Source organism: Balaenoptera ricei, chromosome 10 (genome assembly GCF_028023285.1).
Source record: "Balaenoptera ricei isolate mBalRic1 chromosome 10, mBalRic1.hap2, whole genome shotgun sequence".
Lineage (NCBI taxonomy): Eukaryota > Metazoa > Chordata > Mammalia > Artiodactyla > Balaenopteridae > Balaenoptera > Balaenoptera ricei.
The window spans coordinates 37931548-38003636 of record NC_082648.1 but is presented as its reverse complement, the minus strand read 5'-3'; the positions used below and the strand labels follow the sequence as shown (position 1 = coordinate 38003636).

The 72089-nt window shown below is 39.2% G+C and overlaps 1 protein-coding gene across 1 annotated transcript; it reads left to right on the top strand.

Annotated features, from left to right (window-relative positions):
- The first annotated feature begins 21136 nt into the window (after nt 1-21136).
- On the top strand, nt 21137-60592 carry DBX2 (developing brain homeobox 2). The gene is made up of 4 exons (XM_059934563.1): nt 21137-21536; nt 36168-36263; nt 53742-53929; nt 60091-60592. Exons 1-4 carry the CDS (start codon nt 21137-21139, stop codon nt 60421-60423), a joined length of 1017 nt encoding a protein of 338 aa, XP_059790546.1. The 3' UTR covers nt 60424-60592.
- The last annotated feature ends 11497 nt before the right edge of the window (nt 60593-72089 follow it).

Here is a 72089-nt window from a genome sequence, read left to right as displayed (position 1 = left end):
GGGGCTCTAACTGGCTTGCCAGGACTGCCCCAGTATACCCCCAAGCTGGCACCAGGCACCCGCTCCTGCCCATATTGCTCCAGTGCTGCTCTCCACTAGAGCAGGGGCTGCCATTGCCAATGACAGTGCACACACTTAGAGGGAATGGAGCCAGCTTGGACATGACCCTATCTCTGATCAGAGTGAAGGTAGCCATTGCCAGCACACACATCCCTACCTACATTTAGGAGGAGTGAAACTAGCTCCAGGACAGAGACCCACATTGCCAGCAGGAGCAAAGCCAGCTCAGTAGTGTGAAACCACCCCTCTGTCCCTGACCCAGCCTCTAACCAAGGCACACACGGAAAAAGTAAAAACCAACACAAAAGTGAAGCCCCAAGCCCGTAGGCCCCTGCCACTAAACCAACCAAGGTAGAGACAGCCATCACCCACACAAGAGAAACCCAACTCCTTCAGGGGTTCTGCTTCAGCACCTTGAGCCCTGCACTCATACCTGATAGGGTAGGGACTGCCACGAGCATCAGAGAAGCCCTGGATTGCACCTGGCTATAGCTCTAACCCCTCCATCTTCAGCCCTGTCTCCCACCAAGGTGATAGCTGACAGCACACCCTGGGGGAAGATGTGACCATGCTCACTTCAGACCCAGCTTTCCCACCAAAGCCAGTGGGCACACACAGACTGCATAGAAAGCTCTCACACAGGGACACCCCTTCAAGACTAGGATAGGTAACTGTTTCATGTAATTTCATAGAGACAGAGAAATGTAAACAAAATGAGAAGACAGGAGAATATGTTTCAAATGAAAGAAAAAGAAAAAAACCTGAATAAAACCCTAATGAAAGAGAGATAAATAATTTACCAGATAAAGAGTTCAAATCAATAACAAGAATGCTAACTGAACTTGGGAAAAGAATATATGAACACAGTGAGAATTTTAATAAAGAACTAGAAAATGTAAAAAAAAGAACCAGCATTGAAGAGTATAATAGCTGTAATGAGAAATAAACTAGAAGAATTAACATCAGACTAGGTGATACAGAAGAATGAATAAATGATCTGGAAGATAGAATAATGGAAATCACCCAATCAGAACAGCAAAAAGAAAAACAACTTTTACAAAATGAGGAAAGTTTAAGGGACCTCTTGGACAGCATCAAGCATACCAACATTTGCATTTTAGGGGTCCGAGAAGGAGAAGACAGAGAGAGAGAAAAGGATCAAGAATGTATTCAAATGAAATTATGGCTGAAAATATCCCAAACCTGAAGAAGGAAACAGATATTCAGGTATAGGAAACACAGAGAGTCCCAAACAAGATGAACCCAAGGAGACCCACACCAAGACACATCATAATTTAAATGCCAAGAGTTAGAGAATTCTAAAGGCAAAAAAAGAAGTCACATACAAGGGAACCCCTCTAAGGCTACCGGCTGATTTTTCTGCAAAAACTTTGCAGGATAAAAGGGAGTGACTTGAGGGCTTCCCTGGTGGCGCAGTGGTTAACAATCCGCCTGCCAATGCAGGGGACACAGGTTCAAGCCCTGGTCCAGGACGATCCCACATGCCACAGAGCAGTTCAGCCTGTGTGCCACAACTACTGAAGCCCACGCGCCTAGAGCCCGTGCTCCACAACAAGAAAAGCCACCGCAATGAGAAGCCTGCATACCGCAACGAAGAGTAATCCCCGCTCGCCGGAACTAGAGAAAGCCCCACGCGCGCAGCAATGAAGACCCAACGCAGCCAAAACTAAATAAATAAATAAAACTTAAAAAAAAAAGGGAGTGACTTGATACATTTAAAGTGCTGAACGATAAAAACCAACAAACTAGGATAGTCCACCCAGCAAGGTTATCATTCAGAATTGAAGGAGAGATAAAGAACATCTCAGACAAACAAAAACCAAAAAAGTTCATCAATACTAAACCAATGCAAGAAGAAGTGTTAAAGGATCTTCTCCAAGTGGAAAAGAAAAGGCTGCAATAAGAAGTAAGAATTTGATCACAACTAACTGCTGAACAATCATCGACAGGAAGACACTGGAACTCACGAAAAAAGATACCCCACATCCAAAGACAAAGGAGAAGCCACAATGAGATGGTAGGAGGGGTGCAATCACAATAAAATCAAATCCCATAACTGCTGGGTGGCAACCACAAACTGGAGAACACTTACACCACAGAAGTCAACCCACTGGAGTGAAGGTTCTGAGACCCACGTCAGGCTTCTGAACCTGGGGATCCAGAAGCGGGAGGAGGAATTCCTAGAGGATCACACTTTGAAGGCTAGCAGGATTTGATTGCAGGACTTCGACAGGACTGGGGGAAACAGAGACTCCACTCTTGGAGGGCACACAAAAAGTAGTGTGTGCACCAGGACCCAGGGGAAGGAGCAGTGACCCCATAGAGACTGAACCAGACCTACCTGCTAGTGTTGGGGGTTCTCCTGCAGAGGTGGGGGGTGGCTGTGGCTCACTGTGAGGACAAGGACACTGGCAGCAGAAGTTCTGGGAAGTACTCCTTGGCCTGAGCCCTCCCAGAGTCTGCAATTAGCCCCAGCAAAGGGCCCGGGTAGGCTCCAGTGTTGGGTCACCTCAGGCCAAACAAGCAACAGAGAGGGGACCCAGCCCCACCCATCAGCAGGCAAGCGGATTAAAGTTTTACTGAGCTCTGCCCACCAGGACAACAGCCAGCTTTACCCACCACCAGTCCCTCCCATCAGCATATTTGCACAAGCCTCTTAGATAGCCTCATCCACCAGAGGGCAGACAGCAGAAGCAAGAAGAACTACAATCCTGCAGTCTGTGGAACAAAAACCACATTCACAGAAAGATAGACAAGATGAAAAGGCAGAGGGCTATGTACCAGATGAAGGAACAAGATAAAGCCCCAGAAAAACAGCTAAATGAAGTGGAGATAGGCAACCTTCCAGAAAACGAATTCAGAATAATGATAGTGAAGATGATCCAAGACCTCGGAAAAAGAATGGAAGAAAAGATTGAGAAGATGCAATAAATGTTTAACAAAGACCTAGAAGAATTAAAGAACAAACAGAGATGAACAATACAATAAGTGAAATGAAAACTACACTAGAAAAAATCAATAGCAGAATAACTGAGGCAGAAGAACAGATAAGTGACCTGGAAGACAGAATGGTGGAATTCACTGCTGCAGAACAGAATAAAGAAAAAAGAATGAAAAGAAATGAAGACAGCCTAAGAGACCTCTGGGACAACATTAAACACAACAACATTCACATTATAGGGAACCAGAAGGAGAAGAGAAAGAGAAAGGACCCGAGAAAATATTTGAAGAATTTATAGTCGAAAACTTCCCTAACATGGGAAAGGAAATAACCACCCAAGTCCAGGAAGCACAGAGAGCCCCATACAGGATAAACCCAAGGAGAAACATGCCGAGACACACAGTAATCAAATTGGCAAAAATTAAAGACAAAGAAAAATTATTGAAAGCAGAAAGGGAAAAACGACAAATAACATACAAGGGAACTCCCATAAGGTTAACAGCTGATTTCTCAGCAGAAACTCTACAAGCCAGAAGGGAGTGACATGATATACTTAAAGTGATGAAAGGGAAGAACCTACAACCAAGATTACTCTACCCGGCAAGGATCTCATTCAGATTCGATGGAGAACTCAAAAGCTTTACAGACAAGCAAAAGCTAAGAGAATGCAGCACCACCAAACCAGCTCTACAACAAATGCTAAAGGAACTTCTCTAAGTGGGAAACACAAGAGAAGGAAAAGACCTACAAAAACAAACCTAAAATGATTAAGAAGATGGTAATAGTAACATACATATCGATAATTACCTGAAACATGAATGGATTAAATGCTCCAACCAAAAGACACAGCCTTGATGAACGGAAGCAAAAACAAGACCCATCTATATGCTGTCTACAAGAGACCCACTTCAGACCTAGGGACACATACAGACTGAAAGTGAGGGGATGGAAAAAGATATTCCATGCAAATGAAAATCAAAAGAAAGCTGGAGTAGCAATACTCATATCAGATAAAATAGACTTTAAAATAAAGAATGTTACAAGACACAAGGAAGGACACTACATAATGATCAAGGGATCAATCCAAGAAAAAGATATAACAATTATAGATATATATGGACCCAACATAGGAGCACCTCAATACATAAGGCAACTGTTAACGGCTATAAAAGAGGAAATCGACAGTGACACAATAATAGTGGGGGACATTAACACCTCACTTACATCAATGGACAGATCATCCAAACAGAAAATTAACAAGGAAACACAAGCTTTAAATGACACAATAGACCAGATAGATTTAATTGATAATTATACGACATTGCATCCAAAAACAGCAGATTACACTTTCTTCTCAAGTGCACATGGAACATTCTCCAGGATAGATCACATCTTGGGTCACAAATCAAGCCTCAGTAAATTTAAGAAAATTGAAATCATATCAAGCATCTTTTCTGACCACAGCGCTATGAGATTAGAAATGAATTACAGGGAAGAAAACATAAAAAACACAAATACATGGAGGCTAAACAATACATTACTAAATAACCAAGTGATCACTGAAGAAATCAAAGAGGAAGTCAAAAAATACATAGAGACAAATGACAATGAAAACACGGCAATCCAAAACCTACAGGATGCAGCAAAAGCAGTTCTAAGAGGGAAGTTTATAGCAATACAAGCCTACCTCAAGAAACAAGAAACATCTCAAATAAACAATCTAACCTTACACCTACAGGAACTGGAGAAAGAAGAACAAACAAAAACCAAAGTTAGCAGAAGGAAAGAAATCATAAAGATCAGAGCAGAAATAAATGAAATAGAAACAAAGAAAACAATAGCAAAGATCAATAAAGCTAAAAGCTAGTTCTTGGAGAAGATAAACAAAATTGATAAACCATTAGCCAGACTCACCAAGAAAAAGAGGGAGAGGACTCAAATCAATAAAATTAGAAATGAAAAAGGAGAAGTTACAACAGACACTGCAGAAATACAAAGCATCCTAAGAGATTACTATAAGCAACTCTATGCCAATAAAATGGACATCCTGGAAGAAATGGACAAATTCTCAGAAAGGTATAACCTCCCAAGACTGAACCAGGAAGAAACAGAAAATATGAACAGAGCAATCACAAGTAATGAAGTTGAAACTGTGATTAAAAATCTTCCAACAAACAAAAGTCCAGGACCAGATGGCTTCACAGGTGAATTCTATCAAACATTTAGAGAAGAGCTAACACCCATCCTTTTCAAACTCTTCCAAAAAATTGCAGAGGAAGGAACACTCCCAAACTCATTCTATGAGGCCACCATCACCCTGATACCAAAACCAGACAAAGATACTACAAAAAAAGAAAATTACAGACCAATATCACTGATGATTATAGACCCAAAAATCCTCAACAAAATACTAGCAAACAGAATCCAACAACACATTAAAAGGATCATACACAATGAAGTGGGATTTATCCCAGGGAGGCAAGGATTCTTCAATATACGCAACTCAATCAATGTGATACACCATATTAACAAATTGAAGAATAAAAACCATATGATCATCTCAATAGATGCAGAAAATGCTTTTGACAAAATTCAACACCCATTTATGATAAAAACTCGCCAGAAAGTGGGCATAGAGGGAACCTACCTCAACATAATAAGGCCATATATGACAAACCACAGCAAACATCATTCTCAATGGTGAAAAACTGAAAGCATTTCCTCTAAGATCAGGAACAAGACAAGGATGTCCACTCTCACCACTATTATTCAACATAGTTTTGGAAGTCCTAGCCATGGCAATCAGAGAAGAAAAAGAAATAAAAGAAATACAAATAGGAAAAGAAGAAGTAAAACTGTCACTGTTTGCAGATGACATACTATACATACAGAATCCTAAAGATGCCACTAGAAAACTACTAGAGCTAATCAATGAATTTGGTAAAGTTGCAGGATACAAAATTAATGCACAGAAATCTCTTGCATTCCTATACACTAATGATGAAAAATCTGAAAGAGAAATTAAGGAAACACTCCCATTTACCATTGCAACAAAAAGAATAAAATACCTAGGAATAAACCTACCTAGGGAGACAAAAGACCTGTATGCAGAAAACTATAAGACACTGATGAAAGAAATTAAAGATGATACCAACAGATGGAGAGATATACCATGTTCTTGGATTGGAAGAATCAATATTGTGAAAATGACTATACTACCCAAAGCAAACTACAGATTCAATGCAATCCCTATCAAATTACCAATGGCATTTTTTTTTTTTAAACTTTGGGTTTATTTATTTATTTATTTTTATGGCTGTGTTGGGTCTTCGTTTCTATGTGAGGGCTTTCTCTAGTTGCGGCAAGTGGGGGCCATTCTTCATCGCGGTGCGCGGGCCTCTCACTATCGCGGCCTCTCTTGTTGCAGAGCACAGGCTCCAGACGCGCAGGCTCAGTAATTGTGGCTCACGGGCCCAGTTGCTCCGCGGCATGTGGGATCTTCCCAGACCAGGGCTCGAACCCGTATCCTCTGCATTGGCAGGCAGATTCTCAACCACTGCGCCACCAGGGAAGCCCACCAATGGCATTTTTTACAGAACTAGAACAAAAAGTCTTAAAATTTGTATGGAAACACAAAAGACCCCGAATAGCCAAAACAGTCTTGAGGGAAAAAAACGGAGCTGGAGGAATCAGACTCCCTGACTTCAGACTATACTATAAAGCTACAGTAATCAAGACAATATGGTGCTGGCACAAAAACAGAAACATAGATCAATGGAACAAGATAGAAAGCCCAGAGATAAACCCACGCACCTATGTGACAAAGGAGGCAAGGATATACAATAGAGAAAAGACAGTCTCTTCAATAAGCGGTGCTGGGAATACTGGACAGCTACATGTAAAAGAATGAAAGTAGAACACTCCCTAACACCATACACAAAAATAAACTCAAAATGGATTTGAGACCTACATGTAACACTGGACACTATAAAACTCTTAGAGGAAAACATAGGAAGAACACTCTTTGACATAAATCACAGCAAGATCTTTTTTGATCCACCTCCTAGAGTAATGGAAATAAAAACAAAAAGAAACAAATGCGACCTAATGAAACTTCAAAGCTTCTGCACAGCAAAGGAAACCATAAACAAGACGAAAAGACAACCCTCAAAATGGGAGAAAATATTTGCAAACGAATTAATTAATCTCCAAAATATATAAACAGCTCATGCAGCTCAACATTAAAGAAACAAACAACCCAATCCAAAAATGGGCAGAAGACCTAAAGAGACATTACTCCAAAGAAGACATACGGATGTCCAAGAAGCACACGAAAAGCTGCTCAGCATCACTAATTATTAGAGAAATGAAATCAAAACTACAATGAGGTATCACCTCACACCAGTTAGAATGGGCATCATCAGAAAATCTACAAGCAACAAATGCTGGAGAGGGTGTGGAGAAAAGGGAACCCTCTTGCACTGTTGGTGGGAATGTAAATTGATACAGCCACTATGGAGAACAGTATGGAGGTTCCTTAAAAAACTAAAAATAGAATTACCATATGATCCAGCAATCCCACCACTGGGCATATACCCAGAGAAAACCATAATTCAAAAAGATGCATGCACCCCAATGTTCATTGCAGCACTATGTACAACAGCCAGGACATGGAAGCAACCTAAATGCCCATCGACAGATGAATGGATAAAGAAGATGTGGTACATATATACAATGGAATATTACTCAGCCATAAAAAGGAACGAAATTGGGTCATTTGTGGAGACATGGATGGATCTAGAGACTGTCATCCAGAGTGAAGTAAGTCAGAAAGAGAAAAACAAATATCGTATATTAACGCATATATGTGGAACCTAGAAAAATGGTACAGATGAACCGGTTTGCAGGACCGAAATTGAGGCACAGATGTAGAGAACAAACGTATGGACACTAAGTGGGGAAAGCAGTGGGAGGTGGGGGTGGGGGTGTGATGAATTGGGCGATTGGGATTGACGTGTATACACTGATGTATATAAAATGGATGACTAATAAGAACCTGCTGTATAAAAAAATAAATAAAATTAAATTCACAAAAATAAAAAAAATTTAAAAAAAGAAGTAAGAATTTATAAGAAAGAAAAAATCCCACTAGTAAAGGTAAATATACAGTAAAGGCTGTGGATCAACCACTTTAAAAAGCTAGTACAAAGATCAAAAAATAAAAATTGTAAAATCAATTATAACTGCAATAAAGAGTTAAGGGATAAATATAAAGGTGTATAATATTACCCAAAACACAAAATGTGGAGGAGGAAAGTAAAAAAGGTAGATCTTTTAGAATGTGTTTGAACTTAAATGAATATCAGTTTAAAACAAGTAAATATTGTTATAGGTCAACATATATGAACCCCATGGTAACCACAGATCAAAAACCTACAATAGACACAAAAATAGAGAGAAAGAAACACAAGCATACCACTAAAGAAAATCATCAGACCATAATGGCAGAAACTAAAAGAAGAAGAGAACAGAAAGACCTACAAAAACAACCAGAAAACAAGTAACAAAATGACACTAAGTACATACCTATCAACAATCACTTTAAATATCAATGGAATAAGTGCTCCATTCAAAAGACATATGGTGGCTGATTGGATATACAAAAACAAGACCTATCTATGTCCTGCTTACAAGAGACTCTTCAGAGCTAAAGACAAATTTAGGCTGAAAGTGAGAGGATAGAAAAAAATATTTCATGCAAATGGAAACAAAAAGAAAGCTGAGATGATAGCAATACTCAGATCAGACAAAGTAGACTTTATTTATTTTTAAAATATCTTTATTGGAGTATAATTGCTTTACAATTGTGTGTTAGTTTCTGCTTTATAACAAAGTGAATCAACTATACATATATATATATATATCCCCATATCCCCTCTCTCTTGCATCTCCCTCCCACCCTCCCTATCCTACCCCTCTAGGTGGTCACAAAGCACCGAGCTGATCTCCCTGTGCTATGTGGCTGCTTCCCACTAGCTATCTATTTTACATTTGGTAGTGTATATATGTCCATGACACTCTCTCTTTGTCCCAGCTTACCCTTCCCCCTCCCTGTGTCCTCAGGTCCATTCTCTACATCTGCATCTTTATTCCTCTCCTGCCCCTAGGTTCTTCAGAACTTTGTTTTTTTCTTTTAGATTCCATATATATGTGTTAGCATACAGTATTTGTTTTTTTCTTTCTGATTTACTTCACTGTGTATGACAGACTCTAGGTCCATCCACCTCACTACAGATAACTCAATTTCGTTTCTTTTTATGGCTGAGTAATAAATATTCCATTGTATATATGTGCCACATCTTCAGACAAAGTAGACTTTAAAACAAAGGTCTATGACAAAAGACAAAGAAGAGCATTATATAATTACAAAGGAAACAATACAAGAAGAGGATATAACATTGGTAAACATATATTCACCTATTAAAGGAGTACCTAAATATATAAAGCAAATATTAATAGACATAAAGGGAGAAACTGACAATAATACAATAATAGTAGGGGACTTTAATACTCTATTCATATCAATGGACAGATCCTCCAGAGAGAAAATCAATATGGAAACAGTGGTCTTAAATGACACATAAGACCAATTAAACTTAATAGATATCTACAGCACATTCTATCCCAAAACAGCAGAATACACATTGTTTTCAAATGCACATGGAATGTTCTCCAGGATAGATCACATGCTATGTCACAAAACAAGCCTCAACAAATTTAAGAGGATAGAAATAATATCAAGCATTTTTCCGACCACAATGATGTGAAACTAGAAATCAATTACAGAAAGAAAATGGGAAAAACACAAATGTGGAGGCTAAACAACATCTCACTAAAAAACTAGTGGGTCAATGAAAAAATCAAAGAGGAAGTCAGAAACTACCTTAAGACAAATTAAAATGAAAACACAACTTTCCTAAATCTATGGGATGCAGCAAAAGCAGTTCTAAAAGGGAATTTTATAGCAATACAGTCCTATCTCAAGACACAAGAAAAATTACAAATAAACGACCTAAACTACCTTTTAAAGGAATCAGAAAAAGATGAACAAACAAAGCCCAAAGTCAGCAGAAGGAAGGAAATAATACAGATCAGAGAGGAAATAAATAAAAGAGACCAAAAAACAATAGAAAAGATCAATGAAACCAAGAATTGTTTTTTTAAAAGATAAGAAAAATTAATATGCCTATAGTCAGGCTCATTAAGAAAAACAAAAAAGAGGACCCAAATAAACAAAATAAGAAATGAAAGAGGAGAAATTACAACCAACACCACATTAATACAAAAAACGTGAGAATACTATGAACAGTTATACACCAACAAATTGGACAACTTAGACATGCAGAAGTATTTAAGACTCTGCACAAAGATATCAAGCAACTATGAGACAAATAAATATATGTAAAAGTATTTAAGAAGGGACTAGAAGATTCTCCAAAACTAGGCCTAATTAAGGAAATAATGCCCAACAATTTCCTATGTCCATCTTAAATAGCCAGGCTACCTTTTATTTTAGTTAAGAAATAGATTGTTTACCAGACTAAAAGGGTTACAGGCACACCTTGGAGATATTGTGGATTCAGTTCCATTGTGGTGACAATAAAGCAAATAAGCAATAAAACAAGTCACACAAATTTTTTGGCTTCCCAGTGCATATAAAAGTTATATTTACACTACGCTGTAGTCTATTAGGTGTGCAATAGCATTGTCTAAAAAAACTGCAAAATTTACCAAAATGTGACACAGAGACAAAAACTGAGCAAATGTTATTTTAAAAATGGTGCCAGTAGACATGCAAGGTTGCCACAAACCTTCAATTTGTAACTCTATACTTAATAGACTACAGTGTGTAGTGTAAAAATAACATTTATATGCACTGGGAAACCAAAAAATTCATGCAACTCGCTTTATTGTAATACTTGCATTACTGCAGTGGTCTGGAACTGAACCTGCAATATCTCCAATGTATGCTTATAATCTGTCTTTTCTTTCTTACTTGCTTGTAAGGTTTCACTATAATATATCCAATGATTACTCTTTTCCCTTTTTGAGAAATCCTCCTCAGAACGTGTAGTGCTTCCTGGATATGATGATTCATATATTTGATCAAGTCTAAAAAATTCTCAGCTATTATCTCATTAAATATTACTTCTCTTCCAACTATTCTTTAATCTCTCTCTTCTAAAATCCTATTAGACCAATTCCAGACATTTTTTGCTTTATCTTCCATATCTCTTATCTACATTTTCATCTTTTCATCTCTTCAGTCTTCCAGGTAATTTCCTTATATCTATATTCCAGACACTATTTCTATCCTCAGCTGTTCAATTTGCTATTTAATTTGATTTAGTGGAATTTTTACTTAAATGATTACATTTTCAATTTTAATTTTAAAAGTTCTATTTTCAAATCTTTGTGGCCATTTTTAATACTTTATAAATAAAAAGGATAATAATATTTCATTAATGTAAAAGTTATATGAAATTCAAATGGGTCATAAATAAAGCTTTATTGGAATACAGCCACATACATTCCTTTCTGTATTGTCTTTGGTTGCTTTTGTACTGCAACTGCAGAGTTAAGTAGTTGTAGCAGAGGCCTTATGACTTGCAAAGCCTAAACTATTTACTATCTGACCATTTACAGAAGAAATTTTGCATTCTTTTTCCATCTTCTTTGCTGGCTCTGCCTCCTCTGTTCTATCTCTAAATGATGTAGTCTGTCTCCGTCTCTCTTTCTATACACATATATAGAAAACGTTATGCACATTCTAACATATAATACATTATGTACAATATTACACATATCAGATGTTATATAGGTTTCTTTCTATTTGATCTTTGTGCTTCTATATCTAATAAGCTTCTCAAACTTAACGTGTCAAACACAGAAGCCCTCTGCTGCCAGCTACCTCCAAAACCTGATTTTCCTCTATTCTTCCCCATCTCAGTTGATGATACTATCATCTACCCAGGTGATCTACCCAGACATTTGAGTGAGCCTGGATTTCTCCCTATTGCTCATCCTGTACAAACAATCCATCATTAAGATCTATATATTCTATTTCCAAAATATAATATTTTGGAATATATTCAGTCCGTCTCAATTCGTTCCCTAAACACAGCATCCATTTCATTTTTTCTTATCATTTATCAACAGCATATAATTATTTTACTTGTTTAATAATGCATTTTCTATCTCTTTAACTAGAGTTTAAACTCCCTGAGGAGAGACCATCTCTGTCTTACTTACTACAGTATCCCCAGTACCTTGCCCACTGTAAGTACTAGAGCAGTTGATAAGTATTTTTGAATAAACAAACTGGGAGATGCTTGGTAGTAGCTATAGCTCAAAAGGGCATTAATTCACCTTTAAAAAGCTGTATTTATCTTTTGGTTAACTGTAACTACATTTAATAGAAGCAAGCAAATATCTTCAACTCAAAAAAAAAAAGGGTGATGAGGGGAGAAGTTTGTTTCTCTATTTTTAACTGGAGTAGTTTACTAAACAACATATTTTTAGAGAATAAATAGTTATGTTATTTTAATGACTGAAGAAGACTATGGTTTATATAGAAACATTAAACTACAGTTTAAAATGTCTAAAACTCTGATATCAGTGATCTGTACTATACAAAAATATCACTAGAAATTATTCAGTGCTATCTCAATTTAATAGCTATATTAGGCAAAGCAAGAAAAATCCAGATAATTAATGGAAATAAATGAAGAAAAAAACTGCACAGGTATCTAACTAAATAATTTAATGGCATTACTATGAGGCTCTGTTAGTACTCAGGCAAACCAAAGATAATTCCTTATATGATCAAGCGAGTTTATTGTTTTCTATCATCATATTTTCCTTTGATTTTATAGCCCAGTAGTATTATATGTATGTTTTGATTTCTAATTAATGCAGAATATTATATGATTAGGATACTGTAGCTCACTTTATAACTGTTCACACATGCACAGTGTCCCTCCTTATGGGAAGATTTTATTCCTCACCCTATTGAACTCAAGCATGGCCACGTGACTTGCTTTGGCCAGCGAAATGTGAGCAGAAGTGACATGTGCCCTCTTTGGGTAGAAATTTTAAGAGTTAGTATGTGCTTTGATATACTTTCCTTTCCTTCTACCAAAAGTCCAGAAATACTTCAGATAGAGGGTACTCCATCAGCTTGAATCCAGGAATAAATTCTATGTGGAGGAGAGTTATGGCTCACAGAGATGGACATAAACCTTTACTGCTTTAAGCCATTACAATTTTGGAGTCATGTGTTACCAGAGCATAACTAACCTATCCCTATCTTTGAACATTATATACATTTGGAACAAGTAGAGTAAAACCTTACATTGAGAGTGTGTTGCCTAGGAGAAGGCCATTTGAATTAGTTAGAAGTCAGAGTTGTAGAATATTTTAAAGAAATCAAAACTTATTATTTCCAAATCTAACAAGAACCTAATTAGAGGACTAATTGGTACTTATGCTCTATTAAAAAGGTGAGACTTTGGCAGAATCTATCTAATTAAACAATGCAGTCTGTAATGCAATATTGCAATGGAAGAAGAAATGAAAGATGTTGGTGTGTCATTCAATTAAATGGTGTGCCATTTCACAAGTTCATTGCTGAATGACTGGTCAAAGTGTGTAGGCTAAATGAAGAACGTGTAGCTAGAGCAGAAGTGTTGGATTGGGGCTGGGGGTGATTACTAGATGGAATGATGGAGAGAGTGAAATATATGTAGTAACTTGAAAAAAAGGGAGGGTATTGGAGTGACATAAGGAATGCCACTGAAGAATTACACCCCACAATTTAAATGGTCGACTTTCAAGCAATGCTTACTTTAGAAGCTTTGTAACGTTACTCTAGTTTCCAAATAAATCAAAGCTGTGAAACTCAATAGAGGACTGGGGGACTAGAAAAAACTCTAGGGATTAATTTTTGTTTATTGGCCTAAAATACTTGTTGTATTTTACATGAAGCGAAGTCTCACCAGAGAAAGGACACTCTGAAGCAAGGCGATTAACACATCTAAATTTGGTTCAGAGAGCCTGGATTCATAGCCTTAGAGTGGAGCTGCACAAGGGATTAACTTCTCTGTGTGTGCTTCATAATTTTGGCAGTAAATGCAAACAACTTAATGTTCATCAGAAGGGACTACTTTGGTGTAAACATTGGGGAACATGACAAAATTCGCGATGCAATGTGTAGCCTTCCTTTTGTCCAAAGCAGTCATTCAGGGCCAACCAGAAAGTTTTGCAGGATTTCAATATGAATGAGAGGCACCTGTGACTCTGAGGACATTGAGCTAATGAGAAACGGTTGAAAAGGCTACTGCTCAGCAGCACCCAGGGTAATTTCCTCAAAATCTTTCAGTGGTTCTCACATTTCACTTGGGGCCAAGCAGTACAAGGGGAGACGTGGTTAGAAATGATCAATGAGCAAGGAATGCCAGAGAAACTGAATGGCCTGGAAAGAAACTGGGAAGTCTCCCAGTTACAGAAGAAAGTCAGTAAAATAGAGCTTGAAGGTTGAATGCAGGGCACGGAGATGAACAATGCCTGAGGCATGGCAAAATAATACACCAATGCCAACAGAGCCAGCCAGGAAAGACATGTGCAGGAAAAGCAGGACAATCAGAGCATGAGTCCTGCCAGATCAACACTGAAAACATATTTCAGAGGTGAGCCAGATTTTTAGAATTTATTTCAAAGACCCGAGAGTATATGGGATGAGATGGGGTAGAGGGAGTGGGAGAATGTTTAGGAAAGAATAGAATTGTATAGAAATCAATTGAGTAATGATTATTGAAGTGGTTGAATATGCCTAACTCTTAACATATTCCTGTATTTTTCTTTAAAATCTTGTTTTCCTCTAATTCAAGGATTAGGATGTACTCTGCCTAAGGCTCTGAGTCGTGAGTGTGTGTTGGGCTATGGAGAGAATCTACACAGTTAGAAGTTATTGCGAAATATTTGTTTCTCCCTGAGTAACCCTGTACCAGCCAGACTTAAAGGTTACTAAAAGGGATACAAAGGGTTCCTGAATCTTCTCCTTTAAGTTGAGAACAGAACCTAGCTCCTCACAATCGCATCTCCTTTTAAAAGATGTCTGATTGTTGGAGCAGGTGCTCAGAGGCTGCCAATGAGAGGTCAGCAATTCATCCTGGACTTCATCCAGTGTCTGTATTACCGGGGCTATGAGAAGGCTTCTCTCTCCACCAAGCACAGAGACTTTCCTGCTCAAAAGGAAGAATTCTGCTGATCATGGAGGGATGGGAAGAGCTTCTTCAGACTCCATTACAGAGGTCCAGGTCTTAATGGAACTATTGTAAGCATGCGAGTTTAAAACCAAAAAAGATATACTGTTTGTTGTATCTGTTTACCACTTAAAGGATTTGAGGAGACACACTAAATGGATACACATATAACAGAGACATTAAAATAAACATAAAAGATGTAAAGTGAGCTAAGGAGAGGATGGAGATGAGGGAAAGGCAGGCCAAGGGAGTTACTGCCATTGAACTCTAAAATTAGCTCAACTTCTTGGCATTCAAAACACATCAGGAAACACAATGGCTATATAGTTCTCACGGTCTGATAAAACTAAGCATACTGGTTCCTTACGAGAGACAAGACTTGCTCAGACTCTAAATTCACAGATACCTTCTAATTCTCCTGCTTCACCCCATCATCGTTGCCACAAACCCAGCCCAAACTCCTGGGACCTCTTATCTGGATTACTTTAATGGTCTCCAATCCCAGTTTTCTCCAAATCTCAGCATAGCCGCTGTACCACAGAAGTGATCTTTTAAAATGCATATAGGAGATCATATCTCAATGCAGAGACTGAGATACAACTGACAGACATTATTGAGATACAACTGACATACATTATATTAGTTTTAGGTATGCAACACAACCATTTGATATTGCAAAATGATTACCAAAATAAAATTAGTTAACATCCATCAACACACATAGTTACAATTTTTTTTCTTATGCACATCTCATTGCTTTAATGACAAAGTCCAAAATCCTGAGTGCTGCATACAAGGCACAATCTGGCCCCAGCCTACTTCTCCAGCCTAATGACAATATAGGTCTCGGCCTACACTTTCCCCTACAGGCTCTCTCCCCTCCTCTCCTCCTCTCCCCCTCCCACCCTTCTTTACTAGCTAACTCGCACTCATTATTTTATACCAGGCTATCCCATAGGTTTTACCCATCTGACCCTGAAGTCATTTAAGTTTGTCATGATGCTTTTTTTTTTTTGGACCAGATCTTAGCATAGGCCAAGGTGGTTCTTTAAGGAATGAAAACTCTATATAACAAAATGGGCTGAGTCTCTTTGTGCATTCTCAATTATTAGGTTCTTTTTCGTAAATATCAGTAGCTTCTAACAATTAGTTAAGCAAATTAAGGGATATAGAGACATTCCCATAACCCCACTACCACTAGGTGTGAAAGCAAGTGTCAGACTGAATTCTATGACGCACTTAAACATTTATGTGCAGGCGGGTACAGAGACAGTCATATAATAGGTTTTGGAAGCTCAGTAATGTCCAGCTCTTGGCCCTTTCAAGGTCACATCCTCTAAGAGAGATCTGCTTGAGGAAATGTGACAGTGTTCTAGTCCTGGGATGCTGCTAATCCTAGTTGGGTTAGGAAATGAGTTCTGTAAGTCAGTGGCTTAGCACAGGCCTGGTTCAGAATTAAGCCTTGGGCTCCATTCTGGAGGTTAAAGGCATTCACATAAAGGTGGAATGCTTCCCTCCACATCTTAAACACCACTTATTGATCTCCTGAAAAATAATTTGTAACGTTCATTGAACTAACTAAAAAAAGTCTGGTGTTAATTGAAGATAAAGATAACTGTTGGGAAAGGCAGTCTTATCATCCCCCACTTGGCTGAATGGGCCTGGGGCCTGGAACACTGCTTTACCAGGAAGGGAAGAGCCCACCCAGCCTGGGCTGGGCTCATTGCCTCTCTTGGCTCCATCAAACAGCCTCACCTCTTTTGAACCTTCAGTCTCCTGTCTGTAGCACCTCTTTTTTTCTCATCATATAGATATATTCATCTCTTCTTTTAACCCATGACTCCCTTTAGCTTTTCCCTGTTTCTTCAATCTCTACTTTCCTATCTTCTATTGACCTTCAATCATCCACAAACTGATTTCTGCCTCTCTTGCTCCCCATGAAAAGTCTCTTGCCCTAGTCACTTAGAAACAAGTTATTTTTTTGGTCTGAAGCATTTACAGAGTTGCATATTAACTAAGGTAAGTGAGGATATGCTGTGGAAATCAACTCTTTAAATTTTAATGGCATTAGTTAATAAAGGTTTACTTTTTGCTTATGTCATAATTTACTCATGGAAATATTCATGGTCACTGGCCTTCCAGGGTGATTCAGGCACTTAGGCTCCTTTCACCTTGTGGCTCCACCATGCCCTGGGGACTTCGGGTCCTCAGCTGGACCTCTGACCTGGTGGCTGAAGAGCAAAGAGTGCAGAGGACTGTGTGCATTGTTAGCAGGGGGCAGCCCTGGAGGAGAAATAGATCACTTCCCCTCTTACTCCATCGGCCATACACAGCCTGCAAAAGCCTGTGGCTTTTGCCCAGCTGGAAGAAGAAACCGCTAAGCATACAGCAGTTCTTTACCAAAGCTTGCCATTCACAGTTTTCTGAAACTGTCTCTCCCTTGTCTACCATTCTCTCCTGGTTTCTGTCTTCAAACCTTGACTGATTGTTTTTTCAGTCTCCTTCACAGTTCCTCTTTCTTTTTTCCATCCCTCCATGTTGGTATCCCCCAGCATCTATCTCCTGACTCACTTCCCTTTTCACTACATCATTCTCCCTCGAAGATTTCATAAACAACCAGAACATCTATCTCCATCTTTTTGTTCATACCCCCATGTAAAACTGCTCCTCCTCTTACAAGTCCCCATCTTCATAAGTGGGCATCTGCTCAGTCACTGAACCAGAACACCAGAGAAGTCAGAGAAGTGCTCCTACATTCCTCCCTTATCCTCTATAGCTGAGGTTTCTCAGCCACCACACACTACTGACATTTCATGCTGGGAGCTGTCCTGTGCATTACAAGATGTTTAACAGCATCCCTGGATTCCAGCTACTAGGTGCTAGTAGCTAACCGCTGGCCCCCGCCTAGTTGTGACAACCAATAGTTGTGACATTGCCAAACGTCCCCTGGGGAGGGAGGGGGGTCACCCCCCGCTGAGAAGTGCATTATCCAGTCTTATTGATTCAATCATTACAATATTTGTCTCCTCCATTCCATTTTCTTACCATTAACTTTATTAAGTTCCACATCATCTTGTGTCTGGATTTCTCCAGTTGCCCCTTATCCGTCTGCGGCAAGTTGGCTGACCCAATAGTTTCTTTGCTCAAATCTTCACTGTCACCTTCCCCTAAAAAAAAAGGAATACTTGTTTTTCAGCCCCTCTTCGAACGGCCAGGCAACACCATTTAGCGTGGCAAATCAGGTTTGTGGAGAGGGTGACAGTTGAACTTAAAGGTTCCAAGGCTTTGGAATCATCCAGTTTAAATTGTGTCTCAGCCTTAACACTCTGGTAGTTGTGCAGTTTTAGGAAAGTTACTTAAATGTCTCTGGGTCCCATGGCAACACTGGGATTAACAATAGCACCAACCTTGTAAGATTATTGTGGAGATAAACAAGTTAAAATGTGTAAAGTGCTTAGTGCTGTATCTGTCTAAATGTAAACACTGGATAAATGGTGGCTATGATACAGGAATGGCAGCGATGATGTAATCTCTCTATTCCTTGCTAATCTCAAAGGTGACTACTTCACATCCTATCCTCAACCACGGTCCACTTTTTAAGACTCAGTTTAGGGGAGACTTCTGGAAGCTTTCTCACACTTTTCTCTCCAAATTACAAGATGTTACTTGTTTTTCTCCCTCACTAGGCTGTGAACTACAAGGCAAGGACAAGATCTTTCTTTACTCTATATATTCCCAGGACCACCACAAGTGCTCAATATACAATGAAATGCTCTGTAAAGGTATGTTGATTAAATCAGTAAGTGAATGAATATTAGTAACAGGCACCAGCCTTGCCAGAAACTTCTCTCCCATTTGGCAGCAGCGGGGAAGGGTGGACCTTTAAAAATCTTTGGACATACCAAGTGTAAATGAAACACAGATCAACCAGGTGAATTTTCAAGAGGAAATTTATCTCACAAACCTGGCAACTCCAGCCAGCTTTTAAGTAAATGGAAGCTAGGGACAAAATTATTCTTAGGGTAAAGAGTAAAACTATACATGTGACCCCCAAACTTTGCAGACATCCTTTAAAAACTGTACTCTAAATAAATGCATCTAAATTTGCACAGGAAAGTGGTAGTGGGAAGTGTGAACTGACAGAGAAGTCACAGTGTAAACACTCCATTGACATAGACAGTCATGAGCAAAATGAGGCTGCTGGGACTTCCCTGGTGGCGCAGTGGTTAAGAATCTGCCTGCTAACGCAGGGGACACGGGTTCGAGCCCTGGTCTGGGAAGATCCCACATGCCGCAGAGCAACTAAGCCCATGTGCCACAACTACTGAGCCTGCGCTCTAGAACGCGTGAGCCACGACTACTGAGCCTGCGTCCCACAACTACTGAAGTCCACACGCCTAGAGCCTGTGCTCCGCAACAAGAGAAGCCACCACAATGAGAAGCCCGTGCACCACAATGAAGCATAGCCGCTGCTCGCCACAACTAGAGAAAGCCCACGCGCAGCAACGAAGACCCAACGCAGCCATAAATAAATAAATAAATAAATTTTAAATAAATACTTTTTTTAAATAAATAAATTTTAAAAATGAGGTTGCCTTGTGGTTAACTAGAACTTTTAATGACACACATGCTTTTTTCACCTGTCCAATCTCTATTTGGCAGACTGTCAATAAATTGAAAATACCCACAATTCTAGGGTAAAAAAGAAAAAAGAGCAACTATAATTCTAAGGAGTTCAGTGTTCACACCCGGCTCTCTGAGGAGGCCCCAGCCACCTTTGGTTTGGTGGTGGCTTTCTTCCCGGGTTTTGGACTCAAGCATCTGTCGTTTGCCACTTAACCAACTCCAACCAAGATCCCCTTTTCTAGATCAAAATTTATTAGATCACCTCTTCTTGAGTGCTTCCTAAATCAAATCTTACTAAAAAGTCACTGGAAATGAATTGCTGGAAACTGAGAAACTTCTTAAAAGGTCTTCAAGAAAAACATTTCTTTTCCTCTTAAACAAACAGGGGCCACATTCAATACGCGAACAAACCCAGTCTTTAAAAGGTACCTTTTCATCTGTACCACAACAAGTCTCAGTAACACGTGTGGTTTTCTCTGATGACTATAGCCCTTAAGACACTGGTGACTCCCATTCTCCTCCCCTGGATGCCCTGAAGTGACACCAACACGGGAGAGCCAGGGGTCGCCCAACAGGTGGTCCGCCGAGCGCTCTCCAGGTGCCAGCGCCGCCCGCGCTCAGGGCGCTCCGCGAGGGCGTCCAGGCGCCCTGGCGCCCCCGGGGCAGCGCTGGCTCCCTAGCGAGGGCCGGGGCCGGGCTGCTGGGAGGGGGCGAGCGCCCGGTTCCCGTCGCCTCCACTCCCGTCTCCTGCGGCTACGCGTCCCCTCCCCTTACCAAAGCTCGGACTCTCGGAGTTGCCCTTATTGTTGGCCGCGTCTGTCACTTTGTGGGCCGGGTGACATGAATGGATGGGCTGGACACACCTTCCAGCCTTCTAGAAAAAAAAAAAAAAAAGTCTGGATCTGCACAGAGGGCGGGAGGGACTCCCCCGGCGCCCCCAGAGCCAACGCCGCGGGGAGGGGAAACGCACAGCTCCCCCCTCCCACACTCACTCCTCCCCTCCTTTAAAAAAACGCCCAGCCCAGAAAATAATATCTTTCCCAGCCCGCCGGCGTCCGCGGTGCTCTCGCCTCCTTTCCCGGCTGAGCGCGCTCCAGCGTTGCGGGAGGCGGCCCGCGGGGCGCGGGTCCGGAAGCGGGCGCGCAGCGGTCCGGGGCGCCGAACCATGCTCCCCAGCGCCGTGGCGGCCCATGCCGGCGCCTACTGGGACGTGGTGGCTTCCTCCGCGCTGCTGAACTTCCCCGCCGCGCCGGGCTTCGGCAACCTGGGCAAGAGTTTCCTAATCGAAAACTTGCTGCGGGCTGGGAGCGCCCCGCCGCACAGGCTACCACCGCCCCCGCCCCACGGCCCGGCAGCAGCTCTCGCCGCGGGCGCTCAGGTCCGGCCCCTGCCCGCCAGCCCGGTTCCGCTCAAGCTGTGCCCCGCGGCAGAACCAGTCAGCCCCAGCGGGGCGCCCTACGGCACGCGGTGGGCGTTTCAAGTGCTCAGCCCCTCGGCGGACGGCGCCAGGCTGCCGGGCCGGGTTCCGGGGGACCGAGACTGTGCCTTCCAGCCATCAACCCCAGGTGAGTCCGCTCTCCCCTCCCCAGCTGCGCGCGGCGCCTCTTGGCCTGCGGGTCCCGAGACCTGGGCTCGCGGGCCCTAGTGCGCAGGGATCCGCCCAGGCCTGGACCTTCCGAGAGCACCTAGAGATTCGGTGGAGATGCCGCCTCGGGGGTGAGGAGGGTACCACCACTAATTGTGATTTTCCTCCCCTTCGCGTACCACCAGCTTCCTCTCCGTCCCCTCTTTCTACAAGTGGTAGGGCTGCCTTGAATTTAAGGCCTTTTTGAAGAAACCCTGGAGGCACCTCTTGGCTTTAGGCGAAAGGGCCGCCCCGGTCCTGAGATCTCTGGGTTCGCAGGACCAGTTTCACGGGGTTTCCCAAGTTCAGCGTCTCCACCCGCCCGCTCCTGTCCCGGAGGCCGCGCGACACCCGTTCTCTGGAAAGTTCTTGGCTCGGAGAGCCTCGCTTGGCCCGCTTTGGGGACTTTTGCCTCTTCAAACCGTTGCGACGGTCGAGGCGGTTGCAGAACGCTCGCAGAGATCTTTGGAAAAAGAATTGCGCAAAGTTTTGGCTTTCTTCACTCTTATATTTTGGATCACTAAGACGCAATAAAATCGAGGCTGGCTTTTTTTTTTTCGTGCTGAGCTGGAACAGCCTAATTGGCACCCGGAGTAGGAAGTTCACCAATAAATGAGAATTTACCAAAAGAAGGGCAGTTTTGGTTTGCTTGTTTTAATTGCCGAATAAAACCTAAGTGTTGTGACTGGGAAGAGGATGCGGACAGTTTAGTCAATATATTAGCTAAAGCTTACGGAGGGGCTGCCGAAATTGGCAGTGAGAAAGGGAAAGCCTCTTAGAGACTCAAAAACTGAGATCCAGTTGGATTAATTTTTTTTTTTTTTTTTTGGCTTGCGTCCTTGGACGATCTTAACTCATTCTTTAAATCCCGGTGGGTTTGTCCAGAATGACTAATAGACGCTTTTTCAGCAGATTTCATTGTCCCACCAAACTGCCGAATCAAATTTATTGCTAATGGCTTTATAGAATTGAACATGTTTAGAACCTGTCCTGGTCTTTCAGTTTGAAATGGTTACTAACAGAATGGAACAAATATAATTATATGAGCACCGGTCTCATTCACATAGTGTAAAACCTAAATTCTAGGCAGCCTTTTTGCACCCTGGGAGAGGAACAAGTACAGTGAAGACAAAGTTTATGTGCCTTGGAAATCTGGGCCAGTCTGTTCTTTTTGAAGTATTAGGAAAATTAGAAACGTATAAAGCAGGTTCTTGTAGACAAGCGCTGGTAAATAATGACTCATAAAAATAACATTTTCAAGAAAATTTGGTGATTTGTATAACTTTTGGTGGTTTGTGTTCATAGAAGCTATTTTTCAAGAATTCTTAAGTTGCTCTTGATCATGCCTGGCTCCTCAAAAAAGTTAATTTTAACCTTTGTAGATTTTACAGGTTAAATTTAAGTAAACCAAATGCGAATCAAATGCAGACATTCCAATAACTCGGAAAAATAATTTTGTATACCTATTCATTTTCATTCAAAATGTTACAATTATTGGGTAAAGGGTTTCCTAACTACATTATTTTTATTTTCAAGAACATATTCATTCTTGTACACTTATTAAAGTATCAAAATGCAAAAATGCGTTTTGGAATAATTGAGAGTATAAGAACTTAAATTTCACTTTGAAGTATTTTCATATAGCTTAAGCCTATATTTTTCCTAATATTTTTTTCAGTCCTTATTGAAGATTTGATGTTTTCCTAGGTTAATTTTTATTTGAACAAATAACTTTTTATTTCAAAAAAATCATTCTTGTGAAGAGTGCATTTAATTTTTGAAACTCAAAAAATATCTTAAGATTAGAACCCCATAAATTTGTGCCCACAAATATGCTGCTTAAGAACATTTAAAAAAAATTTTGACAGAGAATATAGCTTTCTGAACCGTGCTCCAGTTTTATTTAAATGTGACAGATTCTTGCCCTACCAAATGTGGAAATTCTTTTGTACTGTGTAGAATTATGAAGTTATAATGAGTGCTGACAATGTTAGCTATCACCTGAAAATTAGAGGAGGATGAAATAGTGATTGACGTTCTGTAAAGAGTAGAAAGGAGATTTAGAAAAGCTACTGTTTTCAGAACGATAAAATACTTCTTTCTGAAACGTCAGTGAACAACCAGTTCTAATCCTTTAGACACTAACTTAGGAGTGGATCACAAAATGTGATTTTAATGATTTCGGTGTATTTGACTACTCATTTTTTTCTCAACTTAATTTGTTGAGTGCACCAGTCTAGATGTTGAATAAGAAAACCCCGGAGTTCTTTTTAAGGGCATTGGTGAAAGAGCACCATTTAACTAGGGGATTTATGCCACTGCATGCATTTTGGCTTCATTATTTTTGTTACCCACTATTAATTATACCATATAGTTCATTCATTCAGCAAATGCTTACTGACTGTCTCCCATGTGTTCAGACTGTTCCAGGCCATTGGGATAATCAGTGAACAAAACAGATGACTGTCTCTGCCCCTGTGAAGCTTATAGCCCATGTTCTGTCCTACTTTATGGTTTACCAAGCATTTTCATAATTGTTAGCTGCTTTAATTCTCATAATAGGCCAATTTTTTCCTACAAAGATTATTCCACTTCCTAATTTTGTTTTTGTCTGAAGTATCAGTTTAAACATCTGTGGTCTTGTGAAAGAGAAGAAAATTGCCCCAAATCTCCAGATTCCTTGGATTAGTCTTTCATTGAATGTGAGAAAACTAACGAGGGCTTATGGGATAACCAATTGCATGTATCACAATAATAAATCAGATGGGGATGTTATATCTGAGCCCATAAGGAAAGAAATTGGCCTTCCCCTTCATCTTGTCACGTGTCTGAAAGGTGGTGACAGTTAGTAACACAGGTTTACAGATTATGGATGAAAGTTTAGCTGTCAGTACTTCATCCCTGAAAACTGGCAAGCCTTTAAGTATTTAGAGCAAGCAAAGGAACATTCCATAGCTGTATGTTGTCAAGTTGTGTATATAGAGTAGTTTAAAAACTTAAAAAATCAGAGGGCATTCTTCACAGTTTGAAAGGAGCATGTTGAGTGTGATAACAGGTAGTTGAGTAGATTCACCTCCAGGGGTTGTATGTGAAAAAAAGAATTTTGGATATTATAGTTTATTAATGGAAACCAGGTTTTTCAAGTAAATCCTAATCATCAGAGATCCTCCCCCAGAAGTTCATTGATGTCATTATTTGGTGGCTATTGTGCTAGATTTAAATATCCATGTTTTTGTATATTAAAGAGGGTCCTGAAATGTAAAAAGCTGAAAATTTTAAATTTCTCTTACTTATGCCACCAATTTTCTTCAAAGTAAGTGGAAAAAATAGCCTTGCTTTTCAGTAACATTTGTTATTTTAAACATTTTAGAAAGTGTTTGAAATGAAGATAATTTCCTGAATGTAATTTTAGTGATTATTAAATCTACTCCTAGTGCTGCATATAAGAGGATTAGAAAGCAAATGTTTATTCTGAATAGTTGAATTGAACTGTTCTTTTTTTTTTAAAGTAATTTTGTCGAGTAGGTTGTGCCATGTAGTACAGAAATGGAAACGGATCCATAGTATGTTTTCTGGTACCCCTTTAGGGTTGTTAATTAATGCGTCACGTGCACTCTGATTTTCTTGTCCACCTCACAGTCCCAGATACTCTTGACCTATTAATCCTTGACTCTGTCTTAAACTACTTGCACTTATTTTTTTTTTTTTCCAACTGGTAGTTTTATCCGCTTTCACTGAGATAACACTGAAAGTGTGACATAAAATAGCTCCTCTTACATCTTAGGCACTTTGGGGAGGGAGAAGAAGATGAATCTGTGCCCCAGGTGGGGAATCCAGTCCAGCTGAAGACTGTGCTTTGATTTATGAAGCCGGAGTTTGTCATTTATTTTGGCTGACGCTATGCTCTAGGTGTATTTTGGCAAATTAAAGTCACAGAATCTTGACTATTGATGATACTGACCCAGAACCAGGACAAAGAGAATGGGGGATCCAGAAAAGGATAGTGATGGGACCCATGCTGGTAGCTCCTTGCTCAGGCCATCACCCCAAACATCCTTTGGTGGAATTTGTAGATAATACCAAACAATATTCTTACTACACCTGTACTTTTTAAAATAATCTGCTCAACATATCTTTGGATTTATATTAATGTATTAATAACTTTTACGTAGTTCATGAGGAATCAGCTCTGAACAAATTGTTATATGGTCCCCAAGTTCATAAACTTCAGATTCAGGAAGTTCTTGCAGTGAAGAGAACCAGTAGGACTAAGAGACAGGCCTTTTACTTCTGGTTCAGATTGAGAAAACCACACTCCCTCCAAAATAATGTCTGAGTTGGAATGACAAAAGGGTAGCAATTTATGTGCATTTTATTTGCCTCTCACTTTAGCACCTATCCCTCTCTCAATCCCTAAAACATGCTTCTCTACTTTGCTTTAACAGCAAGAAATTTCAATCTGTTAACAGGTATTGAAGCTTTATTACTGAGGTTTAATAATCAAATAGGAGTAAATCCAGTAGGCAAGTAGGAACATTTTAGAATTTCTCCCTTAACTCTTACTCACTTTAGGGATTTGAGGATTATTTTAAGAGGCACAGTGGTTTGAATGCCCAGAAAATTGCGTACAGATTTATGCAGAAGTAAACGTAGGCTCCAGAGGGTTCAGGGTCATGTCAGGAAGCCAAAGGATGTCATGTGTTGTGGGCAACTTAAAAGAATTGCCAACAGTGATTTTTAGCTACTTTTGTTTGCCATCAATGTGGCTCAGATGTGGGACCCAACGCTGTGCATTAGACTCTGTTGTGTTCCTTTTGGAGTGTGCCGCCTCCATCCTGTTCTTGTGCCCGCCAGAAAAAGTCTCTTTTTGCTGTATGAAGACATCTTACGGTTAGTTTTGCTGCTGAACAATGATAGAGATGGTATCAAGTTGAAAGTAAGGGAAGCAACATAGGTCATAGCTGTGTTCATAAAATACTTTTAGCTTCATTGCTATGAAAGTTTTTACAGAAGCAAAAATGTTATCGTCTTTCAAATATTTAAACAAATGTGTTTTTTGTTTTTTTTTTTAGAGTCCTAAATTTCTTTATTCTCAAATGCTACGAGTTAACAAATCAGCCATTGGATCATGTTGTGAGACTGGTTTATAATGTGTCTGAATTCCTGAGGCAGATTTTATTTGTTTGGTATCCTGCTTATGTTGATTTAGTTTTTAACTTCTATAATTTGAAGTCATAATGTAAAGTTTTTGCTGGATTCATAAAAAAAGTCACTGATAAGTTACCATTTGTTTCATATTTCTTTTTTTTTTTTAACATCTTTATTGGAGTATAATTGCTTTACAGTGGTGTGTTAGTTTCTGCTTTATAACAAAGTGAATCAGTTATATATATACATATGTTCCCATATCTCTTCCCTCTTGCGTCTCCCTCCCTGCCACCCTCCCTATCCCACCCCTCTAGGTGGTCACAAAGCACCGAGCTGACCTCCCTGTGCTATGCGACTGCTTCCCACTAGCTATCTATTATTTCATATTTCTATGTAACTTTGCTTTATAAGGTTTTTCTAAAGTCTTATAAGTCATTAATCAATAGGATTATCAAATATTTTGCGTAAGAAATGTGTTTTTATGTTAGAGTTGGGGGGCAAATACCTTATTTTCTCCTCAACCTACTTTCCACCACACTATTTCTCTTGCTGATATCTCCCAGAATTTTAGAATCCATCTTATATCTTTTGGGGAGGCTTGATTCGTAGCTCTTAAAACAGTGTTTGTCCACTTAATCTTGGGTTAACAGAGGCCCTAAATAAAGTTTTTTACCTTAATTACTGTCATTTTTCTTTCCACAATTTTTAAGTCAAATTAAAAACAACTTTTAAAAATTAAAACTTTTTTAAAATTTTAAAAATTAATTTAAAATTAAAAAAAATTTTTAATCACTTTGTTTTCATTCAAATGCACCTGGAGTCTGTCAGGAATAAAAAGGCAAACTGTAGAAAGAAGCAATATGATTTTTATCTAGGAATGCTTGCTAGAATCCTTCTTTAAAGACTTCATTAGATCATGCTTCCATTTTCAACTTTCTTAGTAAGAAATTGGATTTTTGCCTTAACATATAATATGCTTACCAGACCCTTGTATATTTTATTCCAAAAATATTTTATTTTACTTTCAGTAATGTTTCCACTTTTAATGAAATCTCTCCCTTTCATTCTTTTTAGCCTCCAGTCAATACTTGATTTGGCAATGCTGAGTGATTCATCACTTTATATAAAGTTACCATAACTGATTTTATCTTTAATAGCGTTATTCATTTTGTCAGCCAGCTATTAGTCGGGAGTATTTCAGGGGCACACTCTTTTTGTAAGTTATATGAACAGTAAACTTAAGGCACTAAAATTCTCTGAAGTCAAAGGTCAGAAAGCCTCTATAAGTTTTTAGACTTTTGTTTCAGAATCAAACAAAGCATGGGGAAAAGGAAAGGAAAATAAACCATCAGGTCTTTTTCTATATATTGCTGAATATTTAATTGCCTTCTTGTTTATAGATATTCCAAAGATGAACTAGGTTTTTCCCTTTTCTTTCACATGTTCAGGCACCACGCATGCCATAACAGCCTTGATTTCATTAGTTCTAAGTGGCCATCAGAAATAGAATATACAATATGTACATTTATACCAGTCCTCTTGAGAGGACTCAAAATTACTTCTTCCTTAAAAATTTAAATCCCTAATACTTTCAAAATTAAAATATGTGGAGGAATTATTCGTTGAGAAGATTTATGTACATTAAAAGAGAATAAAAACCATGACTGCTGGTGAATTTTTTTATTAGACTAACCTAGGACTGGATTGAGTTTAGGTGTGTTGAACCTACCCTAGAGTTAGATTGGGTCTGAAACCAAAAGACAGTCAGATTCTTCAAAGTGGGAACAGAGTCATTTCTGTTTGTCTACGTATTTTCTATAAGTGCTTTCGCACTACACATTGAACAGCTGCAGCAGAGACCACATGGCCTGCAAAGCCTAATGTATTTACTATCTGGCCCTTTATAGTAAAAGTTTGCCAAAACCTTTTCCAAAGCATAAATGGCAAATTGAGTCAATTTTAAAAGAATGTATAGTTTTCTGAGCTGGTTTTAGCAGTATTTCTTTAATTTTAAAGTCTAGATTCAAATCTAAGGTCTTTAAATTACTGATTATATAATCCTAAGCAGTTCATGTAACTGCATTGAGCCTCATTTCAAAATGAGCACAGATGTTAGGCTCACCATTTGACTTTCAACCACATACCTCAAGAGCCCATTGACAACATACAGGGAAAAGATGTGAAAGACAGCTTTCCACCCTTCTGCCATAAGTAAAATACATACTGGAAAAGGGGTATTGCCGTGAAGAAACCATCTCACAACTTAGAGGCTTAAAGGAACAATTTATTATTTTCTCTCACGGTTTTGTGGACTGACAGGGCGCAGCTGGGTGGTTCTCACTTGGAATCTCATTGCAATTAGAGGTCAACTGGGGCTGCCATCATCTGAGGGCTCAGCTGGGCTGGATGTCCAAGAGGGACGTCCATTGACTCGCTTGGCTGACAGGGTTGCTGGCTGCTGATGGGGTGCTCAACTAGACCTGTTCCAGCATTCACACTTGGATTTTACAAGGGCCTGGAGCTTCTTATACCCTGGCACCTGGGTTCTGAAAGGCAGAGTTCTAAGAGCAACATTCCCGGAAACCCAGGCAATAGTTGTAAGTCTTCTTATAACCTAGCCTTGGAAGTTCCAGAATGTCACTTCTTCCATATCCCTTGGTCAAGCAAGGCAGCAAGACTATCCCAAATACAAGAGAAGAGGAAATAGAGGATGGCTGTCAATGGGAGGAGTGCCAAATAATTTGCAACCATTTAAAGTCTGCCACAAGGTAAAATTAGGATAACCATCATCAGACACAGTTTCTGGCAGGTCTGTCTCCTGCTGGAGGAGACCAGTGCAGGAATTAATCAGATATGGTGGTAGAGCTGGGAACTCAAGGAGGCTTTATTGAGGATTTTAGAGTTTTGAGAGCTACAGGTACTGTTCTGCCATGGTATTCTCTTCTGTGACACTGACTTTATGATAAAAAGAGCAAGGGATTTCCTCAAAGTTTGCTCATTTTTTGGAAGCTGTCTAATGAAGACCCCTTGAAGGGAGAGGCAGCAGAGGTAGGGACTACCTTTGATAATTGCAATGAACTAGAACCCCACAGCTTGAGGAAAAGCCAGACTCCACCCACTTGTTGGTGTTGTGAGGACAGAAGAGAAGATGCTGGTGCGAGTGTCCAAACAACTGGTTGTTACCTCTTGCCACGCAGCATATGACCACAGTAGAATCCTTCCGTTTAACCCCTGTTTTTAAAATGTAGCTTTCATCATATCATCAAGCTATTTAGGAAAACCTTAATTATCCCCATTTGACTATCAGATCAAATAAAAATATTCAGTTTGTCCTTCAAGACCTTCATTCCATCAATTGCATTTAGCTCCTCCAGCCACATTCTTTTTTTTCTCAGTTATACATATATATATTCTTTTTCGGATTCTTTTCCCTTATAGGTTATTGCGAGATACTGAGTATAGTTCCCTGTGCTCTACAGTAGGTCTTTGTTGGTTATCTATTTTATATATAGTAGTGTGTATCTGTTAATCCCAGTCTTCTAATTTATGCTTCCCCACCGCTATCCCCTTTGGTAACCATAAGTTTGTTTTCTGTGTCTGTGAGTCTATTTCTGTTTTGTAAGTAAGTTCATTTGTATCTTATTTTTTTTAGATTCCACATATAAGTGGTATCATATGATACTTGTCTTTCTCTGTCTGGCTTATTTCACTTAGTATGATAATCTCTAGGTTCATCCATGTTGCTGCAGATGGCATTATGTCATTCTTGGCTGAGTAATATTCCATTGTGTCTGTGTGTGTGTGTGTGTATACACACACACATATACGTATACACCACATCTTCTTTATCCATTCATCTGTCGATGGGCATTCAGGTTGCTTCTATGTCTTGGCTATTGTAAATAGTGCTGCTGTGAACATTGGGTGTCCAACTACATTCTTTTTTTTTTTTTTTTTCCAACTACATTCTTAATGTTCACATCTTTGGCCTTGGGCCAGCAGTCAGGCTGGTCTCCTTAACCTGCTCTGGGTGTCACCATCATCCTTGCCTTCTTTCCTTTTGTTCATGCCACCTTTCCTTCCTGGAATGCCTCTTTCTCTTCTTTTGCCATTCAAATACTTTCCAAATCAAGTTTCCAGATCAAGATGCTTTTCCTGCTTAAAGCCTTCTTTGGCAAAGGCTTCCTAACAATAATATTCTTTTCTTTGTTCTTGATAGTATATTTTAGTGGAAATCTGGACCATGCTGCTTCTTTTTATATGCTGTCTTAGAATCGATCCCAAATTATATAATAATGGTAGGAATAAAGGCTAACATTTATTGAGTGCCTGCTGCATGTCAGGCATTTTTTTTTGTTCTTTTCAGTGGCCTCATCCTGATTATACATTATAATCACGAGTGCAGCTTTTGAAAAAAAATGGTATACTAGGGGGCCCACTCCTCGCCAGCCTGATTTAACCCAATTGGTGTGGGGCCTGGGCATCTGTATCTTTGAAAAGCACTCCAGATAATTCTGATGTGTATTCAGGGTTGAGAAACATTGGCTAGGGGAACACACAGTACTATGTGTTTAGATCTCATGGCCTTGGAAAATGCCTCCGATTTTATAGGACAAAACTGAATTTGGAGTATGAAGATATTTGTATTTCATTTATTTGATCAGCAGATTCAGACCTGTAAGGTACGGAACATTTAAAGGTAGAAATTCTTCCAGGGAGGGAAGCTATCCTCTTTTAATCTTTGCCATCCCAGCACACGGTGCATTATGTGGCACTTGGTAGATATGCAATGAATATTATTTGCGTGGAATTCAAAGGACAGAATCAAACAAGTAGACCCTGCATTTGGTTTATCTTCTCATGAACTGTACTAGAACATTAAGACCTTTGTTTTGCTGTCTCTGAAATACTCAAGGCAAAAATAAATGCAGACTTCTCTTGTTTTCTGTTGAGCAGAAAGGTAAAGAATGACTTTACTTGCTTTGCCTTCTGATGGAAGGCAAGATTGCATGTGAATCACATAAATGAATTCTGTCCAGGTTGTGTGATAAAATGAATCACACCTTATTCATAAGTGGTATTGCTTAGGTCTTACTACTCAAGACAGTTGGTTGTCATTCTTTAGAGTCTTTTGGGGGGGGGGGGGTCCACTCTACTTATAGTCAGTTCAACTGTGTAGTATTTTAAGGTCAGGAGTTTAGATTTCTTTATTCCCGGTGCCATGTACCCAACACTTGAAGGAGGTCATTAAAACCATCCTTTTGAAATTATTTAATTCTGTTATTCTTTCCCAGAGGTATATTTTTGACCTTCTGGTTGCCTTTGTAAGACACCTTGGAACCTTTTCTCGTTTCTCCTTGTCCTTCTAGAATGTGCTGCCCAGTCAGCATAGCATTGCAGTAGCTCCTGAAATTTATTTGAAGGTTATATCAGTGGTCTTTAGGATCCGTCCTTTGAAATGTCAGCCCAAATCAGTTAATACCACAGTTTGCTATGACAATAAAAAGAATGTGGTTTCACCCCATGTAGATACACTCTGTTCTCCATTGGTAAAGAAAAATGAAAATAATAAAAAACAATTGAAAATGTTCTGCTTGCTTTCTAGACAACAGCATTTTGAAAATAATTTTTCTGTAGCTAGGCTTGTAACCATCCTTGACTGTGGGATGCTTTTGTCACAGAACCGTGTAGTTAAGTTAAAAAAACAAACAAACCAGGCCAGTTCACCATTAAGTTGCCTCTAAGTTCCCATCTTAATTAAACATTCAAAATAATTAATAGATAGTTTGATTCTGTGTCTTCAGATAAGTCAGAACATCTGATTAAGAAGTGAAAAGTTCATGAAGTTTTCTGTGAACAGGTGATTTTAGTCATTTGGATTCAGACAGTCTTGTTCCGGAAATTTTAAGTCATTTGTTTGTAATTTGTAAGAGATTCCCACAGAACCCAGAAGGCAGATTTGTTGGCAGGAGACACAATTTGGAGTATCCTGAAGTGTTGTGCTGAGGGAACCTAACATCACGCTATAGAACCTGACAGCGCGCATTTTTGCCACAGGGAAAGCCATTCGTTTTTCTCTTATGGAAAGCTGGGGAGATGTGGAGATGTCCATTTTCTGGGTTCCATCTCTTACTGGATAACGGGCAGTCTGTGTGCATGATCCTTATCCCTCATGGCTAATAACTACATACTGTGCTAAAATATCTGCGTTTCCCTGGTCTTTTAAAAAATGTGCTGAGACCAGCCATCATCACATTCCAGATGCTTGCCCATTTGAGGTTGAATGTTAATGAATGAAATAGCAAGTGTTAAATGCATAGCCAGTCCAGTGCCTGTGTATAGGAGGTACTCCTTAAATAGTATTATCATAAATATTGTTCAGTACGCCTAAAATGAATTGTTCCTCTCATGATAAATGATAAAGTGACTGCATCTAGATTATCCTCATGGGCTTTGACATGCATATCATCTACTTGGAATTGCCTTGTTTTCTGCCCTTTTCAGAGCTTCTTCAAGGTAGTTCTTGAATGGTTTACAAAAGTTTTAATGCATCTGTTAACTCGTCACTTTGTTTTTATCACACTTGAGTTTCTGTTTTTGCCCACCACTTTAAAAACCATGTGGTTTACAAACACTTAAAAGTGTTATACATGTTTTTAACGCACTACATTGTTTTAAATGGCTATTTCCTCACACCATTCAACATCCCTGCGGTCACATGCTCAGCTGGATTAGCATTTGACTTATGTCCAAGTAGGAGCACATAAAAAAATGGAGCACTTAATTGGAATTTCACAGTGATTTCTACATAAACCAGCTTAAACAAGGTGTATTATGTATAGAAATTAGGAATTGACTAATCTGTGTAAATATATTTGTGTCAATGAGGTGATTTTAAATGGTGAAGAAATGCTACACGGTGGAACTTGAAGCCTGGTCATGTCACATGTAGTTCTTTAGCCACTAGAGTTGCCACTGTAGGCAGAATGTCATTTTGATTACAGCTTTACTATATTAAGATAGGATAATATAGAGCACTATAACAAACTGTTCGATTAAAACTTTTTCTGGTTAAATTTAACACTAAGATCCTATGTCTCAGAACCTCATTTATCATCACAAATGAATTTAATTGAACACTTGTCTCAAATGAACCATGCAATTTAAAAAAAATTCTTTATTTTTTCATTTTAGGGCCATATGGTTAGACTGAGAAACATTTTGGCTAGAATAGTAAAATTTGTAATTTGTCCATGTCCTGAATTGTTATTTTAATAGTATCACTAATGTGCTTATTTTCTACACTAGATATTGAGCAGAAACATTTCTTTTGTGTGTGTATTTCCAACTATCATGATAAATGCTTACACGCATGTATGTAAATGCAACATGGCTCAGCCTTTTTCTTTTACCTCAATTTAAAAAATGCCGAACAGCACAATAGCCATAACTTAATTATCTACGGAGTGTTTAGTTTGGAGGTGAAATAAGTTAGTTAACAGAAATACTTGAGAATAAACATAATGAGGTAACTTTTATACAGGGAAATATATTTCCACTTTTCAAAGTGCTTCATATATTCATAGAAACATTAGAAAATGTAACTCTGCCTAAATAATGCCATACTCTTATAATTTAAGATGTCAGATTCATATAAAGTGATTAATCATTTCTATGATGGTTTTTCAGTCAGTATTAGAACAACTTATGATAACAATGAAAAATTTTTAAAAGTTTCATAGAACTTATTGAGCACCAAAGTGGGTCTCCTTTTCATACTTTGCTTAGTTGCCATATTTTCAAGGTAGCATTAAGACATTTTATTATTTGAAAATCCAGATGTTTAAAAACTAAAAACACTGACATTGACAACTTTCCATCATATTATAGAAAAGACCCTGCATTATGATTAATTTGCAATTCAAAGACATTAAGGACCATGAGACCATAAAATTCTTATATATACTTATTTTAATATATCCTTCAAAGATACTAATAAAATAAACACATACTTATCAGTTGGTTAAAATATGAGTCTGAAATTACTGTGTTCTTAAAAAGACATGTATTTGTAGCAAAATAATATTGACTGTATATGATTAAGAAAAGAAAAAAGTTTCCATTGAAAATGAAGGGAGAGTAGTAAAAATATTTATTTTCAAGTCATGTTCTAGATTTCAAGGTCATCTGTTATGGAAGATACTGTGTTTCAGGGTGTGTCAGGGGAGCAGGGAAGAGGTTAATTCCTGATTTCCTATTTCTTAGTTTTAAGATTATTCATTCATTTATTGAACATTTTTTGACTATTTAGAATGTGCCATGTACTCTGCTGGGTATGTGATGGTAAAAGCAAGTTGCCCACCTAAAGAGATATCACCCATATTTATATTGTATTAAACTCCACTGTACTAAAGGACATGTTGTATCTAAGGTACTAAACCAAAGCCTGGCATATAGTAAGTGCTCAATAAAGAAGAGCCATTAATATTCTGTGACATCCTTTATAGCTATTTTTCATCTACTGAGGAACAGAGTGTAAAGTTTCTTTATTTACAAGAGTAATGATAACTATTCCGTGTATATGAATTGAAAATGTTCTGAATAGAATAGTTTAATAAAATGAGAAGAGCAGAATTATATGGCAACTCCCTATACTATAAACACAAATGCTTTCAGGTTAATAGATACCTCTTGAGAGTAAATGTTACTATTCTCAAACACTTTGAAACATGTAAAAGTGATCAGAAAGACCACTTTTTATTATGGAATTGCTCGGTAAATTAACTATTATCAACTTTGGAATCTAGCTATCTATGTATTTCAAAGAACCTTCTGAAAATAAACAGTAGAGTAATACCATCTCTTAAAAAAGTAAACTGAAGTGTGTAACATCCAGATTGTTTCTTGGTAAGTATTATATCCAGAGCTGTGCTGTTCAATGTGAAAGCCTCTAGACACATGAGTCTATTTAAATTTAAAAAGAACTTAAAGTAAGAATTCAGTTACACAGACATACTAGCCACATTTCAAGTGCTTAGTGGCATATGTGACAAGTGGATACATATTGGACAGTGCAAGTAGAGGACGTGTCCATCATCACAGAGAGTTCTCCTGGGCAGTGTTGCTCGAGGTTATATTAGATAAAGGACTATTTGATGTTTACTACTTATAACCACACAGAAAACGAATGACTAAGTTTGGTTTTGATAATTTGATTGTTTACACCACAGCTTCCAAATCTTGATTAAATTATTTAGCAAGCTCTTTGACAGGTAAAGCCTGCTTTAAAATGACTTAATTCCAGTAAAAGTTTAACTAAGTCTCAGAAGATGTAGTGCTTTACTCCATGACTTTGGGGAAATTGGAATTTTGAATACTGTCTAAGAGAGATGGCTAATCAATGTGATCAACGCTTTCTCTGCAGCGCCTTCCAAGCCTTTTTTTCTGAGCGCCCCACCATTCTACTCGTCGTGCTGCGGTGGGTCCTGTCGGCGCCCTGCCTCCCCCACTGCTTTTCCAAGTAAGTTTTTATACTTCATCAGCAATGCCTCAGTTACTCTGTAAACCAGAGCAGCAGGATTTAATGTGCTCTGGAAAACTAATTGGTAATGCAATGGCAAGGAGATAATTCCTCGCTAAAAATCACAGCGATCCTATTCAGGAGGTTTCCAGAGATTTATCGAACTTCAGCACACTGAGCGATTGTGAGCAGCTTCTAATGGCATTGAAACCCAGGGCTGACACACCAAGGAAAGCAACTTGTTTTCCATTTGATGTAAAAGATCTCAGAGGGACCCGTTTGGCTCTTTCTGAAACGTGTAGCAATGCTCATTTAAAGAAGAAGAAAGGAAGGAAAGAAAGCTAAGAAATTGTGTAAAATTTCCATTCAACTGAAAATGTGACACAGAAAGTCACTAGGTATCCATGGAAAATAATCAAAAATTGTCAAGATTGTAAAAGGAGATAAATACCTTCTCTTATGATCTTTAAGAAAACCAACCAGGGTTGTAGGAAATATTTTCAAGAGAACTTTTCAAACATTACACAGTTGTAATAGTGTGCAGGGTAGGGGGAGAATGACAACTTTCAAAAACTTGAAGAGCCCACACACGCTCACACGCACAAAGAAAAAAATGTCTAACTGAAAATAAAAAGAAATTAAGTTCACCTTGATTTTGAGATTTCTAGGTCAGCCAAGAATCTGTAGACAGAGGATTCGAGTCTATGATAAAGAAGTCCAGAGGAGGGGTGCATTTTTTTCAGCTGCCCGAGAGAAAACATTGATTCAGGTTAACAGCTCTGTCAGGTGAAAAGTGAAATAGGGGTAGGGTCAGGCAGAAGTCCAGAGCTGTATCACGGTTGAATTCAGATTCCCCGTTGCCTCTCTGCATGTGTTTTATGAATGTTTCAGGAGAGCAGTTGCTCAACAGAATGATTCCTGACAAGTGAGGCAGCAAATGCTGGCCGTTTAATGAGCTGCAAGCTTCTGAGTATCTCTTTAGGGGGCTGATACTTTCCCACAGAGCACTTTACATGGCCAGGACCCGGCCACAATGGGTGACAGACCCGTGACCAATCGTCACTTTCACTTGACTCATCCACACGCGACCTCACCACGATTTTTCACTGTGCAGATGAACTTTCGGAACCATTTCACAGGGAAAAGGCTCGGGCAAGGGTCAGTTGCCCTTTTGTATGGTCATAAAGCAAGGCTCTGTGTGTCAGTCTTTTCTCCTGTCTCGCATTCCAAGTGAATTTCTGCACACCATTTAAAGCACTTGGCTGAAAAATAAAGCAGTGAATGAAACTGACTTTTATAGACTCATTCTAGCTCATCTTCCCATACAACCCTGTCCACCTGAAAAGGGATTTAGTGGATGAGCTGAGTGCATACAGGACTTGCTGAATACATAGGGCCCATTATCCACTGTGGGGCTTGTTTATTAACCGGGACTGATACACTATTTTGGAAGTGACCTATTAATTGTCCATTTAACTAGAATGTATTGATTCAAATAGAAAAATAGAAACCATGACTAAACCTTTTTCTCGCTCCTTCAAGGTGGTCTCCTATGAGGATAATTGAAAACTGTTGTACAGATTAAGGAGACATTTATCACCATATATTAGAGTATCAGGAAAGGACGCCTGGAGTAGAGACTTAAACGCCAAATATCTGATACCACAGCATGGTGGCATCTCTGTGGAATTAAATCTTCAGTGTGGTATTCCAGGGGTGGAGATTGAAAGAGGTCCAACCCCTAGTTTCAGTGTTTTCACCCTGGTATAATACTGGTCTTCTACTTTAGAAACTCTGGAAATGTAGACAGGTAAGGGGCAATTTACCAAAATATTCCATGTAACAGGTGGACGTTCATGTATGCGTGAATGTGTGTGTGTATTCATTTTATAGTAGTGTTTTAATGAGTTTCTAAGCCATAAAAGTATACTAATGCCCAGGCCAGTTTACTAAATAGAGCACATAAAAGTAAGTCCAAAGTCATTTCCTAGATAACCTCATCTTGACTGCTTGAAAAAAATCACCCAAAGCACGTCTCATTTTTCTCCATCTGCTTCTCAGCCCTTCCCACTTTATGCCTTTTGTGTAGCTTTTGTAAATTGTGGTGTCTATCCCTGGAGGCTTATAAAGTCCTGTGTTTATCTTTTTTATTTAATAAAACATACAAGGGGAAAATCAGCACAGTTCAGATTGAGGATGAGAATGCACTTGGTTTGTCTCCATTTCTAAGTTGGCATTTTAAAACAGCGTAGAAGGGTGGAGTCAACATGGCGTACTAGGACGATGAAGAATTCGTGTCTCCGCACAAGTAGGGCACCTGCCAGGCACTGGTGGGGAACCACGGACACCTAAGGGGATGGGAGGAGCCCCCAACAACCGGGTAGGACATGGGGAGTGGGGGGGAAGGAAGGGGGAGGAGAAGTGGAGGCGGGATGGGACTGGTGCCCCTGAGGTGCGGCTGGGTGAGGGGAAGGGATCCCACACCCGAAGGGGGAAATTGGGGAACCACTGGGAGGGTAGAGGATCAAAAGGGAGCATGGCCAAGTTTCCCATGCCCACTTGGACCCCCAGGAACCTGCTGAGATCCCAGGCCTGATCCTCTACCCACCGAGGGCCCCTCCAGCCATGCGGGTCCTGAGGGAGTGGGAGGGAGGGAAGGGGGAGCAAAAGTTAAGGCCGGACCTCCAGGACCGGCACCCTGAGGGGTGGCTGGGGGAGGGGAGGAGTTCCTACACCCAGCGGGACTGACCCACGGTTACAGGTCCAGCAGTGGTGACAGGGGAGACCCTGGGGGAGATGGGGGGTGGCATGGAGGGACGCAGCCAGTGCTTTCCCTGTCCACTTAGGCACCGGGAAACCTGTTGGGCTCCCGGGCCTAATCCTCTGCCCTTGGAGCCTCGCTCCTGCCGTGCAGAACCCAAGCCCCACCCACACACCCTCACTCGGTGCTACTTCCAAACTCTGGAACTCCACACTCCAGAGGCCCTCCTTGTGACGTGCTGCCTCTCCTATTCCACGCAGGTCCTAAGCAGAGGCCCCGCCCCACACTTGAACGTCCCACCCCATGCTCAAACGTAACCCCCCCACCCACCTAGGTCCCACCCCACCCTAAACCCCACCCTGCCTAAGTTCCACCCCTGCCTAAACTCCACCCCCATAGCCAAGGCTATTTTTTTTTTTCTTTTTTCCTCTTTTAGATTGGGATTGTTTTACCTTGTTGATTCATTGTGGTTGATTCCTTTATATTTTTATTTTTCCAATTCTTTTATTTTTCTAATTTTATTTTATTCTTTATACTTTGTTATTGTTCTCTCCTTTTGGCTTGTTCCCCTCCCCCCTTTTTTTTTCTTTTTCTTTTTTCTGGTGTGGTTTTATTTTACTTTGTTGCAGTTGTTTCAATTATAGTTTTATTTTTCCTAATATATTTTTTATCATTCTAATTTTATTTTGTTTATTATTCTTTGATATTGTACTGCTCTTTTCTTTCTTTCTTTCTTTCTTTTTTTTTTTTTACTGTGCTACGAAGCTTGCGGGATCTTGGGTCCCAGACCAGAGGTTGGGCCTGAGCTCCTGTGGACGGAGCTCTGAGTCCAAACCGCTGGACTAACAGAGAACCTCAGACCCCAGGGAATATTAATCAGAGTGAGGCCACCCAGAGGTCCTCATCTAAGCTCCAAAACCCAGCTTTATCCAACTGCCTGCAAACTCCAATGCTGGATGTCTCAGTCCAAACAACCAGTAAGACAGGAATACAGTACCACCCATCAAAAAAAAAAAAAAAAAGAAACAACAAAAAATTATGTTACAGACGAAGGAGCAAGGTAAAAACCTACAAGACCAAATAAATGAAGACAAAATAGGCAACCTACCTGAGAAAGAATTCAGAGTAATGATAGTAAAGATGATCCAAAATCTCGGAAACAGAATGGAGAAAATACAAAAAACATTTAACAAGGATCTAGAAGACCTAAAGAGCAAATAAACAGTTATGAACAACACAATAACTGAAATTAAAAATACTCTAGAAGGAATCAGTAGCAGAATAACCAAGGCAGAAGAACGGATAAATAAGCTGGAAGATAAAATGGTGGAAATAACTGCCAGGGAGCAGAATAAAGAAAAAATAATGAAAAGAATTGAGGGTCGTCTCAGAGACCTCTGGGACAACATTAAATGCACGAACATTCAAATTATTGGGGTCCCAGAAGAAGAAGAGAAAAAGAAAGGGTCTGAGAAAATATTTGAAGAGATTATAGTTGAAAACTTCCCTAACATGGGAAAGGAAATAGTCAACCAAGTCCAGGAAGCGCAGAGAGTACCATACAGGATAAACCCAAAGAGAAACACGCCAAGACACATATTAATCAAACTATCAAAAAATACAAAGAAAAAATATTAAAAGCAGCAAGGAAAAAGCAACAAATAACATACAAGGGAATCCCCATAAGGTTAACAGCTGATCTTTCAGCAGAAACTCTGCAAGCCAGAAGGGTGTGTTAGGACATATTTAAAGTGATGAAAGGGAAAAACCTACAACCAACTTTACTCTACCCAGCAAGGATCTCATTCAGATTTGATGGAGAAATTAAAACCTCTACACACAAGCAAAAATTAAGAGAATTCAGCACCTCCAAACCAGCTTTACAACCAATGCAAAAGGAACTTCTCTAGGCAGGAAACACAAGAGAAGGAAAAGACCTACAAAAACAAACCCAAAGCAATTAAGAAAATGGTAATAGGAACATACATATGATAATTACCTTAAATGTAAATGGATTAAATGCTCCAACTAAAAGACATAGACTGGCTGAATAGATACAAAAACAAGATGCATATATATGCTGTCTACAAGAGACCCACTTCGAACTTAAGGACATACACAGACTGAAAGTGAGGGGATGGAAAAAGATATTCCATGCAAGTGGAAATCACAAGAAAGCTGGAGTAGCAATACTCATATCAGACAAAATAGACTTTAAAATAAAGACTATTACAAGAGACAAAGAAGGACACTACATAACGATCAAGGGATCAATCCAATAAGAAGATAAAACAATTGTAAATATTTATGCACCCAATATAAGAGCACCTCAATACATCAGACAAATGCTAACAGCCATAAAAGGGGAAATTGACAGTAACACAGTCATAGTAGGGGACTTTAACACCCCACATTCACCAATGGACAGTTCATCCAAAATGAAAATAAATAAGGAAACACAAGCTTTAAATGATATATTAAACAAGATGGACTTCATTGATATTTATAGGGCATTCCATCCAAAAACAACAGAATACACTTTCTTCTCAAGTGCTCATGGAACACTCTCCACGATAGACCATATCTTGGGTCACAAATCAAGCCTCGGTAAACTTCAGAAAATTGAAATCATATCAAGTATCTTTTCCGACCCCAACACTATGAGACTAAATATCAATTACAGGAAAAAAACTAAAAAATACAAACACATGGAGGCTAAACAATATGCTACTAAATAACCAAGAGATCACTGAAGAAATCAAACAGGAAATCAAAAAAATACCTAGAAACAAATGACAATGAAAACACGATGACGCAAAACCTGTGGGATGCAAGAAAAGCAGTTCTAAGAGGGAAGTTTATAGCAAACTTCAGGAAACCAGAAAAATCTCAAATGAACAAACTAACCTTACACCTAAAGCAATTAAAGCAAGAAGAACAAAAAATACCCAAAGTTAGCAGAAGGAAAGAAATCAGAAAGATCAGAAATAAATGAAAAAGAAATGAATAAAACAATACCAAAGATCAATAAAACTGGGGCTTCCCTGGTGGCGCAGTGGCTGAGAATCTGCCTGCCAATGCAGGGGACACGGGTTCAAGCCCTGGTCTGGGAAGATCCCACATGCCGCGGAGCAACTAGGCCTGTGAGCCACAATTACTGAGCCTGCGCGTCTGGAGCCTGTGCTCCGCAAGAAGAGAGGCCGCGATAATGAGAGGCCCACGCACCGCGATGAAGAGTGACCCCCACTTGCCGCAACTAGAGAAAGCCCTCGCACAGAAACGAAGACCCAACACAGCCATAAATAAATAAATAAATAAATAAATAAATAAACCCAAAGTTTAAAAAAAAAAATCAATAAAACTAAAAGCTGGTTCTTTGAGAAGATAAACAAAATTGATAAACCATTAGCCAGACTCATCAAGAAAAAAAAGGAGAAGACTCAAATCAACAGAATTAGAAATGAAAAAGAAGTAACAGCTGACACTGCAGAAATACAAGGGATCATGAGAGATTACTAGAAGCAACTATATGCCAGTAAAATGCACAACCTGGAAGAAATGGACAAATTTGTATAAAAGCACAACCTTCTGAAACTGAACCAGGAAGAAATAGGAAATATAAACAGACCAATCACAAGCACTGAAATTGAGGCTGTGATTAAAAATCTTCCAACAAACAAAAACCCAGGACCAGATGGATTCACAGGTGAATTCTATCAAACATTTAGAGAAGAGTTAACACGTATCCTTCTCAAACTCTTCCAAAATATAGCAGAGGGAGGAACACTCCCAAACTCATTCTTCGAGGCCACCATCACCCTGATACCAAAACCAGACAAAGATGTCACAAAGAAAGAAAACTACAGGCCAATATCTCTGATGAGCATAGATGCAAAAATCCTCAACAAAATGCTAACAATCAGAATCCAACAACACATTAAAAGGATCATATACCATGATCAAGTGGGGTTTATCCCAGAGATGAAAGGATTCTTCAATATATGCAAATCAATCAGTGTGATACACCATATTAACACATTGAATGATAAAAACCATATGATAATCTCAATAGATGCAGAAAAGGCTTTTGACAAAATTCAACACCCATTTATGATAACCCTCCAGAATGTAGGCATAGAGGGACCCTACCTCAACATAATAAAGGCCATATATGACAAACACACAGCCAACATCGTTCTCAATGGTGAAAAACTGAAACCACTTCCTCTAAGATCAGGAACAAGACAAGGTTGCCCACTCTCACCACTGTTATTCAACATAGTTTTGGAAGTTTTAGCCACAGCAATCAGAGAAGAAAAAGAAATAAAAGGAATCCAAATTGGAAAAGAAGAAGTAAAACTGTCACTGTTTTCAGATGACATGATACTATACATAGAGAATCCTAAAGATGTTACCAGAAAACTACTAGAGCTAATCAATGAATGTGGGAGAGTAGCAGGATACACAATTAAAGCACAGAAATCTCTTGCATTCCTATACACTAATGATGAAAAATCTGAAAGAGAAATTAAGAAAACACTCCCATTTACCATTGCAACAAAAAGAATAAAATACCTTGGAATAAACCTACCTAGGGAGAGAAAAGACCTGTGTGCAAAATTATAAGACACTGATGAAAGAAATTAAAGGTGATACAAACAGATGGAGAGATATACCATGTTCTTGGATTGGAAGAATCAACATTGTGAAAATGACTATACTACCAAAAGCAATCTACAGATTCAGTGCAATCCTTATCAAAATACCAAGGCATTTTCCACAGAACTAGAACAAAAAATTATACAATTTGTATGGAAACACAAAAGACCCCTAATAGCCAAAGCAATCTTGAGAAAGAAAAATGGAGCTGGAGGAATCAGGCTCCTGGACTTCAGACTATACTACGAAGCTACAGTAATCAAGACAGTATGGTACTAGCACAAAAACAGAAATATAGATCAATGGAACAGGTTAGAAAGCCCAGAGATAAACCCACACACATATGGTCACCTTATCTTTGATAAAGGAGGCAAGAGTATACAATGGAGAAAAGATAGCCTCTTCAATAAGTGGTGCTGGGTAAACTGGACAGCTACATGTAAAAGAGTGAAATTAGAACACTTCCTAACACCATACACAAAAGTAAACTCAAAATGGATTAAAGACCTAAATGTAAGGCCAGACACCGTCAAACTCTTAGAGGAAAACATAGACAGAACACTCTGTGACATAAATCACAGCAATATCCTTTTTGACCCACCTGCTAGAGAAATGGAAATAAAAACAAAAATAAACAAATGGGACCTAATGAAATGTAAAAGCTTTTTCATAGCAAAGGAAACCATAAAGAAGACGAAAAGACAACCCTCAGAATGGGAGAAAATATTTGCCAACGAATCAACGGACAAAGGATTAATCTCCAAAATGTACAATCAGCTCATGCAGCTCAATATCAAAAAAACAAACAACCCAATCCAAAAATGGGCAGAAGACCTAAATAGACATTTCTCCAAAGAAGATATACAGATTACCAACAAACACATGAAAAGCTGCTCAACATCACAAATCATTAGAGAAATGCAAATCGAAACTACAATGAGGTATCACTTCACACTGGTCAGAATGGCCATCATCAAAAAATCTACAAACAATGCTGGAGAGGGTGTGGAGAAAAGGGAACCCTCTTGCACTGCTGGTGTGAATGTAAATTGATACAGCCACTATGGAGAAGAGTATGGAGGTTCCTTAAAAAACTAAAAATAGAACTACCATACAGCACAGCAATCCCACTACTGGGCACATACCCTGAGAAAACCGTAATTCAAAAAGAGTCATGTACTGCAATGTTCATTGCATCACTATTTACAATAGCCAGGACATGGAAGCAACCAAAGTGTCCATCAACAGGTGAATGGATAAAGAAGATGTGGCACATATATACAATGGAATATTACTCAGCCATAAAAGGAAACAAAATTGAGTTATTTGTAGTGTGGTGGATGGACGTAGAGTCTGTCATACAGAGTGAAGTAAGTCAGAAAGAGAAAAACAAATACTGTATATTAACACATATATATGGAATCTAAAGAAAATAAAAAAGGTTCTGATGAACATAGGGGCAGGACAGGAGTAAAGACACAGATATAGAGAATGGACTTGAGGACATGCAGAGGGGGAAGGGTAAGCTGGGACGAAGTGAGGGAGTACATTGACATGTATACACTACCAAATGTAAAATACATAGCTAGTGGGAAGCAGCCGCATAGCACAGGGAGATCAGCTCGGTGCTTTGTGAACACCTAGAGGGGTGGGATAGGGAGGGTAGGAGGGAGACGCAAGGGAGCGGGGTTATGGGGATATACGTATGCATATAGTTGATTCACTTTGTTATACAGCAGAAACTAATGCAACATTGTAAAGCAATTATACTCCAATAAAGATGTTTAAAAAAAAAGAACACTAGAAAAAATAAATAAATAAATAAAATAAAACAGCATAGAGATGCCACAAGTGTTCTTAATAAATGTTGGTGTCTCATTAGTGATAAATCTGAAATGAATTTCTTATTTTCTTATTTATGATGTTCACTGTATTGGCAGCAAATAATAATGAAATGGTGGATTTAGGCTTTCATTAAGAATATTACATAAATAATCATGATACCAAGGAACAGTTAATAAGACTTACAACTGCCTGGTAAGCTTTTTAATTTAAGGCATTTACTAGATTTTCTTTTCTTCTTTTCTTTTAATAATAAGAATGATCTTATGCCCAAGCATTTAAGTTTTTTTGCATTTGTACGAAAGAAGGAAAATGAACTGTTGAAGTAATTTTGTATTATTTTGTATTTCAGTTCGGATAGCCAAAATTATGGTTTATACTAAAAATTTTAATAGATGAAATCAGTGGCCCTCATCATCATTTCACAATATTGACTTCACTCTTTCTAAAAAGTGTAGGATTAGAGCAACACATCCATAGCTAGCAAGTGAAATATCATTTTGACTGTTTACATGATTCACTTCTTTAAAATTGATTTAGTTTTTCTTGTTAACCTTTTAGATTTATGATTGACTTGTGGCAGTGTGGAAACAATCATTCATCTAGTGCCCTTCTCACATATAATAAATAGTTTAATAGGCTATTTAAGCACAATCCTTACAGTGGGGAAAAATTTAAAGGCAGTGGTAAAAGTTCTCTCCCCCAAAGCAGTGTAAGGAAAATCTTTGATAGTATGTCCATAAGGTTCTTTTCAAAATAACATACTTCATAAAATGAGATGGAAAGTTGTAGAAGTTATGCAGAGAATGACCTTAAGAAAAAGACTACATGAAAATGTATAGGAGTCTTAATTTTGTAGAATAGCTAATTGAATTAATGAGATAATTATTTCGTTTTGTCTTTGAGTACCCAACTTGAATTTGACCTTTCAAGAATTTTATGCATTAAAAGACAAAGTTTAAATTTGGAGCAGCATTATAAAAATATGAGTGAGGAAATATTCTTCTGGGATAAATTGCTCTCCCTTTTTCTTGGGAGGTGAACTTAGATTCTGCATTTTGAGATCATTTTACTATCTTCCCTTTCTCATTAAAACTTAAAAGAGGGCTTCCCTGGTGGCGCAGTGGTTAAGAATCTGCCTGCCAATGCAGGGGACACGGGTTCGAGCCCTGGTCTGGGAAGATCCCACATGCCGCAGAGCGGCTAGGCCCGTGAGCCACGACTACTGAGCCTGCGCGTCTGGAGCCTGTGCTCCCAACAAGAGAGGCTGCGACAGTGAGAGGCCCGCGCACCGCGATGAAGAGTGGCCCCCGCTCGCCGGAACTGGAGAAAGCCCTCGCACAGAAACGAAGACCCAACACACCAAAAAAAAAATACATAAATAAATTTATTTTAAAAAAAAACAAACTTAAAAGAACATAGAATACTCTCCAAATTTCAATTTAGGATTTTGTTGAAGGCAGCAGGGAAAGGACCTTATTTTTATTACTGTAGGTTCGTCCTATGAGTGACACTGTCAAAGGTGGCAGTGCTCTGATGGGTCTTCTTACCATCTGACCTGGATGTTTTCTGCTCTCAGCTGGAGCAGTGAGTGGGCTTAGGGAACTGATCAAGACCTATGGAAATCCATAAAAGGCTGCCTGAGGGCTTCTTTTATAAGGATTTATCTTTAGAACTCTAAGATTTTCAGAGGGATGCAGCATTTTGTGCTAACAGAGAAAGAAGCCTAATTATTGTGGTGAAAACATAATTGTGTTTGTGTGATAAGTTGAACATAGGTTTTGACTTCTCAATAGTGAAGGGAGATAAATGACACTTGGTCAACCAGGAAGAAAGTTTAAAGGAGTCAGAGACTCGAAGACAATAGATTTTCCAAGTTGATGGCTCTATTCAGCAGTTCCACCGAGGCAGTGAAAGTATTCGAGGGTCGTTCCTGGAATGGGGTTCCCTTTCTCCCCAAATGTTCATAAGTAGTAGTAGTAGCCTACCCTGGGGTAGACAGAGGCCTGTCTACTGCTGTGTTTCTCTGTTGCTCTTCGCTGCCCCCCACCCCGTACTGTATCATTCACACACAGCACACCTCCGTTCAAAATGCCCTTCACAAGGCTCACTGCACACAGGGATTCCCAGGGGGGTGTGGTACATGGGGGCTGTCTCAGGATGCAGGGAATTAGGGCTTTGTAAACTTTTCTATACTAGGTCATTCTGCCATTTTAATGACTCTCTCCACCTCCTGACCTCTTTCCCGGCACCTTGGTAATTTTGACAATCTTTGGTATAATTTTAAAGAGCATTGATTGGCCTCACTCTGCTTGGGTGTATGACCTCAATTGCACAACTTATCTTTCCAGAGCCTCAGTTTCTTCCTGTGGAAAATGGGGATGATAATATGTACCTCTGGGGATTGTGGTAAAGATTTCATGCCATGCTGCCTGTCATTGGCACATACATCAGCACACGTTGAGCCCCAAATATATATGGAAGCCACATTATAAAATAATGATATTTGCAAATTAGCAGAGCCTATAGCACCTTGAATTGGCAGCCCTGGATTTTAAAGTGTCTTTTCTACTGCATGCCTTAAACTCTGTCCCTGTTCATTGTTATTTTTATATTATTTATTTATTTATTTTTGTCCCCTGTAAGTTTCCATGTAAATCAGACTTTTGTCATGAATTTAGGAATAATCAGAGGTGTTTGTTGCTTATAACTTTTCAGTAGCTTCTGAGAGATTTTTGAATTACCAACAAGTTCTTGAAGTCACTATGTTTGTTTTGCAGGTGTAATTGAGCCCATATTCCTAGATTTAGAAGGTAGGAAGATGGTGTAGGTTCATCAGTAGTTTATGGTTAGATCCAGAGACAGCCCACAGAAGGCTCATGGCGGGGACAAGGAGAGGAGCATCAGTGGTAGAAGTAACATCTTGTCACATGCTTCTTGTAGGAAACTGAGCCACATCCGTTTATGAAAACAAGCGCAGTTTGTGTATTGAGAGCAATGCTAAGAGAAACCAGGCAACTAGCAAAGAAAGGAAGAACGGAATATTCTTTATCTTTGCCATGGTTTTTGCTTGTTCAGTGGTTGTATTCGTGTTTGTTATAGGGCACCGAATCCCGAAGATCAGCCCCAGGAGTTAACCCTCTGACCCTCACAACCACTCCAGCTGTGTCTTTCAGAGATTGAGGTCTGCTTTGTGTGCATGACCCTTCAATGTTAGCTTTTACCATGTTGGTGAGAATTATTTATCTGTAGATCCCCTTGATGGGACTCTTCTTTCTCTTCACTTAAACATAACTCAATAGGAAAACCTGTAGGTTCCTATTAAAAGTCTTAGGGGCATTTAAATGTGTTACCCCGTTGTTTTATGTAAACATGTAGATCTTGGTGAAGAAGGGGTGAAAATGAGTAAAATCATGATTCCGATTTATAAAACCTTGGCTTAGAAAAAAATGTAGGCAGATTTTTTTTTAAAAAAACTAGCTTTATTGGTCCAAAAATTCGTTTGTATTTCTATACAGATTTAAAAAGTTATATTATAAAATAGATAACCCACAAGGACCTACTGTATAGCACAGGGAACTATATATACTCAGTATTTTGTAATAACCTATAAGAGAAAAGAATCTGAAAAAGACTATATATATAACTGAATCACTGTGCTGTACACCTGAAACTAACACAACATTGTAAATGAACTATACTTCAATAAGAACAAAATAAAATTATTTTAAAAAGTAAAAAGTTGTATTAGCTCAAAAAGTATTGGCCTTTCTAAAATACTAAGCTGGTCAAGTCCTTGAAAGGCTTTCCTCTGTGGCAAATTATCCCTTAGATTTGTTTCAGTCACCCCTGGCCCTAATCTACCTCCCAGCTAATGTCCGGTGTTCTTCCTGCTCATCCCCTGCAGTCTGGAAGTTCCAAGCTGTGTGAGATTCCTAGATTTACCATGTTTCACACTTGTCCTCACCCCACTCAGGCGTCTGCAAATGTCAGTCCCTCTCTCTGCCCGCCTTTGTCAAGATTGCCAGCAAGAGGAATTGCTAGTCTTCTGGCAGGTCTTCTCTCTCAGGACTCACTCTGTTGGCCTCCAAGACTAAGTGGCTTCTCATGTGGTGCTTAAAACCTTCCTCCTATGTGGTCGTTTGCGGGTGTTTATCTCACTTGTACCCTGGCTGTCTCTATTCTTCTCGGACCTCTCCTTATCAACTGTGAGCATCCGTGAAGGATGGAGTGGATTCATTTTCAGTTGTCACTCAGTGACGACTCAATCACTTGGCCAGATTACTCCCCAAAAGGTTACTACAACGTTTGCTTGTCTTCCTTAGAAAACTGAGCCAGACTTAAAATGTAGAGTGGAGGTGGATTATTTGTCCATAACTCTACAACAGTAGCCTATCTTAGTGGGGTGTTTTTGCCTTTCAGTCTTTTTTCTCTGCATTTTTACTTAGTTGTGAGCATAGTATGTATCTTAAATATCATACGTATTATAATGGTTTTTGTTTGTTTGTTTGTTTGTTTTGCTGCTGCCTGATCTTCCTAGTCCTGATCTTTAGTGGTTCTTTAAAATTTCACCTAGTAGATACAGCATAATGTGCTTATGCATTTCTTTACCTTTGGATATTTAAGTTTCTTTCCTAACTTTTAATACATATGGCTATAATAATGGTAGATCGTATACAGTTACAAATTAAGAATTCCAGATCAAAATATGAAGTGAGAAGGGCATGCTGGAATCTGAGGACGCTGTTAGCAGGCTGTATAGGAGATGCTGTATGGTCCAGGCTCACAGACTGACCCAGGACAGGGAGCAGAAGCCCATAGACACAGACAGGAGCTCTGGCTATGTTTATAAATGTTTCTTTCTTCCCATTCTTGACCCACCAAGAAACAGTGTGGGGAAGCATAGGAAGCAGCCAAGAATTTGGATTCAGAAGGTCTTGCTACCCCTGAGATCTGTGTCCTTTGTGTGGCTTTGGATCTTCATTGCTCTGAACACTTCTTCATCTGTACAGAGCATGTCTGTGGCATATGATTCTTATAAGAATAAAATGAAATCCAACAGGGGCAAGTGAAATAGATTTGAGGGATCCTTATTGTGGGCTAGGCACTGGAAATTTTTTGTGCTATTTCATCAAATCCTTAAAGAAACTCTGTAAAATAAACTGAAAGAGTAACTCACTCCAAGTGCTGAGATCCAAACCCAGTTCTTCCATCCTCCAGAGACTTCTGTCCTGAGGCTTCCTAGAGAGACACCATCTCAGCAGATGAATCTGTGATCTGAAATAATGCAGAAGGGCCAATTCCATGGTCTCTATACAGAGGATAGTTCAGAGAAGAAAAGCACTTATAAAGATATGAACATATTGAGATGTTTATACTATTGTTATTATTGACAAATATTGCATAAAACTATTCAAATCTCTGAGAAAGAAATAGTGAATCCAGGTGCCAAAGCCTGACTTCAAGATATGACCTCGGTGTGAGAGAGGCAAAAATAATTGGTTCTGTAGATGGAGAATTAACCAAGATCCCATGAGAGGATGAATGGGAAGGGCATCAGTAAAAGTAGACTTTTGTAAAGAACTGGGCTTGATTACATCCCAGGGGCTCTGGCATTTCTACAGAGATGCAGGTGTTACAGACCTGGAAGAAAGAGGGAGAGGCCAGTAGTTCTGGGAATGTCAGGATGAATCAGAATGAGGCACAACCCAGAGCTGAGAGACTAGCTGGGAGATGTCTACAATCTTTTAAACAAATAGGAAGGGAAACTATTATATTACAGAGGTAAAATTGACAAGATTTATCCGTTTATTGACATTTTTCTTCTAAAATACAAGTCAGATTGTGTCAGTCCAGTGTAGGGTTAAGAGCATTTGTTTTGGAATCAGTATTCCTGGGTTTGAAGCCCTAGCCATGTGACCTTGGAAAAGTTCCGTAAGCTACCTAAGCTTCTTTCTATTCATCTGTGAAATGGGAAGAATAATAGTAGCATTCATGGCATAGATAGGTTGGGAGGATTAAATGAAATAATGCATGTCAGCGGCCTAACATAGTAAGTATGAGTGCAGAGGAAGTGCTCAGTGTAGGTTTATTATTATCATGTCACACCCTGCTTAAACATATTCTATTGGTCTTCACTAACTATTGGGTAATGTTCCAAACCCTTGTAGTCCTCTATGGTCTGGCTCGATTCTACTCCATAATCTCTGTGCCAGAGGTCTAGATGTCTTCAAGAGCCTGTCAGATAAGAAGCAAGTTAGGTGAGGCTATGGCAAACTGGGGACCACATGCTCCATCTAAAGGGGGCACCTGCCACTCACTCTGGTAGCTCTTTGCTTTATGGGAAGGTGAGCCTAGTTGTGGTTACCTTTGAAGAGATGTTAGAAACCTGGACTTCATATGAAACCTCCCAGTTATTAAATGTGAACAACTAAATCAGAATTTTTAACCAACACTCTAAACAAAACCCGTCTGCAGGCTGGATACGATTGCCAGCTTGCATCCTCTGTTTCATGCCCTTCCAAGGCCTTGCAGACTGCTTACTTTTCCTTGGAGAGACTTTATTCCTTTGTGCTTTAGTGCTTTGAGACATGCTAGTCACTCTGCCTGGATTGGCCTTGGTTCTTTCTCTCTGGAACTGAATTGTCCTTTTAGACTTGACTCAACCTAACTATTTTCTCGAACTCATCACTTCCTTTTTTGTGATGCCAGAGCATTGTAGGGATCATTCTATTTCAGTACTCAAGACATGCATTTGCTTCTTTATTTAGAAATAATTATTAAGCACCAAAATGCATACCAGATACAGTCATAAACTGGAGTCCCTGCTCCCCTGGTGCCTGTATTCTGGAGTGATGTTCATGTATTGGACCTCCCATGAGAAGGTGAACTCCTTGAGGGCAGGGACCATGTGCTGTTTGTCTGGTTTCCTCAGCAGATACTCAGCGTATTAGTGTCCTCTTGCTGCTGTAACAAATGTCCACAAACCTCATGTCTTAAAACAATACAAGCTTATTATCGTACAGTTACAGAGGTCAGAAGCCTGAAATGGGTCTCACTGAACTAAAATCAATGTGTCAGCAGGACTACATTTCTTCTGGAGGCTCTAGGGGAGAATCTGTTTCCTTGCCTTTCCAGTTTCTAGTGCATTTCTTGGCTCATGGCCCCTTCCTCCATCTTCAAAGGAAGAAGTGTAACATCTTCAAAACTATCACTATGACTTCCTTTTTTGGTCTCCCTCTTCCAGTTATAAGGACCCTTGTGATTACATTGGGCCTACCTGGATACTCCAGGATACTCTCCTAACCTCAAGTTCAGCTGATTAGCAACTGTAATTCCATTTGCAACCTTAATTACCCCTTGCCATATAATGTAATATGTTCACAGGCTCTGGGGATTAGGACATGGGCATCTTTGGAAAGGACATTATTCTTCCTACCACAGCTTGGAAGCCGAATAAATGAATAGCGAATGATGAATGAAACTCACAGAGGGTGGGAACCAGTGTTGTGCTAGCCGTAGAAAGGCAGAAAAAGTAGTAAATGTCTCTGCCCTGAAGGAGTTGATGATCAACTGAATCAGGGAGGGGGTGATTGGAGGTCTTCCAAACCTTCCTTCTCAGTTTAAACATCTCTGACTCTTGCAAGCTTTCCCTGACATCCCAGATGAAGATTAAGCCCATCGTTCTGTGCTCCCAGTGCACCCTCTCCTTAGGAATCCTTCATCACACTTGTGATGCTGGTTCAATAAATGCCTCCCACTTGATTTTATAGGTAATGAGTATGATAAAACATATGTCTTATTTCTCAGTGTGTAGTATTGAGAGGAGTGCCTGGCATATGGTAAGTGTTCAACAGTTTGAGACAATAAATGAATGAATAAATAAATGAAGAATTAGAGAAAAATTAAGTATTTAAACCACCTACTAGTTCTGCATTGGAGCTTTGTAACCTGGGACCATGGACTTTCTGACATGGCATGCAAAATTGGGAAGGCAAGCATATGTACTTTTTTTTCCCAATGGGGAGCAAAGAACATTTATCAGATTCTCAGTGGAGTCCATGACCAAAAAACGGTTAAGAAACTCTCTAAATGTGCAGAGTTCAGAGATGAGATAATTTGGCCATGGTACAGAGAAGGAGGATATTGTCATGGAAAAGACAGATGGAATTCTCCATACAGCTAATGGGGCCTTTTGTATCTTTTCTCCCCTCTAGGAGAAGAGAGTGTGCTTCCTCTTCTGACACAGGAATCTAATTCCAAAGCTCGGAGGGGTATTTTAAGAAGAGCTGTCTTTTCTGAGGACCAGAGAAAGGCTCTGGAGAAAATGTTTCAGAAGCAGAAATATATCAGCAAAACAGACCGAAAGAAACTTGCCGTCAACTTGGGACTAAAGGAATCACAGGTACTAATGAGCAGGAAGATATCTACTGCTCCTGATTTCTGAAGGAATCCAATGATATCCATTCATTTGGTAACTATTTGTTGTAGTAGGCATAGCACTGGACCCTGAAGCATTACTGAAATGACTTTCATAATTTTTTTAGTGGGTGGAAATTATATGTCACAATTCCTATTTGGAAATCGGTCCCTTTGCTGAAGAAGTCTAGGTTTTCGCCTGATGAATTCTTCCCAAATGAAGAGAAAAGCAAAGGCTTGTGGCATTTACATCATTACATTGTTTGCTCTGTTTTCAGGGAAACAGGTTACATAATTGCCTTCAAAAGCAGGAACCAATTTTCCTGTCTTTTTCTTCATTTCCAGTCCAAAATCAAGGCATGAATGAGTGACTCATAAATACCTCTTAATAGATTTCATTATTTTGCACTGTGGGCTTATGTCAAGTACAGTCAAGTAGTTTCACATTTGCAACCTTTACAAACCTTTCTTGTACAATGATATTTCATATAATTTTGAAAGAGACTTTCTGGCCTTTTGGGAAGTGCACCATACTCCATTTAAAGATTGGCCTACTTATAAATAATTAACAGTATAAGGCACTAGCATTTTCCTATTTAATCCTTCTTATAATCACCATATGAAATATCCCCATTTTCTAGATGAGGAAATGTAGAGAGGTAAACAGAGGTCCAGTGTCGCAGAGTGAAGCTGCTTTGGAACTGGGCTCCCACCCCAGGCAATCTGACTCTGGAGTTTGCATTCTCTTTAACCTGGAGCCACCATGTACAGTTGTGCAGGATGTTCACTGCACAAGGGTATTTGGCTAAGAGGGATGGCAGCAACTGAAATGCAGCAGGTACTCTGCTTGTCAAACTGACTTTCCAGGTGCAAGGCTCCTTCCACCTGGAATTTTTGAATCAGCATAAAGGCATTAAAGTGCTAGCAGAGGCTCTGTGTTAACCACCATGCTCTACTGTACTTCCCTCAATACAAATGACCTGGTTTCTAACTTTGGATGTTATTAAACCAGTTATTTTTGGATGAAACCCTTCTTAACCTTGCTTCCTTTCCCTAGGGAAGTGATCTGTCCCCCTGTCCCCTGACTTTTTATAGTCGTAGGAAGCAGTACGAGGTTTGGTAGAGGATAATTGTCCTAGATCAGCCAGTCTGTGCTTTCCTCGTGTGTGGGACTAATGAGCCCATAACCTTAATTCACTGCTCTGTGCCTCAGTTTCTCACTTTAAAAATAGGGACAAATATAGGAATTCTGTCTATGTCACAGATCAATTTTGTGTCTGTGACAGACAAATCAATAGGTATATCTTGATGGTCTATTGTGTGTAAGACACTGTGCTAGGTAAGAGGGAATACTGATAAATACTGATTAAGATAACACTCCTTGCACCCCAGGAATTTATACAACCAACTGGGAAAACAAAGCAGAAGCTCATGAACAATTAGATGACAATATAAGACATTAATATAGGGAACAGCCCCTGGTAGGTTAGATATACTGCCAAATAAAGGAGCTAGATCAGTGGTTCTCCTAGAACTTATGTATCTCTCTGGAGCCTTACACTAATCCCCATCTCTGGAAAGGATGGTCATAGGACTGGTTCCTATGCCCCTGGGGAGTCTAGTGATGGGAATTACCTGATCCTCAGAGGAATTGCTGGGCCTGAGAGAGGATCACGTGGGGAGCTCAGTGGGCCTGGCCTGCATCGCATTGGTATGGATAAGACACACCAGAGTCAGAGGGGAGAAAGCGTGCAGGTTTGGGAGGCTGGGGGCTTCTGGTTGAGTTGGAACTTGAGGTAGGTGTTAAAAGATCAAAAGTGGCTAGGGGGCTTCCCTGGTGGCGCAGTGGTTGAGAATCCGCCTGCTAATGCAGGGGACACGGGTTCGAGCCCTGATCTGGGAAGATCCCACATGCCACGGAGCAACTAGGCCCGTGAGCCACAACTACTGAGCCTGCGCGTCTGGAGCCCGTGCCCCGCAACAAGAGAAGCCACGATAGTGAGAGGCCCGCGCACCGCGATGAAGAGTGGCCCCCGCTTGCCGCAACTAGAGAAAGCCCTCGCACAGAAACGAAGACCCAACACAGCCAAAAATAAATAAATTAATTAATTTAAAAAAAAAAAAGTGGCTAGGATTGATCTGTCAGTGCTCTGAGAAAGTGTGATAGTACATAGCATCTTCTTTAAAATGAACTGTTGAAAAGGGAGTGCAGCAAGCCTATTAAGGAGTATTTATGAGGGCATGACCATAATATTTCCACTCTGAGATAACAAACTGTTTCCATATTTGTATGTTATCTCCCAGTTGTTTTCCATAGGCACATGGTTTTACATAGTCGATTATATCGTTTTTAAAACTCAAGTGCCTCAGGAATGAACGCTTTTTACCTTATTGAATTTGGCGAACAGCTCGGAAGTAATTTAACGTTTTCTTATTTGCATGTACACTATATCTAATTACACAGTTACTACATGGTATTTATTACGGTAAATTCAAACAAAAGGGAGATTGGTAAAGTTAAAAATGAAAACATATCTGTTCCCCTTCCAATCCAACTCCCTCGTTACTACTGTCATTTATATATGGCTCTTGTTTGAGTTTATTGACATATCATGTATTATTTTTAAAATAAACTTATATGTGTGTCATATATGCACAAACGTATAAAAACACAGATACTTTAATAATGATTACTCTGTGCCCTTACATTTGATGTTATTTACAGATAATAAAAGTAGCGACTTTTGCTATTTCTGTTTTACAAATGAAGAAGCTGAGACCTAGAATCGTGTATATAATTTTAAATAAAAATGGCATCACACTCTGCATATATTTTAACATTTTCTGAAGGATAATACAAATCACTTGTGTAACCAGCACGCAGCTCAAGAGGTAGAACATTACCGCCGGGCCAGGAGCCCCCTGCGTGCCCCCTCCCAGTCAATACCTGCTCCTTCCTGACTTTGAACAGCATAGATTAGTTTTGCCTGTTTTTGTGCTTTATATAGATAGGATCACTCAGTCCATTTTCTTTGGTATATGGCTTCTTTCACTTACCATATGTTTGCGAGATTCATCCATGTGGCTGTGTTGTAGCAGTAGCTCATTTACATTCATTGCTGTGTAGGATTACGTGGTGTACCAGGGTTTATCCATTCTAATGGTGGGCGTTTGGATTGTTCCCATTTTTTGGCTATTATGATTAATGCTGCTGACAATGAGTATTGTTTTGCACTTTGCTTTTTTTTCCCCCACTCAAATGTCATGGGATACATCCTTCCATGTCTGCATACACATTTACTTCATTCTTTTTTAGTGAGTGTCTCAGAGCAGACTGTTACATGGATATACTGTAATTCACTTAGCCATCCTCAGCTTTAAGTTACTTCCTAGTTTTTACTGTTGCATATCTTTATGCACTTTAAAAATATTTCTGTAAGATAGGGAACTAGGAGTCGGATTTATAAGTTAAAGTTTATGTACATTTTAAGTTGTGATCAATTTAAAAATTCCTTTCCAAATATTGTATCAAGATATTGAATTATATCAAATTTTACTCTTACTAATAAACAGTCCTTTTTTTGCAATCCCTCCACTATTTAAATTTTTGAAAATGTTGCCAACCTCATGGGCAGTTGTATTTGTTATTTTTTCCTAATTATCAGAACTTGAGAATCTTTTAATCACTTTACTGGTCATTTTTCATCTGAATTTAACCTTTTCATGGCTGCACCATTTTTTTTTTCTATTGTCTTTTTGTTGATAGATATGCAGCAATTATTTTGGCTGTTAATCAAAATATTTGGAATATTATGGTTTGTAACATTTTCCTGTTAACAGCTGTCACAAAAATCCCCTTCAAGCTTGTGGCTTTTTTTTTATTGTGGTAAAATACACATAACATAAAACTTACCATTTTAACCTTTTTGAAGTATACGATTCAGTGGCATTAAGTACATTCACCTTGTTATGCAGCCATCACCACCATCCCTCTCCAGAACTTTTTTCATTTCTCGAAACTGAAACTCTGCACCCGTTAAACAATGACTCCCCATTCCTCCCTCCCCCCAGACATGAGGCAACCACCATCCTACTTTCTGTCTCTGTGAATTTGACTACTCCAGGCACCTCATACGAGTGGAATCATACTGTATTTGTCCTTCTGTGACTGGAATATCTCACAAGGCATAATGTCTTCAAGTTTCATCCATGGTGTAGCATGTGTCAGAATTTCCTTCCTTTTTAAGACTGAATAATATTCAATTGTATGTATATACCACATTTTGTTTATTCATTCATCCATCAGTGGACACTTGGGTTGGGTTACTTCCACCTTTTAACTAATATGAATAATGCTACTGTGAGCATTGTGTGTACAAATATCTCCTTGAGTCCCTGCTTTTAATTCTTTTGGGTAGTTTGTGGCTTTTTCATATGCTTGTGGCATCTTTATTTGTACAAAAATTTCTCTTTTTTTAATGTAGTCAGATCTAGTTTTCCCTTTGTAGCCTTATTTTTTTATGTCATGCTTAAGAAAACATTCATCTGCCCAAGACTGTAATGATCATCTCTTATATTTTCTTCTAGAATTTTTATAGTTTTGTATTTATGTTTAGCTGTTTAATCCATCTGGAATTTGTTTTTGTATTTGTTGAGAGGTAGAAATTTTATTTTATGATTTTTCCCAAATATGTACATTTGTCCCAATACCACTGATTAGGAAGAAACTCCTTCCATGATTTTTTAAAATTGAGATATTACTCAAAAAATTTCTAGATATACAGAAAAACTAAGAGGAGAAGAAAATAATTAATGTGATGAGAAAGGCAAAAATCACTAATGGCAACAAATAACTGTCTTGGTGAAAACCCGTTAGAAATAGTTGGCAGGCATTCTGGGAGTAAATGCCTACTGCAAATAATAAATGAGTTTGTGAACAGAAGCAAATGCTCTGCTATGTATGCATTAGGACTGGTTTCTTGTGAAAAGCCTGAATCACAGGATTACAGCTGAGATGGCAGTCTTTCGGACTCAACTGCCTGTGGTAGGTTTCTTTTGTAGCCATTTTGGACATTGCCCATGACGTTGAAAGAATGAAAGAATTGTTCTACCGATCTGGAAAGACCATCTCACGTAGAATTTTTTACTTCATTGGGAGAAATATCTGTTTGGTACACTTTAATAATTACTTCTTTAGGTAAAAATTTTCCAGTTTTTGTTTTAAAAATAGAAAGCTACTAAAAAAGGGTGCAATGTAATGCACAGGAAAGCAATGTGATTGGCTTTTAAGCTATCAGGAAACCAGTTGTGAAGTTTCCTGCTCAGGCACAGTTGACTACACAGTCAGAGGGAGGTTAGTAGTAAAGAGAGACTCAAGTGGGGTGGGGGAAGGTATGGCTCAAATTAGAGACTACCATCATAAGCACTTTTACGTTAATTACAATCAATTGTTATTTATTGAGCCTAATTCTTCGAGTTTGATAAATCCTGGAAGTACTCGAACTTGGAAATTGTATAAAGCCTGCAATTTATCCAAGCATTATAAAATGTAATCTTAATTTAGTCTCCAGAAGTTTCTGATGATGTCTGAATGTTTATAAGAGCCTCAGCGCTGGAGTGGGACTGTCACGGATTCTAGCCTAAATGCTTCTATTTCACTAGCTATGTGACCTTGAACTGGTTCATTGCATTGAACCTCAGTTTTCTTATGTGTGAAATAAGGACTTCTTGCAGTCATTGTGAGGATCAAATTGTATAATCCACGATGAGTGCCTGGCCTGACACCTGGCACAAAATAAACGCTCAGATGCTATTACTAGTCAATAACATTTCCTTTGGATAAATAATTTAGCACAGACTAAATGAGATTTTAAAATATCGAAGAGAGTTAACTCAGTCTTGAAAGATGTCTGACTTTCAGGATGTCACCAGCTTACCACAGTTGTTTTGTTTCATAAGTGTGTGGAGATGCTGTACTAAAGTAATTTCTCAGATATTTCTGAAGTAAAAAGCCACAAGGACTTTGCTAGGCTGGCTCTCAGGATAAGGTATTCTATGGAAGGCACAGTGGAAGAAATTACAGTTTAAAATGCCAAAGTGAAGTAACGTGATGTCAGTGATTATTCTGTCCAATTACTTTCTCAATAGGTGAAAATCTGGTTTCAGAACAGAAGGATGAAATGGCGGAATTCCAAAGAAAAGGAAGTGCTTTCCAACAGATGCATCCAAGAAGTAGTCCTTCAAGAGGACCCCCTCTCACGATCTGCTCTGGGTTTCCCTTCTCCATGTCCTTCACTCTGGGAAATCTCCCAACAACACTCGAGTCCAAGATGGAGGGAGAATTCACCAGTACCTTCAGAGAGACTAATCCTGGAGAGTCCAGGGGCATTGGCCCCAGAAGCAAAGTCACTGCAAGGTGCCTTGTATTTGTGTTCTGAAGAGGATGCCAGAGACAAGGGTGTACTTACTGGCTCAGTGTGAATGGAAGCATTCTGCCACGTTAACGTAAAGAACAGTTAACTATTAATGTTTGGACTCTTAAGCCTGCTAGCTTGTGTCTCATCAGTGCCTAAAACCTAACACCTTTGGAGTGAAGCATGGACTAATGTTTTAGGAAACCCTCTCCAGTGTTCTCTTATTTGGGTCCTAGACTCAGACTTAATTTGGAAGTGGAACAGAATCTCCCAGAAAGTAAGATGGAACTGAAAAGAACGAGAATAATGGTCAGCTCAGTCCTTGCTCTGAATATGTGTATATATGCGTGTGTCTCTATGTGTATATATATAAATATTCATCAAAATACATTAGTAGAAATTAGTTTCTCTCTAAATACTGCATTGAGCAAATTCACTTCCTTTTATATGAAGAAAAACCAACGATGACTGAATGTTTTTAATTTTTTGAAAATTATGTGAAATTTGGACTTCAGTACAAATTTTCATATCAAAAGAACATTTTTTAAAAACTCTCTACTTTCTGGTTTCTTTCAGTATCCAGATGTAAGTGATTTTTAACAACTCAGCTCAGAGATCCTAATCAAATGAGCCACTGTTAGATACATGCACTGAAAGTATATATTTAAAATTAATCCAACAAGCAATTAGAAGAATTTCTGAATGTAACTGTTAGTATCTTTAATTTCCAAGGCTCTGGACTTTATCAGGCCATCAGTGAGGGAGGGACCCATTTAACTAATGATTATCATTTGATCTCTTTTCTGTAAGGATGGGCCTTAATCAGGGTCTGCCAAGTAAAATGCCTTTAAGGGCCTGTCAGGTAAATAGAGGGCATGACTCACCTAAAGATATTTGAGTTTAATAATTTTTAAAATACTGTGTTGGCCAAACAAAACATCTGTGCCAAGCGGTTTGTGACCTCCAGCCAAGACTTAAAGAAGTGTCACAGTTCTTAAAATGTTCCCAACTGGGCTTCAAAACCCGATACTGATGAGATCTATAGTGATTTCTGTTTGCACTTCTAGTTATAGACTCAATTTTCCATTTAGGTGGTATGCAGTATATATTAGGTTATTTTTTATGTATTAACAAAAACATCAGCACAGATGTTTTATGTTTTTTGAGTACTCTGAAATAGTATTATTATAAAATTGCATTTCTGGTAACGATTTGCTTAGTTCATCTAGAATTTTTTATTCCAGGTCCAAGAAAAAATTATGTTTCACTTTGAAGGAAATGAGGCAGAAAAAGGAAATGATGTGGTTTTGAACTAGGTTGTTATTAATCTGTGAGCAAGAAACATTAGTAGAAGTTCATGATGTGGAATTTTGTTAGTGAGAAAGCTGCATAAAGAGAGTAGCTTCTAATTTGCTTATGTTCTTAGCTATAGACTTTGAGGGTTTAGAGTATTAGCAAAGGTAATATTTCAGATGATAATGGTTTTTGTCAACACCAGGGCATTATTTTGTATGAATGGAACTTGATTTGGTGTGTGCTAGCTTATGTCTTTATCACAAGGTCAAAAATCATCTCAGAAGAAGATTGTCTCAGTCCCTCTTTGTGGGAAGCAGAGGCAGGGATCTGCTGACAACAATTTAAATTTTAAAACCTGTCTTAAAATGATTTATGATACGGTTTCTTTTCTTTGTATAACGTTAACCTCATTTACATTTATCAGGTCCTTTCTGTGTGCTGGAGACTGCTAATAAGCCTTTAATGTGGATTAACTCATTTAATCCTCATGACAATAACCCTATGAAGTGTAGAGACTATTATTATTAGGATTCTTGTTACTCAGACAAGGGACCCAGACCAGTATGGTTAGGGTGATTTGCCCAAGGTACTGAGGGTAATAAATGGGATTTGACCCCTGGCAGTCAAGTTTCAGCTCTTGAAATCTAACCAACCATGCGGGGGTGTATACCACTGTGAATGTATTCACCCAGCTGTCGGATGCATTGTAAGACATCCATTTTGAGGATTGCAGAGAAATTTATTAAAGAAATTCAGAAGCACGTTGTACTTTATAATCTCTTACTTGGGGAATGATTTTCTCTTCAGTATCTTCTTTATTAATTTTGAAGTTTGGGGAAAGTAAAGAATCACAAAAGTCTTCAACTTTGAAGTCTCTGTAGAGAATAGTCACTCAGGAGTGTTTTAAGTATGAAATGGAAGTGTATTTTTCTATCACTTGTTGCTAGAAATCATAGAGTGCTTATCTATGGTCAATGTTTCTTGAGAATAACTTGAAAATCAAATGAGAGAAACCTGTGTCTTGGCCATCCGATTACCCAGGTTTTAGAAGTGGGCTACTTGGTGCTTAAATGATCTTCCCCCAGGGTTTCATCTCGAGCTCTGAGACCCACCGGAGGCTTCTCTCTGTATGATTGGCCTGATAATCGTATACACAGATACATCTTTTAATTGGTTTCTACCTCAGAATGTGTTAAAGGCTTAGGAAAAGTACATCTTGGATGAATATATTAGGGGTACTTAGGAAACACACACAAACACATGCACATGGTCCACAGGCATATGCTTGCTGTGCCTTGACTTTGCCTTCATTTACCCAAATTGTTAGAGAGAAGTGCTGAGCTTCATATGCTAATTGACAAGGGTCTCCTTTCCCCTTTAACTTGTGCTTTACCAACGCTCCCTCCACCTACAGTGTTCTTACACATGTATTTCCCTTTGTTTTCTAAATGCAGACTCCTTTTCTCCAAGTGATCACCCATGAGTATGTTTTCTGTCTGCTTTCCAGACTAACCTACTCTAGAAAGCACCAGGACCATATAAGCCTGCAGGCAAAAGTGTTTAAAATTTTTTAAAAGACATTGTCTAATTATCTTAGGTGGAAGAGAAGGAAAAAAATGGTGAACACCATCCTTCAGCTTTTTTTTTTTTTTTTTTTTCAGCTTTTATACAGGAAAATATTTTAGAATGCTAAGTATAAAGGGTTGGAAGTATATAACCAGGTTTGGAATGGTCACTGGATCTGGAGACAGTGAGGCCACGATCACTGATGTTTAAAAGGCAACTCTGTTTTCTTAGTAATGAAGTGGTTTGAATGGGGAACCTAATTACTCAGTCTAGTGGTTCACAGTCTTTAAAAATCCATACCCTTGGGACTTCCCTGGTGGTCCAGCAGTTAAGACCCTGCACTCCCGATGCAGAGGGCCCGGGTTTGATCCCTGGTCAGGGAACTAGATCCCACATGCATGCCGCAACTAAGAGCCTGCATGCCACAACTGAAAAAAAAAAAGAAAGATCCTGCACGCTGCAGCTAAGACCTGGCACAGCCAAATAAATTAAAAAAAAAAAAAAAAAAAATCCGTACCCTTGAACATGCCATACCTTCCAGCCAGTTTTGGGTATGTGCTCAGATTTGGCATATACCTCATAATACTCTTCAGCACACACACCTCCCACTCCACCCCCTTAGAATCATACATATACTTCTTTTCACTTTTCAAATATAAAAGCATAATTAACTATAAACCACATATGTCCTTTCTGGCCCCCTTCGTTCCCCATTCTGATGCATCTTTTGCAAAGGTACATACTCCCCAGCTTGCTCCGCCACCGATCCCTTGATGACCAGTGATTTCGTCAAGTTCCGCTGGCCTTTCATAAAACAAAGCTCATTCCACTGCGCTCGTAAGCTTGTTAGACACTGCCTCCTCACTCTTTTGAAATCCACAAAAATATTTTTTCTCTCTGGATCTCAACACTTCTTAGGCATTATGTGTGAGGCACTGTCCTAGGCTCTATGTAAACAAATATGAGGGAGAGCATGGTCCTTTGCCCTTAAGGAACTTATGATCTAGTCTTCTTGCCAAACTATTTTGAAATAGTCTGTGTTACCAGTGACTGGATCCAGTAAATTTGGGGTAAAAGATAATCTAACATCCTCCAAAACCCTATCTATCCATTTGCAGTGGTGGTGGTGGATTGGGGGGTGATTACTGAGTGCTCCATTTTTCAGAAAAATACAAGCTATTTGGCATTGCTGATTTTCTGTGCTCTCTCCCCTCCATTTAGGCCACAATTGGTCCCAAGAGGAGTCAAAAAGGGTCTAAAGAAAGAATATAGTGACTTTTTTGTTCATAGTGCGCCCTACCCTCTACTTTCGTCTTTCTACCTTCCCAGCCTCAGATCAACTTGCAACCGTGGTGAGCGGTTAAGAGCGAAGAAAAAGCAAATAACACAAGTGGGAGGAAATCAGGATGATGAGTATTCTTGATTATATACGGAAAATCTTGCAGAATTAATTTATATACTTTATAAACCAGTTCTTAAATAAGCAAATACCTTAAGGACAAAGTACTAGCCCCCCAAAGATGGTTCTTAGCTTCCAGCTGTTAGTTGGGTTCCATTACATTAGTGTTTTTGGTTATAAAAGCTATACATGCTCATTATTAAGAAACACTTGAAAATGTAGCTAACAAAGAAAAATTCATGTGTAATTCTGCCATCTGGAGATAGCCAATTTAGCTCTTGTGAAAATTTTTCACTTTTGAATGTATGTGTATGTAAATGTGTATGTCTAAACAAATTTGGATCCTAGTGTATATCTAGTTTATCCTCTTTTTTTTTTTTTACTTAGCTTTATAGAGAGTATTTTCCCATGCCATTAAAAATTCTTTAAACTGGTTATGACAGCTGCATAATATTATTTCTTTGTAACTCCTTCATTTCTTGAGGTGGACCAGAGGATGGGGCCAGGAGATGGTAGGTCATGGGAAGAATGATCATGGGCTCCTGTACCAAAAATTTACTTAAGAAAAACAATCTGATGCTTGTTATTTCTTTTAACTAAATGAAAGCCCAGCAAACATTAGATGTAGAATGAAAATTGAGGAAGTTTGGGCTTATACTTTCAGTGGCATTGAATATCAAGGAATATCAAATATACTAACTGGAGAGCCTCTTCCAAAAATCCACCATGAAATTTATCAAAACATCCCCCATCCATTCAAAATCCAAGGGAGTGTATACACATGGATTTCAGTACGTAGCCAGCAGCAAACATAACTAGTGTAGGGTAATAGTCTACCTCTCTTTAATTGTGCTTTATGGTCACATTGATACATTAGTTAGCTTTTTCAGGTACATATTTTTGTTCACAACATGGGCAGAAGTCAAGTAAGCTAATGGGTATCTGACGTGTGTCACCATTTTGAAGACTTCGTTGATAAGGCTGTTTTGCCTATCTAGTCTAGAATTCCCCAGCTCTCACAGCTCTATGGATATTCTCTCAAATGTGCTTGAACAACAGAAATTATGGAGAGAATCTTTTGGGATCAGAACATTCCAAGGTTAAAAGAGAGCCTTGAATGTTATCTAAACCCAAAATAGAACCGTTAAGTGCTTGATGCTAATCAAAAGTCAAAATATCAAGCATGTTAAATTTGAAAAAAGTGCATGTCATAACCAATTCATAATGTAAATCTAATCCTATTACAATGAATTTCCATGGTGGTTGTCTAGGGCTACCATAACAAATTACCACAAACTGTGTGGCTTAAAATAAAAGAAGTTTATTCTCTTAGAGTTCTGGAGGCTAAAAATCTAAAATCAAGATGTCAGCAGGGCCTTGGTCTCTCAGAAGGTTTTAGAAAGCCCCTCTTCAGCTTCTGGTGGTGCCTCTAGGAATTCTTTGGTTTGGGCTGTGTGACTCCAGTCTCTACTTCTGACTTCTTATGTTTTTCTCTCCTATGTGTTTATGTCACAAACTTCCCTCTGCCTTTCTTTCATAAGGACACCTGTCACTGGATTTAGAGCTGAAGTCCAGGAATATCACATCTAAAGATCCTTAATTGTATCTGCAAAGGCCCTTTTTTTTCAAATAAGTTCATATTCACAGGTTTTAGGAGTTAGGACACAGACGTATTGTTTTTGGGAACCACTATTCAATCCACTACAACTGTGTTCCTCAGTATCACAGCATAAGATCTAAAATAAATGGAAACAGAAGACTTAGACTCCTATGGCATTCCCTGTAATGGAATTTGACTATATTGCTTTGACTTAGGCTTTTGTACCAACCAAGCAATGCACTACTTGCAAGGATATTTGGAGCAGGGAAATTTTTGTAAAAATTGCCTCCATTTAGGATTTCTTTCTACAATGGGAAAATTTAAGAAAATGTAGCACTAACTTTTTAAAACCCTCACATGGATTCCAGATGTTGACCATTTAATCCAAGAAGGTGTTTCCTTATTATACAAATGTGGTGCACATCAAAAAATTGGCATTGTTTAATTTATGACTCACACGTGAACCATTGTTTTTTGTGATGTAGTTATTTTAAGTGATTCATAAATGAAACAATGCCAATATTTAGGACACATACCATGTTTGTAATAATGAGGAAACACCTTCTTGCATTAAATGGTCAACATCTGGGATCCATGTGGGAACTTCTTTGAAATTTTAAATAAAGACAAATTAGCATGGCATACATTTTCTCAGAGATGCAGCTAGCTGGTAGTCAAAACACAGAGTGAACTTGGGACTATATTGTGGTTAAGAAAATAGGGGTGTTTTTGATGGAAACATCCAATAATGTTTTGATAGCATTATTTTGAGGATGGGGTAAATGGAGGTGTGGAGTGAAATACAATATGGGCAGTGTTGAGTCAGGGATGAGAAATCAACTCAAGTGTACTCTCTTAATAGGGGTGTAACTTACCATAAACTTTCTGGAGGGCTATTCGGTAACACAAACAAGTTGTTAAATGAGCATGCCTTTTGACCAGACAATTCCACTTACTGGAATTTATCTTAAGGAAATAGTCAGCAATATGCAAACAGAGTTACATACAAGGATGCTCATCATAATACACTTGACTTTATTTTTTTTTAGCAGTTTTGGGTTCACAGCACAGTTGAGCAGAAGGTACAGAGAGTTCCCGTGTGCCTTCCGCCTCCACATGTACACGACCTCCCTTCCTATCAACATCTCACACAAAAATGATACGTTTGTTACAATGAAAGAATCTACAGTGACACACCACTATCACCTAAAATCCATAGTTTACATCAGAGCTCACTCTCGGTGTTGTGCATTCTATGCGTTTTGAAAAACGTATAATGAGGGCTTCCCTGGTGGCGCAGTGGTTGAGAATCTGCCTGCCAACGCAGGGGACACAGGTTCGAGCCCTGGTCTGGGAGAATCCCACATGCCGCGGAGCAACTGGACCCGTGAGCCACAATTACTGAGCCTGCGCGTCTGGAGCCTGTGCTCCGCAACAAGAGAGGCCGCGATAGTGAGAGGCCCACGCACCGCGATGAAGAGTGGCCCCCGCTTGCCACAACTAGAGAAAGCCCTCGCACAGAAACAAAGACCCAACACAGTCATAAATAAATAAATTTTAAAAAAAACAACGAACGTATAATGACATTTAACTACAGAATAGTTTCACTGCCCTAAAAGTCCTCTCGTTATATATTTTGATGACAAAACGGGGTTGATAACAATAGGGGACTGCTAAAATCAGTCGTCACAAATTTATATAATGAAATCCTAAGCAGCCGTTGAAAGTACTGTAGAAGAATGATGATTGATAAAAATGGCCATGATTCATTGTTAAAGGGAAAAACAGATTACAAAACAATATTTTAATCACCTAATGTTGCTTGTGTGTGTGTGTGTGTGTGTATACAGGTTTAAAGAAAAGACTATACGCCCATATATTAACTGTAACTGTCTCTGAGTAATGGGGTTAAAGATGATGTTTGCTTTCTTTTTTCCCCTCCATTTTCCAAATAATCTACTACAAATCATATTACTTTTAAAATTAGAAAACACACATTGACTTGTATGTCTCACAGACATCTCAAATTCAAATGAGCTCTTCTTTCACCTCAAACCTTTAGCAGTATTTCCTTCTTTTGGTAATAGTAAAATAGGACAAACAGTTGCTGAAGTCAGCAACATGGGAGTCAGCTTGACTCTTTCTTCCTTGCTCCCCTCATATATAATTAATTACTGAATCTTGTCTATGCATTCTCCTAAACATCTCTTCAATCTGGCCCCTTCTAACCATCCCCACAGCCGCTAATGCATTACAGATCACCAATCCCTCTGGTTTGCAACCCCTTCTTGTTTCCTAGAAGTCTCTTTGCATTCTTCCTTCTAGCTTCCTTCCAACTCCTTCTCCACGCTGTAGTCAGAAGGATCCTTTTTATTTTTTTATTTTTTTTAAAATTTATTTTATTTATTTATTTTTGGCTGTGCTGGGTCTTCATTGCTGCGCGCGGGCTTTCTCTAGTTGAGTCGAGTTGGGGCTACTCTTCGTTGCGGTGCGCGGGCTTCTCATTGCGGTGGCTTCTCTTGTTGCGGAGCACGGGCTCTAGGCACGCGGGCTTCGGTAGTTGTGGCACGCGGGCTCAGTAGTTGTGGCTCGCGGGCTCTAGAGCGCAGGCTCAGTGGTTGTGGCGCACGGGCTTAGTTGCTCCGCGGCATGTGAGATCTTCCCGGACCAGGGCTTGAACCTGTGTCCCCCGCATTGGCAGACGGATTCTTAACCACTGCACCACCAGGGAAGCCCAGGATCCTTTTTAAATGCAAATGTGATCAGACCATTCTTCTAATTAAAATCTTTCCGTGGTTCTTCCCTATGCTAAGATCAAGACCAACCTCCCTCATATAGTTTACAATGTCCTCTGAGATCAGATATCTGCACATCTCTCGTCTCATCTCTCCCTACTTTCCTTCTTGTTTTTTAAATATACAAGTATTTAAAATATTCTTTTGTATTAGTTTCCTATGGCTGCTATAATAACAAATTACTGCAAACTGGTGTCCTAAAACAACAGAAATGTATTCTTTCATAGTTCTGGAGGCAAGAAGTCCAAAATCAATATTAATGGGCTGAAATGAAGGTGTTGGCAGGGCTAGCTTCTTCTGGAACTTCTAGAGGAGAATCTATTCCTTTCCCCTTCCAGCTTTTGCTGGCTGCCAGCATTCCTTGGCTTGGGGCTGTATCACTCCAATTCATCTCCATAGTCACATGGCCTCCTCTTCTGTCTATGTTTTCTCTACTTCTGCCTGTATCAAATCTCCCTCTGCCTCCCTCTTATAAGATTACATGTGATTGCATTTAGAGTCCACTCAGATAATCCAGAATGATCTCCCCATCTCAAGACCCTTAACTTAATCACATCTGCAAAGACCCTTTTTCCAGATAAGGTAAAATTTACAGGTGCCAGGGATTAAGATCTGATATCTTTGGAGGGAAGATATCTCAGCCTACCACAACCCAGTATTTAATTTAATTTATTTATTTGTTTGTTTTTAAATTTACTTATTGTTTATTTACTTATTTAATTTATTTTTGGCTGCATTGGGTCTTAGTTGTGACACGGGGATCTTCATTGAGGCATACGGGATCTTTCCTTGCAGTGTGCGGGCTCTTCCTTGTGGTGCATGGGCTTCTCTCTAGTTGTAGCATGCAGGTTTTCTCTCTCGTTGTGGCGCACAGGTTCCAGAGTGTGTGGGCTCTGTAGTTTGCGGCACGTGGGCTCTAGTTGAGGCGCGTGAGCTCAGTAGTTGTGGCACGGGCTTAGTTGCCCCGCAGCATGTGGGATCTTAGTTCCCTGACCAGGGATCGAACCTGTGTCTCCTGCATTGTAAGGCAGATTCTTTACCACTGGGCCACCAGGAAAGTCCCACAACCACTACTTTAAAATATTGTAGTCTTTTACAATTAAGCCTTGATCTTAAAGTATAATTTCTTTTAGTCAAAAGTATACTTTTATGTTGTGGTTCTATAAACATATATAAATCTTTACAATGAAGAACTTCAAGTCATAAAGGTCAGAAATAAAATCAGAAGCCTTAACACCATTGTTTTAAAGGGGATATATATAGAAAAGACCTTTTCTATAAACATTACTGACCTCTTTTTTTTTAACTCTAGATCAGAGGTCAGCAAACTTTTTCCTTTTTTTTTTTATAAGTATTTTAATTAATTAATTAATTAATTTTATTTTTGGCTGTGTTGGGTCTTAATTTCTGTGCGAGGGCTTTCTCTAGTTGTGGCAAGTGGGGGCCACTCTTCATCGCGGTGCGCGGACCTCTCACTGTCGCGGCCTCTCTTGTTACGGAGCACAGGCTCCAGACGCGCACGCTCGGTAGTTGTGGCTCACGGGCCTAGTTGCTCCGCGGCATGTGGGATCCTCCCAGACCAGGGCTCGAACCCGTGTCCCCTGCATTGGCAGGCAGATTCTCAACCACTGCGCCACCAGGGAAACCCCGGAAAGACCTTTTCTATATATATTATAAAACTTTTAAATTCCTTTCACATGAGTAATCCAAACTGGCCATTTAATTGCTCACTTGTGCTAAAAGGGATTATACATCAGTTTAAAGGTTTCCTACTCTCATTATCATCTTATTGTAAGTTCAGTTTCTGCTTTATTGTATGCTCTCAATGATTTCTGTAGATATTTTGAATCATTGCATTTCTGAAGTTTTTATTCCTTTTTACCTTATTTCATGTTATTCTCTTTTCTTTCCTTTTGTGAAATATCTATAGTAATTGTACTGTATGCTATTTATTCATACCATATTGTTTTCACCTTTATAAGATTTGTCTTGATTTATCTCTGAGAATTTATATCTTGGGTTTTTGTTTTTTTTTTTTTTACTTCGGTGATGGAATTTGTTAGGTTCGAATTGTGAGTTCCCCAACCATTTATTAACTTCATGTTTCATTCAAGACTGATTGCATCTTCCTCTCCAAGTGAGCTCAGCTTCCTATATCTTCAGACTCAGTGAATGCACTGCTTTTATCTAGACATCTAAACAAGAAACTTGTGGGTAATCCTGGATATCTTTGTCTGTCTGTCTGTCTGACTCTCTCTCTCCTCCAATGGTTATTTACAAAGTATAGTCAGCTCTAAACATTTACCCTATATCCAAACATCCTAAACATGTATTTACTTCTCTCCTTACCACATACTTTTTTCCATTATACGACATCCTCTCTTACCTGGAACGACCTTCTAATTGGTCTCCCCACTGCCAACTGAGGAAGAGATTAGCAATAATCTATTCTTTAAATTTTACCTTGATCTCTCTAAAGCAGAATCTCTTAACCTTGACACTGTGGGCATTTGGGGCCAGATCATTCTTTGTTGTGTAGGGCTGTCCTGTGCCTTACAGGATGCTTATCAGCAACCCTAGCCTCTACTCACTAGCAAGTCCTCCTTCACTCCAGTCATGACAATACAAAACATCCAAACATCCCTGGGGGAGAGGGAGGATTGCCTCCAGTTAAGAGCCACTGCCCTAAAACATGGATTTGATCATGTCACTCCCCTCCAGGTATGTCATTGATTAGGTATTTAATTCATTCAAGAAATACGTGTTTGCAAGGCTCTGTCCTAGACTATAAGAATATCATGGTGAACAAGTTCAATGTGGTCATTGCCCACACAGCTTGTGTTCAGTTTTGCTGGACAGACAATCTAAGTCAATAAAAAAGTGTAAATTATAATAAGTTCTAGAAAAGAAACAAGGTAGAGATGAGGCAAACTTTACCCTGGGTGGTAACATTTCAGGCATGTCGTGAAGGATGGGAAGAAGCTGCATGTGCAGGAGTGGCGGGAGGAAGGTTCCCAGCAGAGGAAGGATCATGTGCAGATGCTTTGAAACAGGAAAACATGCTATGTCTGTGGAAC

What these genes read in the sequence shown, in the direction of transcription:
- DBX2 (XM_059934563.1), top strand. Translation starts at nt 21,137, where the DNA reads ATGCTCCCCAGCGCCGTGGCGGCCCATGCCGGCGCCTACTGGGACGTG. An exon ending in CTTCCAGCCATCAACCCCAG is followed by an intron (nt 21,537 to 36,167) that starts GTGAGTCCGCTC and finishes CTTTCTCTGCAG; the next exon opens with CGCCTTCCAAGCCTTTTTTT. An exon ending in CTCCCCCACTGCTTTTCCAA is followed by an intron (nt 36,264 to 53,741) that starts GTAAGTTTTTAT and finishes TCTCCCCTCTAG; the next exon opens with GAGAAGAGAGTGTGCTTCCT.